General features: G+C 36.7%; 2 protein-coding genes and 1 non-coding gene across 3 annotated transcripts; 1 reads left to right on the top strand and 2 right to left on the bottom strand.

The window, feature by feature from the left end:
* Positions 1-31180: 31180 nt before the first annotated feature.
* LOC121260563 (receptor-like protein CLAVATA2) lies at positions 31181-33870 on the top strand. The gene has a single exon (XM_041162495.1). The coding sequence runs from the start codon at positions 31498-31500 to the stop codon at positions 33685-33687; it is 2190 nt and encodes a 729-aa protein (XP_041018429.1). The 5' UTR covers positions 31181-31497; the 3' UTR covers positions 33688-33870.
* Positions 33871-49212: 15342 nt separating this feature from the next.
* On the bottom strand, positions 49213-49320 carry LOC121261768. Its single transcript, XR_005939989.1, has one exon. It is a non-coding gene; the product is annotated as a small nucleolar RNA R71 (small nucleolar RNA).
* Positions 49321-60138: 10818 nt separating this feature from the next.
* LOC121260639 (protein TRIGALACTOSYLDIACYLGLYCEROL 3, chloroplastic) lies at positions 60139-70691 on the bottom strand. The gene is made up of 10 exons (XM_041162584.1): positions 69929-70691; positions 69103-69231; positions 63617-63712; positions 63403-63480; positions 63255-63316; positions 63040-63115; positions 62349-62456; positions 60993-61168; positions 60633-60717; positions 60139-60491 (listed from the first exon to the last, which is right to left on the bottom strand). The coding sequence occupies exons 1-10, from the start codon at positions 70130-70132 to the stop codon at positions 60453-60455; spliced, it is 1053 nt and encodes a 350-aa protein (XP_041018518.1). The 5' UTR covers positions 70133-70691; the 3' UTR covers positions 60139-60452.
* Between the last annotated feature and the right edge of the window lie 1398 nt (positions 70692-72089).

Here is a 72089-nt window from a genome sequence, read left to right as displayed (position 1 = left end):
CTTAATATCTCCTTTAGATTTCTTAGGACAATATTTCATGAAATAAGATTCATTAGTATCATTTTTATAATGATATTCTTAGAAATTTTTTTTTCAATAAAAACTAACATGTGATTTTTCATAAGCTCATTTTTCTAGTATGTAAGTTAGTTTATACAAATTTCATATAAACTTGGATATTTTAATGTCACATTAAGTATATAATACTACAACTGATACCTCAAATAAATATTTTCTTGCTTAATGAAATATAAAGGATCAAGTTCTCAACTATTTGTTCAACCAAAACGTCAACCTTAAATGATTTTTTTAGTGTTTATTGCACTTTGAGTTCCATATTAAGAAGCTTAATATCGAATAATTAAGAACTTTAGGGTCTATATTAATAAATTTATTATTTTCATAAATCTAATTTTAGTTTTAAGCTTTTTTAAAATTTACACATCAAATTGAACGAATTGTTGAGGGAAAAAATTAATTTTAAAGGGGCCACATCATAGAAAATATTTTACATATAAAAATTAAATAAAATTTTGAGCTATATAGGGGGGAAAAAAAAACTTTGAGAGAACATTATATGTATATACAGATTTTAAAAGTTTTGAACATGTGAATTATAATTTTTTTTGGAGGGACCAATGTAAAATAGATTTTTGAAAAAAAAAAAAAAAGGAAAAATCTTTGAATTATAAAAATCTGAGGGGCCATTGCCACAGTTGCCATAAGGTAGTTCGGCGACATGTTGCATGGAAAACAAAATCTATTCCAAATTAGGATCTTTCCTAAATATTATATATGAAAATATACACTTCATTGCACCATTTTTTTTTATTGGTGTTGTTGGACCAAATAATTACAATAATTGTTATGCCCATAAAAAGAATTGTAGGTCAAATCACATGAAAGCAACATATAATTATAGAATAATATTATGTACAGTCGTCGAGTGCGCACCACATAATTATTTAAAAAAAGAGTGAGATCTATTATATTAAAAAATTAATTTTTTTATATTAATTTTTTATTTTAAATAATTATGTGATATTTATATACTTTACAGTTACAAATATCATTTTTCGTAATTTTAACACGTTAGTCTGACTAAATAATTGGGATAGAAACTCTTTATTAAGAAAACAAATTAATCATCAATAATTTGACAGCAACGTCAGCATTCATTTGTATTAGAATTTTATACAATCTTTCTCTATCTGGGCTTGCTTGCAGAAAATGACCTTTCCAACCCTAGTCTTTTCATGTTACACTGTGCAATATAATAACCTCCTCTTGTTTTTGGATTAACAAAGAAAAAATAAACTAAAAACAACGCTTATGAAAGGGACATAATTGTCTGATTAATATTACTCCAGAAAAAAAAAAAGACGTGTAAATTATACTTGGCATCTTTTTTTAATAAAATTGAAGTACCGTTATCCTATTGTTTTGGATGAACTAATATAAAAGAGAAATGTCATATAAAAAGAAACTTTACAAAAATAAATTTATAAATTCGAATAGCTTCATATAATGTGTTATATATACTTTATGTTAAAAATAATTTACAGTTTGACGTATTATATCAAGTCATGTCAACTTGTAAATTCACTTTTATGGTATCTCTTTGTAGACGAAGTATTTCTCTAAAAACAATAAATAAGTTTATAAAATGGATATTTTATGAGACTAATATGGTCAATTTATCCATCTAATTTCTTCTATTATCACAAGTGATATCCGAAGTTTCGAGTCCCCCTGTACCTATACGTCATCTACATGGAGTGGTATGATTTGCAGGGGCGAAACCAGAAAATCTAGTTTGGGGGGCCAAGTTAAGAAAAAATAATTTTGGGGGGACCAAATACTAATTTTTATATAGTCTATTTTATAAAAACACATTCTAAAACCTAATTTTCATCAAATTTTAAAATTTTGGGGGGGCTTTGCCTTAAGGTAGTTCCGCCCTTGATGATTTGAAAGATTCAAATTTTAAATTTTTTTTTTCCAAATCAAAGTATGCCATGAAGATGGTGTGTAATGTAAAGACATTCAAATAGAATTATTTTTGCTTAAAAAAGAATAATAATAATTTGTACAAGTCTAAAATACATAAGCTTGGTGCATATCCTTTATAAAAATGTAGACTCCATAAATGAAAAGTATAACAAAAATTAGATTTTTTAGTAGGGCTCACATTTTTGCAAAGGGCTTGAGCAAGATTTGTATACTTTTAGGCTTATACCTAGCATTACTAAAAAAAAAAAAAAAGATCCAAAATAAACAAAAGAGTAAGGACACGTTTGGATAGTGAGATGAGATGATCTATAAATAATAGTGAAATAGTAGTAAAATAGTTTGAATTAAAAAAAGGAAAACACTATAGACACAAATGAATCCCACAAAGAAATTCGACACACTGACGTGGCACACTATCAGTGTAGTGTGCAACATTTTTTTTTTCCTTCTCTCCCCTCTTCCTTGTGCCTTTCCCCTCTCTTTTTTTTCTTCTCCCCTTCCCCACCCGTGCCCCTCTCCCCACTTTTCTTTTTTTTTTTTTTTTTTTTTCTCTCTCTCACTTCACCTTGTGCCTAGTACCCCTCTCCACTTTCATTTTCTATTTTTTTTTTTCAAACTTTCCCCTATGCCCTAGTACTCCTCACCCCCACTTTCCTTTCCCGGAGCCCCCCAGATAGCTAGAAGACATCACCGACAGACCTCTACTGCCAAGTATGAATCTCTGTCTGGTTGTTGAGAAAATGAAAGGAGTTGATAGGAAATGGAAGGAACTACCATGTATGAATCTCCCTTTGTTTGGCTGTTAAGAAAAGAAGATGAAAGGAAAATAATGAATTTTGCAACTTGTTTTCTGTTTGGTTGTTGAGAAACTGAAAGAAATTGCAAAGAAAGATCATTGAAAGGGAGGGGGAAGGGAGAAATGATGGAAAAAAAAATTGCATGTATCGTCGACGAGGAATGGGAGCGGAGAGATGACGTTAGCGATTTGCTGGGACTGGCTTCGATGAACGACGTTGGCTATTTGCTGGGGATGGGAACGTTGGTTTGCAATAGTGGAAAGGGAGGGGAAGTGGGGCGCAGGGGAGGGAGAGACAAAATTTCAATGGACGTGAAAGTGACATGTTAGTTTGTGGAATCTCTTTGTGTCTCTAACAGCCCTGTTAAAAAAAAAACTCTAGGAAATGGCCCCGGGGTGCACTAGACGTGGCCCCGACCATGTCAAGTTTGAAGTCAAAAGGTCCGTTCACTTTTGGAGATCAACTCGGGTGTATTTTCGGAAGAAAGAGAAAAACTTTTAAAATCTATTTTAAACGGGAGATTGGAAGAGGTTACGAATAAAATTTTTTAAACAAAACTATCTTTAAATGCATATTCTTTTTGTTTTCCTCTCTTAGAGCATTGGTAATGACATGTCTAAATTTTGACTAAAACTTGAGATTTTGGTTAAACCTTTGAAGAGGATAATCCACATTGGACTAGCCATTCCAAAGTCAAAATAATAATATAATATTATATATTTTAATAATTTTTTTATATTTTATAAATACACTATATATTAATTAAAGATTTAATTTTTACTATCCAAACAAATTATTTAACATGAAGAAGAAATGAAGGGAAAGGGAAGGAAGGGAGAGAGGAGATGGGGAGTGAGTGAGAAAAGTAGAAATACTTTTTAATAAAATATTATTTTGGTTGATGAACAGTAACTCACTAAATATGACTTTGGGTTTCCATTTACTGTAGGTCATAACTTGACTTGCAGTGATTTGGCTAGTCTAATGCAGTTGATTTTGAGAAAATTTAGTCAAATTTTGGACTTGAATGATATTTGACTAGTCCAATACTAGTACTCTTATGGACAAAAGAAAGAAGTTTGTCTAAAATGCGGCCGATCAGAACTCATTTATCTCTCACTTTGTACTGCATCTTTTTTTTTTTTTTCCTAATCAAGCTTGCATATATTAATAAGGAGTGATGCAAACATTTAAGGAGGGTCTTTCTCACTGTCAATATACAAAATAGTACTAGGAATAGTCTCTAACGGAATGCTACCAAACAAAGAATTTGTAGCTGCCCATTGCACAACTGAATGTACAAGTCGATTTTGAGATCGATCTATTTTGTTAAAGCTCCAGCCATCGTGAAATTGCGAAGTGTTTGCAATGTTTACCGTGATTGATGCTATTTGCCAGATTTGCTCCTCATTGTAAATAGAAGGTATCACCAACTGAGAGTCTCCAGCTAAAGAGGCGGATGGATAATTGAGATGTTCTGCCATTCTGAGGGCCAATTTTAACGCTAGTGCTTTTGCAATCACCAGGGTTGTAGTGACATTTTTTCAGTCCAGATTTCAATAACTTCCCCTTTGGAGTTTCTACTCACTGCTGAAGCCAGAGAGGAGTTTCTGGCTGCTGCATCAAAGGATATGCAGAATTGGTTTATGAGAGGTTTTTCCCATTCTTTTGCCACTTTAGTATTGATCTTTTCTTTCCATGCTTGTAGTTTTTCTTGATAAGAGAGATTTAGCAGTTGTGATAAGTTGTGGAGAGAGAGATCCTTGTGATTGTGGACTTGGTCATTTTGGAGCCGCCAGATGAAGTCTAGAATGAGACCTGCAAAAATTTTGAAAGGGTGTTCTTCCTGGGTAGTAAGGCCAAGCTTTTGTTTGGGGTATAGGATGAACTAAAACCAATCCTTCATTGAGTTTATGGAGAGGGTCAAGAGATTGAAAGGCCATCTACTATGACTCCAAAGTATTCGTGTTATGGGGCATTCAATGAAAAGGTGAAAGAGGGTCTCCTCTTTTTCCTCCATGGGATGTCCAAGATTGCTGCTTTGGTAGAATTTGCAATATTTGATGTAAGGTGGTGGACACTTTTAACTGAGAATTTTCCATTTTGAGTTTTGGTCCAAATGGGGCAATCCGGAATTTGTGAGGAGCTTGGCAATAGAATTTTTAAAATCTCATTTATGCTTTCTTGTTGAAAGAGAGAAGTTAACATTGCGAGATTCCAAGATCTATCATTCTGGATAATCAGGTCTGAGACCTTAAGGGTAGTCGAGAGATCAATTGTATGGGTTAGAGGAAATGGCTTGAAATTTTCTAGTGTTGGAATCCATGGATCAAGCCAAGCTCTTACAGTTAAACCATTTGCAATTTTGAAACATGTACATTTTTCCAGCAATGATCTGGTCTTTAGGATGCCTCTCTAGAGACTCGAGTCAATCACCTTTTTGGTTGCCAGTTCAAAGGCGCTAGATTTCAAATATTTTTTAGATAGTAGCTTGTGCCAGATACTATTATTTGGTTGGCTCATTTCCCATCTTATCTTCGATAGCAAAGCTACATTCATGTTTCCCATCAGTCGCAATCCCACTCCTCAATCTTTTTTTGGTTGACAAATAGTTTTCCATGATTTTAGGTAGAGCTTGTGCTTTTGATCTTTTAATTTTCCCCACCAAAAAATTTTGAAACTAGCATCCAGTTGCTTACAAATTGATTTTGGTAGCATGTGAGTTGCCATTTGATAGGTGGGGATGACGCTTGCTACTGTTCTGATGAGCATGGTTCTGCCAGCTTGAGAGAGCATTTTTTATTTCCAACCATCCAGCCTTTTATTTATCTTCCCTAACATTTCTTTGTACGGCATATTTTCTGAGATTTTTCTTCTTGTTGCTTGACTGATATTTTGGGTAATGAAGATAGACGATTTGCTTTGATTTATTCGTTGGCCTGACCATGCTTGGTATTTCTCTAAAGAATGATTGATCGCTTGAATTGACTTTTCCTTTGATTTCGCAAAGATACTTAAATAATTTGCAAAAAGTAGGTGAGAAATTGGGGGGCTATCTCTACTGATTTTGATACCTTTCAATTTTCGCAAAGCTTCTGATTTAGCCAATAGTCTTGAGAGTACCTCCGTACACAGAATAAACAGGAATGGTGAGATAGGGTCACCTTGCCGAAGTTCCCTTTGTGCCCTAAAAAACCCTTTTGGAGAGCCATTGATGAGAATAGAGAAAGATGCCGTTGAAATGTATTCCTTTATGAGATTTATCTAGGTGGAATTGAAACCCAAAACTCTCATGACAGCAAAAAGGAAATTCCATTCGATGAAATCAAAAGCTTTTTCCATGTTTAGCTTTAAAGCCATCTGACCCTTTTTTCCTTTGTGGTGCTTTAGGTGATGAAACATCTCATGAGCAATTATGGAATTTTCCTTAATGTTACGACCAGGAACAAAGGCTTTTTGGAAAGTGGAGATTATGATTGGAAGGGATTTTTTAGCCTGTTTGCAAGGATTTTTGTGATGACTTTATAAATGACATTGGTCAGGCTTATGGGTCGGAAGTGTTGCGGGCCAACTGGGCTTACTATTTTTGGAATGAGCGCTATGTGGGTGTGGTTTATTTGTTTTAGAAGTTTCCCACTTCTAAAAAAAATTTGAATAGTCGCCACCACATCCCTTTTGATAATATGCCAGTAGTGTTTGTAAAAGAGAGCTGTCATCCCATCTAGACCTGGTGCTTTATAGTTTGAGATTTATTTGAGTGCTCCATAAATCTCAATTTCCAAAGGCATAGCTATTAGGGATTGATTTTCATCCTCTGAGATCTATCTTTCAAAAAGGTTATCGAGGTGCTCCGGGAAAATAGGATTTGTGGAGGTATAAATGAATTTGAAATAATCTATGAAAGTAGATTCAATAACATCCTGATCCATTGTCCAGTTACCTGGGCTCAGTTTGATTGAGTCGATTCCGTTTCTTCTTCGACGGATTGTCGTTGACAAATGGTAAAACTTTGTGTTCAGGTCAGTTGTGGTGAGCCAGTTGATTCTTGACTTTTGTCTCCAGAGAGTTTCCTCATTTTTGAGTTGTTCTTGAAGCTTGAAGTAAAGAAATTTCTCTTGCTGTAAGCTCCATGGGTTCGGTGGGTTGCTCTGCAGACTACTGAGCTCCGCCTCAAGGTTCTGAATGTGGTCTGAATCTTCCCGAAGTGGGTTTTATTCTAGTGTTTGAGAGTTTTTTTTGTTTCCTTGATTTATTGCATAGAATAAAGGTTGGATTTCCATGGACTTGATGACGCCATGCTTCTTGAATTATAACATTGCTGAGTGGCTCTCGGGTCTAGAATTCCTCTAGTTTAAAAGCGGAGAGATTCTTCTTTATCTTCATAGTGTTGAGCATGAGAGGATTATGATCCGAAGTTGAGGATACTATGTGTTGGATAGTGGAGTCTAGGCAGAGTAGACGCCATTTTGCATTTGCTATACCACGATCCAGCCGTTCTCTTATCATTGCTCTTCCAATCCGATTATTTGTCCATGTGAAGGTGGGTCTCGAGAAACCAATGTCGATAAGATCGTGAGAGTCCATTAAACATTTTAAGCCGCCTATGGAGGAGGATACTGGTCTACCTCCATGCTTGTTTTGTTGGCCTAATAAGTCATTGAAATCGCCTATACAGAGCTAGGGACCAGTAAAGGAGCTGTGAGTTGAGTCCAAATGAGTCCAGAAATTTACTTTTTGTTGCCATTGTGCTAGGGCATAGACAAAAGTTACTAGCCAAGGATTATTTGGAGGATCATAATAAACCAAAATAGAAATAGCATTATCATTAGTATGGACCGGTTCAATATCCACACCCGGTCGCTATGATAACAAAAGACCTCATTTTTTCCTGAGGCAGGGACATGTACAAAATGGTGGAAACCTAGTCTATTTACAATAATAGGGGTGTTATCATTAGACACCATAGTTTCCGACAAAAAGATAATATCCGGGTTAAACTTATTTATAAAAGCCCTTATACTTCTGATTGCGGGGTGGGCTAATCCCCTGCAATTCCATACCAAAGACTTCATGGAATGCTTGGAGGCATGGTAGAGCTCGCCTCGTCAGCTTTGTTGGTTTTTCCAGACAAAGATGTCTTTGGTGTAGTTTTGCTATATGGTTTGGATCTTGCAGCTTCTTTTAATTTTTTAGCTTTCCCTAAAGACTTTGATTTGATAGATAGTAACATAATTGCCGCTTCTTTCTTCTCATCTCCAGTGACTTTCAAAGAGTTCCCTGACTGTGAATTTTCTACCTCAGAAATTTTCTGCACTTTTGATCTTGATGAGTTAGCTTCCTGGACACAAAGGGGAGCCGATCTTTTCAGTGGAGTTTCCAACTCAGAAGGTGGAGTTAGTGTGATGGAGCCTTCCGAAGGGTAGTGAGAAAGGTCGTGGGCAAGAGGGCCATCCTGAGCAAAGGTATTATTTTTTGCCACAAGACGTGTGGTAGGCCCTGGCTTCTTTGGAGCAGACTGGTCGTATGGGGCAGCTTGTGATGCACTCAGCTTAACCGGGAGATAAGTTTTTGAAGGCACAAATTTTAGATCCTTAGGCTTAGTACCCAGCGGGCTTAGAGCATTGAAAGGTGGGCTGGATTTCCAAATGTTGCTTCTGGTCATATCGTCCGAGTGAGTGCCCGACTGAGGTTCAATTGGGCTTTGAGTGCCTTTTAATTTTTCGTGGGCTTCGGGTCCAGTTGCGACAAAGGATTCCTGCTGTGCCTGCTGTGAGCCGAATTTATTTGCCAACGAAAGACTCGAACGATTAGTTTGCAAAAAGAGTTTGGCACTTGTCTTAAGCCAACGAGAAACCCATTCTTCGGTTATAGGGAGAGTGAAGCTCTTTGATTCCAGTCCGTCCATGTGAAGTTGCTGTGGATCGATTGATTGAGGGATTTGAGAATCTTGAGTGATTGATGGGGAGATTGTTATGGTCCTCTGTGATGACATGAAGGAGAAGAGCAGAGGTTAGGGTTCGCAAGGAAGAAGAAGAGAAGTGGAAGTCAGAGGAAGTAGAACTGATCTGGAAGCTGGGAAGGTTCGGGACTTAGACGCATGAAGAACTCAAAACGCACAGCTAAGCTTACAGAACGCACCGTTTAGCCATAAGTCTGGGACTCCAAAACGCACAGCTGAAGCTTCACCTCAACGCACCGTTTCGTCCAGATGCTGAAGATTCCAGAAGACTTGAATTTATCTTGTTGTTTTCTTTTCATTCCGTAGTCGGTTATTTTCTTTTACACGTGTTTCTATGTTATTTGCTTATGTTGAATTCCTGTGAGGATTTGAAGGAGGGCACGGCAGTGTCAGAAACAGACTGTAATTTTCATGAATTTGGACTCTTGCTAGGAGGTTAAGGGATTCTCTCGAAAGAACCCTAATATCATTTCATATTCCCAGACTTTCTTTGCCATTTTTACAAACACATAACCTGCATTCCTTCCCTTTCTATTGATACGTACACTCTATTCCATATTTGGCCTATTTTACATATCAAATACATAGAATCATTACAAGTGGTATCCAGAGCCCTACGTTCCTAATGGCTGAAAATCCAAATCCAAGAACCAAACAACAACAACAGCAAATGCTAGTTCATCATGAACAAGCAATCCAAGATCTTAGAGAGCAAATGCACCAAATGACAGATATGATGAGAACAATGCTAGCTAACCAAGCCCAGGAGCATCAACGTGAACAACAAATGGAAGGGGAGCAGGAGGTTGAACATCGCAGGCAAGGAACTAGAGGGGTTAAACTGGACTTCCCTCACTTCCGTGGAGAAGACCCAGCAGCTTGGCTCTTCAAGGTGTCCCATTACTTTACATGCTATCAAACACCTCCTGCGCAGCACCTAATGATGGCCTCTTATCACATGGAGGGCGAGGCCCTTGTTTGGTACCAGGATGCGTTTGACACGGGACAGTTTACATGCTGGCAGACTTTTTCACAGGCTCTGCAACAACGTTTTGGTCCCACAGCGTACGATGACCCGATGGAAGATCTAACTAGGCTGAAACAGACGTCTACGGTGGCTGCTTACAAGGGTCAGTTTGAGGCTCTCTCCAACCGACTAAAAGCACTGTCCGAAACCCACAAGTTGAGATGCTTCTTAAGCGGACTCAAAGATGAGATCCGCCTTCCTCTTCGCTTACTGAATCCAGTGAGCCTACACGCAGCATATGGCCTCGCAAAAATACAAGAAGAATATTGTGTTAGTAAGAAAAAAATTTTCAGGCCATGGGGAGATCGAAACAACCAACAAAGTACCACTGGAAGTCAGTGGTTAGCTCCTAATGCGAGTACTGCACATACTCCAAGAACCCCTACCCCTATACGAAGATTTCCTCTAGCCAAATGGATGAAAGGAGGAAGCGTGGTTTATGTTACCGCTGTGAAGAAAAATGGAATCCCAATCATGTGTGCAAGGCCCCAAAGATGTATTTCCTACAAGCCACGGAACAACCTTGCCAGGACAAAGGAGAGGAGGTTTTCTATGATACAACGGAGTTGGGTGAGACTGCTGCACAAACCACACCAGCTGTAGACCCTGTCATTTCACTTAATACCCTAACAGGTACCCTTTGTCCTAAAACTATGAGATTACTTGGGAAGATAGGTGTTGTTTCTGTGATTATTTTAGTGGATTCAGGAAGCACTCACAACTTCCTGGACCCATCTATAATGAAAAGAACTCAGTTGCGAGTTATTGAGGATGTACATTTGAACGTGCAAGTAGCAAATGGTGATATTATTAAAACTTTGGGCTTTTGTAGTGAGGTTACCACTAAGATCCAATGGGCTTGTTTTAAACCCTCTTATTTTGTGTTACCCTTAGCGGGTTGTGACGTTGTCTTAGGGATTCAGTGGTTGGAATCCCTTGGTTCTATTGTTTGGAATTTTTCTGCATTGTACATGCAGTTTCAATGGAGTGGAAAAACAATGGAGCTAAAGGGCCTTAAATTGGAAGAAACTTCTTTGGGTGATTGCCATAAGCTGTTTATAAATTCTCTTTACAAGGGAAAAGGCCTAATCATACAATTGTATGCACAATCTGCACTAGTGACTAGTGAGGTGCAGAGTCCACAAATAAAAAAGGTCCTAACAGCTTTTCAAAATGTTTTTGAGGAACCAATTGGGTTGCCACCTGTGAGGTCTCACGACCATAGAATAGTGCTGAGGGACGACGGCACAAGCCCTATATCGACAAGGCCTTATCGATACCCCTTCTACCAAAAAACAGAAATTGAAAAAATAGTGTCAGATCTTCTTAAAACACGGGTTATTAGGCCAAGCTCAAGTCCTTTTTCATCCCCTGTCCTACTAGTCCGAAAAGCCGATGGAAGTTGGCGTTTATGTGTCGATTATCGGGCTTTAAACAAAGAAACAGTGAAGGACAAGTTCCCTATACCAGTGATTGATGAATTATTAGACGAATTACATGGAGCAGCAGTGTTTTCCAAGCTGGACCTGAGGTCTGGATATCACCAAATTCGAGTGGTACCCGAGGATGTTCCTAAAACGGCCTTCCGCACTCATGAAGGCCACTATGAGTTCTTGGTCATGCCCTTTGGGCTTACCAATGCCCCATCCACCTTTCAAGGGCTGATGAACACCATTTTTAAACCTTATTTAAGGAGGTTTGTCTTAGTATTTTTTGATGACATTTTGGTGTACAGCAGCACCATGGAGCAACATATTGGACATTTACAGCAGGTTCTACAAACTCTATCTGTGCATTGTTTATTTGCTAAAATGTCCAAGTGTCAATTTGGGGTGCATGAGGTCGATTATCTGGGTCATATTGTGTCGGGGCAGGGGGTTAAAGCCGACCCAAAGAAGGTAGAAGCAATGATGGAGTGGCCTACTCCAGTTAACACTAAAAACCTGAGGGGCTTCTTAGGCTTGACAGGCTATTATAGGAAGTTTATTAAGGGGTACGGCCTTATAGCAGCCCCACTCACGAACCTACTCAAGAAAAATTCCTTCAAGTGGGACGACAAAGCTAATACGGCATTTTTGGACCTCAAAGCTGCTGTTTCAAAACCACCAGTTCTAAGGTTGCCTGATTTTACACAAAACTTCACCATTGAGTGCGATGCAAGTGGATGTGGAGTTGGGGCAGTGTTAATGCAAGGAGGGCAGCCTATTGCTTTCTTAAGTAAGGCATTAAAGGGGAAGGCTCTTGATCTTTCTACATATGAAAAAGAACTGCTGGCTCTTGTTACGGCAGTCCACAAATGGAGGCCCTATTTGTTGGGCCAGACTTTTATTGTGAAAACAGACCAGCAGTCACTCAAATACTTGCTTGAGCAAAAGGTGGGCACAGTTAAACAACAAAAATGGATAACAAAACTAATGGGGTATGATTTCTCTATCCAGTACAAACAGGGCAAAGAAAATAAAGTGGCTGATGCCCTTTCCCGAAGGCATGAACCAGAATTGACAGCAAAGGGGTTTTTGGGCCTTATCACATTCCCCACACCAGATTGGATAGAGGAACTCAAAGCGACATATGCAGCATCACCTGAGTTGAGTGAGATCATACAGCAGCTAGCTACAAGTCAGCAAGGGCCTAAAGGATATGTTCTAAGGCAAGGTTTGATCTTGAAGAAGGGTAGATTGATCTTAGATCCGCAATCTTCATTCAAGACTAAGGTCCTAAACTTTATCCATTCAGATCCTCAAGCTGGTCACTCTGGATTTTTGAAGACATACCAGAGAGCAAAAAGAGATTTCTTTTGGCGAGGAATGAAAAAGGACATCAAACAGTTAGTGAGGGAGTGTGATGTATGCCAGGTGAATAAAACAGAACTCATTTTACCCCCTGGCCTTCTTCAACCCCTTCCCATTCCAAATCAAGCATGGGAAGCAATCTCATTAGACTTTATTGAAGGGCTGCCTAAATCCCAAGGGTTGAGTGTGATATTGGTGGTTGTTGATCGATTAACAAAATATGGCCATTTTATGACTTTGGCACACCCTTACACAGCTGCTGGGGTAGCCCAATTATTTCTCAAAGAAGTCTTTAAATTACATGGTCTTCCTAAAATTATGCTCTCTGACCGTGACCCTATTTTTCTAAGCACTTTCTGGAAGGCCTTATTTGAGTTGCAGGGATCCACATTACAGTATAGTTCAGCCTACCATCCGGAAACTGATGGTCAGACTGAAGCACTAAATAAAACTCTCGAAGGATACCTACGTTGCTATGCAGGAGCTAAACCTAAAGCCTGGGTGCAGTGGTTACCACTGGCCGAATGGTGGTATAACACCTCATACCACACTTCGACAAGGATCTCCCCATTTGAGGCTCTATATGGGTACTGTCCTCCGAAACTAAGTTCATATATCCCAGGCACAGCAATAAACGATGCAGTTGATACACGGTTACGCACAAGAGATCAGATCACTACATTACTGAAGCAAAATTTGGAGACATCGCAACAAAGGATGAAACTTTATGCTGACAGGAAAAGAACAGAACGAGAATTCATGGAGGGAGACTGGGTTTACCTCTGTCTACAGCCATATCGACAGCACTCACTCTCGACAAGGCAAAACCTCAAACTGTCCCCGCGATTTTACGGGCCATTTCAGGTAATGCAACGCGTTGGGAGGGTCGCCTACAAGCTTGATCTTCCCCCTGCATCAAGGATCCACCCTACTTTTCACGTTTCCTGTCTGAAACGCAAGCTGGGAAGCCAGATCTGTCTGCTGCCGACACTTCCTCCAGTTAACACCGACGGGGAGATCTTACCAGAGCCAGAGGCCATCATCGCCAGACGCATTCGACGGCATGGAGACCGGGCCCTCACGGAAGTTTTGATCAAGTGGATCGGGGCTTCCTCGGAGAATAACAGCTGGGAACAACTTGGGAGGTTGAGAGAACTCTATCCGAACCTTGTGGGCAAGGTTCTTTAACGGGGGAGGTTTGTTATGGTCCTCTGTGATGACATGAAGGAGAAGAGCAGAGGTTAGGGTTCGCAAGGAAGAAGAAGAGAAGTGGAAGTCAGAGGAAGTAGAACTGATCTGGAAGCTGGGAAGGTTCGGGACTTAGACGCATGAAGAACTCAAAACGCACAGCTGAGCTTACAGAACGCACCGTTTAGCCATAAGTCTGGGACTCCAAAACGCACAGCTGAAGCTTCACCTCAACGCACCGTTTCGTCCAGATGCTGAAGATTCCAGAAGACTTGAATTTATCTTGTTGTTTTCTTTTCATTCCGTAGTCGGTTATTTTCTTTTACACGTGTTTCTATGTTATTTGCTTATGTTGAATTCCTGTGAGGATTTGAAGGAGGGCACGGCAGTGTCAGAAACAGACTGTAATTTTCATGAATTTGGACTCTTGCTAGGAGGTTAAGGGATTCCCTCGAAAGAACCCTAATATCATTTCACATTCCCAGACTTTCTTTGCCATTTTTACAAACACATAACCTGCATTCCTTCCCTTTCTATTGATACGTACACTCTATTCCATATTTGGCCTATTTTACATATCAAATACATAGAATCATTACAGAGATATTCAGAGGAGGGGAATTAACTCTCGGATTGAATGTGGGTTTTCGGTTGGTGGAGGGTCATTAGTTTCTATGAAGGATTTACTGTATTCTACAGTAGGAGAGTTCATCCCTACCCTCCAAACCGAGGGTTTTGTACTCCCTGAGTCGTCACTGCCATGGGCTGAAGGGATCAGTGGAGACGCCAATAATAGGTCAGTTTTCCTCTACCTGTCTGAATCTCTGAAGGTGAGGGTTTCGTTTCTTGAAATTCATGAACCGCCGCTTGCATCTGCTTGGATTTTGAGTTTGTAATTATCTGGAATTGGGCTTGAAAATAGCTCATATGACGAGTTAACCATGATCGGTTGTTTCTGGAAGTTGAAAACTTTTGGATTTTCTTGATGAAGAAACCAATTAGTTTCCAACTCTCCTCTAATGTAAGCGTTTCCCCTTACGGAGTGACTTTCCTCTTCTATAATAGCTTTTCCTTTCCCATATAAGTTTACCGTTTGAGATTCTACCATTTTTTCATTCGGAAGGGACATTGTTAGAATGATTGCAGACGAACTAAAGCCCCTGCTTTCCATCATTTTCAGTGTCTGAATGAGTGGTTTCTTGGCCCCTCCCTTCTTCTGGAAAGTGATCCATAGAGAGTCCAGGGACCCTTGCTTGAACACGGTGAATAGGATTAACATCATAAAAATAGGAGATTCTGCACGTAACCAAGGCCCAAAAGGCATCTGTTCTTGAGTGGAATTTAGAGAGTTACAGAATGTTTGGGAATGCCTGATCCTACCACAAGCATAGCAGAAATCAGATAGGCGTTCATATTTAAATGAGACCCAAGTGTCAAAATTGTAGTCCCTTGGTTCCCAAAGTCCTTATTTCAGAGGCTTAGTAATGTCAATGTCTACCTTAATTCTGACAAATTTCTTACAAGCTAAACCAAATAGGGGATCCACATCCACTCCTAGATAAGTTCCAAGAGCATTCCCTATTTTAGAAGCATTGTCCTCTTTCCATGCAGATTCTGCAGGACTGCTTTTGAGAATGAGAAGATGCCCTTTGAAGTTCCAAGGGATTTGTTTCGGAATTCTCTTTTTGTCCCTAGCATTTTGGAATGTAAAGAGAAATAGATTAGCATCAAGATCTTCAATGTGGAACTTACTGAGGAAGCTCCAAGCAACTCTGAAAGAGGCATGTAGGGAAATTCTGTTTAGAGGACGTGTAGCAACAATTCTTCCTATGAGTGCTAACTCAGGATCACCATTTGATAGTTTTGGAGTGAGATTTAAACCTTCGCAGGAGAGGGCCTCAGTTTGATGTATCAGCTGCTCCATCTCCATGGTTGGGATTTGTGAGAAATTTGTGAAAAAAAAGTTTGAGATTTGTGGGAAGTTTTAGCACCAACCCAGAGACGCAGAGAGAGCGAGTCAGTTTCGAAAATATGCAAAGAGAAAGAACTCTAGGAGAGAGAGCGAGTCAGTTTCGATTCTTCACTTTGTACTGTATCTGTGTCCATGGCGGCAACAACATTTTCATAGCGGAATCATTGTGTTCACGATGGCAGCAAGTTCTTCATGGCGTTGTTAACTTGTTCATGACGGCATTAGCTTCTTCACGCCAGTGGTAGCATCTTCTTCACATCGGGGACAACGGCTTCCCAGACCAGAGAACGATTGCAGAAAAAAATAAAATAATCATAGCGGCATACAGATACACTTACAGCTGTGCTTTGATGGTGGTGGACGAAAATCACAATGGCTGCATACGAAAATCTACACGGAGCTCCTATCCGACTGAAAAAGAGAAAATTGGAAGAAAGAATAATTTTTGTACGAAATAGTGGATTAGTTTTATTTTAAAATCATTTTATTTTATTTTTATTTAAAAAAAATCAAAAGGAAGAAGAAAAAAATATTAGCCTATTGACTCATTGAGTGCAAGCTACGTTGGGTAGTGAGATGATTTTAAATGATCTGTGAATAGTAATGAAAAAATGATAAAAAAATAATGATAAAATATTGAATAGTAATAAAAAATAATAAACAATAAGTAAAAAGTAATAATAAAATATTAAATAATACTGAAGTGATTTAAGTTCATTACCCTATTTAAACACAACCTAAGTTAGAGAGAGAAAACAAAAAGATGCCAACTCACAGGTGCGTGCGCCGCGAGACTAATGCACCCTGGCATTCTATAGCAAGACTCTTGAGTTAATAAAAATATTATAAAGTTAAAATATTATTAAAATATAATTTTTTAATATTATTTCTGTTTTAATATTTGAAAAAATTAAATTATTTTTTAAATTTTATTTACAAGTTTGAGAAAATTATTATAATTAAATAACGATTAGATAAAAAATTAAAATTTTGAATTGGAAAAATATTTATATTTTTAGTGTCTGAATATTGAGATAAAATTGAATTAGTAGGGTAGACTTTGTTATTCAAACCATACCTAAGTTAGATGAAAAAAAACACCTTAAACATCAATCTCGTTGCTCAAATATATTTTCGACCTGAAATGTGGCCTTCAAATTGAACTTTTTGTCGCATGTTATTTTCTGGATCAGATTGAGGAGTTAAAAGTAGATGACCAAATAATAGTATTATACTCATTTATAATAAAAAAAAAAACATAATAATCTTCCTTTTTTAAAAAAGTAAAAATAAAAATAAAAAAGAAAATCCATGGCTCAGGCTCACTACGAAGCCACGAACATGGCTCCCAAGTTCGCCACGAATCCTCTGTGGGCCATCAATTTTTTTATACATATATTTTTTATTGAGTAGATGACACTAATGTTAATGTATTATGAAGAAGGCAACTTCAACAAATTTAGCAGTCCAATGATTCGGCGAGCAGTTTGGTAATTAAGCTTATTTTGGATGTTGGGATAAATTGAATTAAATTATAAATAATAATATTTTATGAGTTTTATTAATATGTATTTAATTTTTTTAGATTGAGATGTGTTTAATTTTTTAAATTAAAATATATGACGTATTTTGAGATAAATTTAATTTTTTTTATAAAAATTTTAAAAAATAGTGAATCTTATTAATGATTGATTTAAACTTTACGATGAGTTGAAATGAATTGAGTTTAGTTTAAGACAACTTAAAAGTTAGCTCTAGGGGTCAGTTTCAACGAGCTACAATTTGGAGGGTTGTTTGAAAATTATGATTTTGATTTTATAACAAGAATTAAATAAAAAAAAAAAAAAGGAAAAGTGGGACACAATTCGACCTTATCATGTTTTGTCAAGAAAGAGTCCGACTTGTATCTAGTTTTTTATTTATTTATTTATTTTATTTTTTTAACTGTACATCTAAAAATGGTTGGATTTATGCCGGATTTATCAAGAAATCAGAGTAATTTAAAAGAAAAAATTTATAAACTATAATGCCTCTGCCCCTACTTGAGATTGGACGGTGATTGCAGAGTCGGGATATATAACTTAAGGCTACATACTCCCATATATGACAGTTAATATGCAATGCACTTAGTATATTTCTAACAGTATGCAATAATCGAAACTAAAAATAATTTAATTCTAAGTCAGATTGTGAGCACTTTCAAAAACATAGTACCATTTAACTAAAATCTCAAAATAACGTGTTCAAACTCCCAAAATACAAGAGGGCTTTAAACCATAACCCTCAAAATTCAAAGTTCACCACAATCCGTGACACATAATAAGACGATGTTTCCTTGTGGGATGTGGAGTCCTAACTGCTGGATCTCCAAACTTCGAGTGACTTTTTGGGCTTCCATCGTATACTCTCATGCTTGTCTTATATAGCCAATCACATAGTCAATCCGGTTTATTAAAGTGAGGGCTCTCTCCAGCTCGAGCGGCCCTGCTGGCATAAAATCCTTATTTAGAATGTCTTGGATTTCTTTAAGGTAGCGCGAAGTAGTTCTTAGGCAAGTAATAACAAAATGGTAACAAGCCTCAAGAGTGAACTCATCCTCGATGAGGTCAGGCAACTCATCCATCTTGAGCGAAATATTGGGATCCTGTCATAACTTCTACCATTCCCCACCATTCCTGGTGGGGAATGGTAGTGGAAACTATCACAGTTAGATTTCGAGAAATCTCAATAAGTTAACAAATAACATGCAGGCAGATAATATCAGCATATAAAGGCAAACCATGAGAATGTATGCGTGGACATGTACTTGACTCGAAAACTTGACTTATGCATGTACATTTCAAAAATCGGTGACAGTGGAATCTTGTAATAGAAAATCATGCTTGACTTTTAAAAGGAACATTTTTCTTTTTTTCATATTACATATTACTCACAGTCTTATAGTCCTTGTAACATATGGGTGGACACGTTACGGCTCCCTTATGCACCCTGGGCTCCCTGCTAGTTACTGCATCACTTCTCAACCCACTTGACTGGTGGTAACTACGTCATAATTTTTCTTATTATGCGGCAATTTGCATTTCACCTTCATCGCATCCATCTTATGGCACCCACTAACGTTAGGTGCTACCTAACTATAGAATCCTTTAGAAAGGACCCATTTGAGGCATGCTGACTGTGCTTTATAGACCCAGGGGTTACCACTTCCAATTTATGCACTCTAGAGTGGACATAAGTGTTCCACTAGGATATTCCCCTGTCATAGCATTTAGGATCATGACAAATCATGTCATGGCATTTTCTTTATAAAACAATGCACAACCCAAAATGCATGTGACATGTACTTTGAACACTCTTTCTTTCTTTTATGAGAGACCCGATCATGCATGGTCATGGGTTACACATTTTCATGCAGCACTTCTAACCATATCACTTTTACAGCTTGAAAATATTAGAACAAATGTTACACTTGTCACAAAACAACAATCGGTACATAGCATGTTGAGCAAAGACATTTGATCATGGGAAACTAGGTATAGTTGAATATCACAATATCCATAGGCGACAAGTATAAACATGGCAAAGACACCAGAAACCGCATACAAAGCATTCGACAATAAACAACTCCATAATCCATAATCTATTTTGTTCAATAAAATGCAAAGTTCACACCATACATACGAACATTATCCAAATGTAAGTTAAGAGCTAACTTACAAATATCCAAAAAAGTAAAATACCAATGATAAGCAAGCTGTGAATATATCACATAAATCATTAGATCAAGTGAGATAATAAAATCCCAATTCGGGAGTGAGCGTGTGGCGTGCTTAGGGTTCATCCCTCTCGGTGGTAGAGCTCCTTCCTTGTCTAGTGTAACTCCTCATGTGTTTGGCCTCAATGGGTTGCCTTAGGCCAAATGACATTCATGCTCATTTAACAACGACTTGGTTTTAGTGGCATGCACGACATGTATGTGTGTGGTGTAGGCCATACATGGTGATCATCACTTCCCATGGTCGAAACTTCTCAAAAGGAAAAACCTTGGTTGAACCCTAATGGTGGCCGAAAGTCCCTTGTTCTTTAAATGCCATTTCACTAATGTTTTCTAGTGATGGGTCGGTGTTTATCTCGAGGAACAACTCTAGTCTTCTTCCCCCTTGTTCAAGCATAATATGGATCTAATCACTTGTGCCCTTCCAAAATTGCGACAAGACACCCAAACCCGAGCCCCTCATCACCCTCAACTTCATGTGGTCGTGTGTGTGTAGATGAAAAGGTTGGGATGAAAGTTAATGGTTCTTACCATGCTAGTTTCCTCCTTGCATGGACTCTTTTCTCCTCCTTCCACCCGTGTTGTTAAAAGGTAGAGGGAATGGTATGGGCATGGGTACTGTTTGGTTGGAGAGAAAGTCATGTTTGGTAGGCAAGAAAGTGAAGGAAATCGGTCTCCTCCTATGGTGGTCGTGCAAGAGAGAAAAGAGTGAAATGAGAGGTGAGTGTTTGAAGAAGAATGACAAAATGACTTTTTGGGTAAACCCCCCCCCCCCTGTGGTCACCGGTCTCCTTAAAGGTTGCCTTAAATAGTTCCTCATTTTCTACACTAGCCCTCCTCTCTCATCATCATTACTGACATTGGGAACCAAAGAAACTTTGTGCATGGGAACCAAGTGGCACCTTGCTTCTTACATGGTCAAAACCTTTTCCTTCTTCCCTCATGATTGCCTCAATCTTGGAAACATCACTTGTCCTCATGCATGAGCGACACATGGCACAAGCCTTGCCCTAAATCAAAACCCTTTTGTGCCCTTGGGTGTGAACCTCATGTGGTTTAGGTTCATTGAACCTTTGAGACATGTATGTCTTTTTACAAAAGCCCTAAATCAAGTCCTAGGGTTTAGGCTTGTGCATGCTTTCCATGTGGCAAGAGGCGTCTGTGTGCGTTTGTGCCCTAGCCGACCCTCTCTCATCCTTTATTGTCTTTATCTACCACTAAGATTCTTCTAGAATCTTGGAGAATGTGTGTGTCTCTTCCCATGCACCTCTTCCTCTTCCTCATCATTACCCCTTTCTAGAAACTCCAACACTGTTACAAAACTTTTCATCTTATCTTATCTTATTTAATCATTACAATTTTTTCAAATTCCCATACAAAATAAAATAAAAAATTCAACTTTTTCAAATTTCAAAATGAACATAATATTAAAAAAATACATTCTAACAATATTTTATTCAATTTTTAACTTTTATCTCAACTCATCTTATCTCATCTTAGTGCATGCGTGATACATGGCAAAAGTGGTGGTTGGCTTTTCAAGAGTAGACATGTAACCCTTTGGCCGAAATCCTAAGGTCTTCTTGGAGACTTGTGCTTGGGACCCTTGGTATCCCCTGATTTTCAAGATATTTAAATTAAAATATCTGCTCTGCTCAAAGTAAGTTAGTTTGAGGCTAAATAGTTGTATAAGTGAGATTAAATGTTATATTTTGAGAAAATGGACCTTGTCTCATGGGCTATAAGTTTAGAGGTTATATTTTATTATTTTCTTACCTTTTCTCGTGGGCTAACATATTTTTTAACATATAGGTCCTAAAGCCCAACTCTACACCTGAAGCCCAACCTTTACATGGTGCAACTCTGTCATGAAACTTAACTACCAAGCCTCATTGGACAAGAACATTCTACTACTTTATGTGCCTGTCGAAGGGGAGAAGCCGAAGGGTTACAAGTGAAATATTGAGAAATAAAGTGTTCTTCCATAGGGCAGAATTGAGAAAGGGAAAGATGACGGTTAGAAGAAAGAGAAAGAGAGATGAAGGGAAGAAGGGATAAAAGGAGCCGAGGCGCAAGGATAAGGGGAATCATTTTTGCATCAGTTTTAGTTTTCTTCATTTTATTCTGTTTTTGCCATAAACATTGTTTTGTTAGGGTTTTGATAGAGTCTTGGAATCATCTTTTACAGGATGATTCAAGGCTGATTTCTGCAACTAGGGTTGCAGGGAACGGGGTTTTCTTCACCTTTTTGAATGTTGTTGTTTGCTGCGATACTTAGCTTATATTTGTCTCTATGTTTTCATTCACCATTCAGTGTTGCTTTTGAAAGGATTTTTTATTCTTGACCTGTTGTGGACTCACGACACAACAAAACCAAGAAATAATCAAGGATCCCTAAGTCTTGAAATTAAAGAGGATGTTAATATAGTGAGGGATTTATTTCTACTGGTGTTGTAATCTGAGTATGAATGTTTGTTTGGGTTTAAGTGTTAATATCTTAACTGGTTTGACACCAACAGATGCACCCAGTGACCAACAACTCAATGGTCGAGGAAACCCTAACCCTGTACCCCTAGTGTTTACTTTCTTAACAATCACAGTCTTGGTTCTTAAGCTTTAAAACTGTTTTTGGTGCTACTTGCGTTTGTTTATCAACCCATGTTAATTGGAATTAATTTTTCTAGAGTAATTACAATCCCTCACTTCTGATGACAAATAACAAATTCATCCTATATTTTGTATAAATTTAGTGCACATAGTCCATAGCATTTTTCTCTGTAAATAACCCCAAATTCACTCAACAAAGAGAACTATGTGTGTGTATATATATATATATATATATATATATATATTCTTTTTCTACTACTTTACATTTAAACTTTTGCTTGATTGATTGCGTTAATAAAGTTGTCTCTGTGGAAATGACCTTGGAAGCTCACTTTGCATGTAAATCTACTTTTATACTTGGAAGCATTATTTGGTGAGTATCATCCCCCATGCACCCCTCATCATTGCAGATCTTCTAGGAACTCACATAGGAGCATGGGTGGGCGTGTGGCTTTTAAGGTTCCGAAACTCTCTTTTCTTTTTCTCCCTTCTTCCTCTTTCATGTCTGGGTTTAATCTATTCTAGAGGTAGGTTTGCATGTGAGTCATGTGGCATGTGGGTAAGTGAGATGGGCGTGTGCCCTATGTGTGTCGAGCCCTACATCTTCTTCCATCTCTTTAGCTTCTTCTAGAAACCTCCATGCATGCTTGCCAAGTGGCACTATGTGCTAATCAAGAATGCTTATTTCCTAGGCTCCAGTGATGGGATTTATAGGGAAAGCAAAAGGCTTTTCCCCTTCCAAGAAGGTGCATCCCATGCCCTAAACCCTAATTATGGTTTTACTAAATCCTTTTTGGGCCTCTATTGGGCTTGGTTGCCTATGCTATCAGATCGAAGCAGTTCTTCATGGCCCTAACATATCCTTGACTTGTTAAAATATTGGGCCAAAATCTAACTAAGCTAAAGCAACAAGTGAGAATTTTGGCAAAAATCTAGGTTGTCACATAAACTATACCATTATCTTATTTTCATTTCACTATAATTAGGCAGCGTTGCTAGTCAAACTTTAAAAAAAAAAAATGATTTAAAGATGATGAAAAGTGTAACATTTAATATAATTTAATGAAAGTGATTTAAGAATTTAGAATGACGGATTCAAGCAATCTAAGATAATGAGTTGAATGAAATTGATGGTTTAATTGTTGTGTGGGGTCTATTTCTAGTAGATTCTTCAATGAATGGATATGTATTCCTGCGAACTGTTAAAAAATAAAAGAATAATAATTCTATTTAAATGTCTTTATACTACACATCATCTATGTGGTATAATTTAATTTAGAAGATAAATTTTAAAATCTAATTATATCTTGTAAATGGTGTGTGGTGTAAAGACTTTTCAAATAACACGAAAATAAAAAATTTTTCATGCAGAGTTTCCTTGATAGAAGCCTATGATGATAAAACTAAAGTAAGATTTTTGGAGAGAATAATGAAGTCCATTGAGATAGGCTTTTTTAATATGTGATTGTTGAGATAATATTTTCTTTTCTCTGGGATTTATAAAGAAAAGAAAATTTACAAGAACTCAATGTTAACAACTTTTTAATTTACCAATTTATAATTCCAGAAAATCGATAGAATAATAGAAAATTATTATTTATATCCATACATAGTTAAGGGAGGCAATTGGTGTTTGCGGGTCGTGTTCGTGTCATGTCAAGTCATTAAATTCGATTATATCGATTAACCTGTCAAGTTAAACAGGTCAAACCTTAATACAACCCATTTAAATAATGAGTTATGTCGTGTCACCCGTTTTGACTTATTTAATAATTAATTAGAATTTGGTCAATATCACACAACTTATTTCAACTGGTTTCATGTAAAGGGATTGAATTAACCTGCATAATCCATTTGACATGATTAACATAATTTAACATAAAAGTTAAAATCTATATTTATTAGTAACTACTATATCTAAAAATAAAGACAATAAGACTACCTATTAACAACAAATATCAATATTTTTTATATCTAATAAAATTAATATTACAAACCCAATAATAAAAAAATATGAGCATATGTCTAGAATTACAATCCCAATAATAAAACATAAGCGTATTGACAAATGTCAATATTACAACCTAACAATAATACAATTGTAATGTCGAAATAAAATTTAAATGGGTTATTACGGGTTAAGCGAGTTCACCTCTTATTAGTCCGTTTATTAATCATATCTTAAAGATCCATTTTTACTTGAATTCATTTATATTAAGTCTAAAACTATTAATTTCGTGTCGTGTTCGTATTGGTTTCACTGATCGTGTCACATATTGTCACCCTTATATATTGTTTAAAAAAGTTGTTAAGTACTCCCGAAAATGACGTCGTACTTTCATCCTATATTCCTATCACAACATGCTATGTAATTAAAATTATTGTATTAATTATGATTGAAATGAAACTCTATGATAGGATAAGAGTATTACATATCCATATTTCGAGAGTATCTAATAATTATTCTATAACTTGGAAAGATTATATATTATTTTTTATTTATAAAATGCATAAAATATAAATTTTTTAAAGAAAGCTACATAGCACACTCTCGTCTTATTTTTATTTAACTATGATGAAGTGACATTAACTAGCAACTTTTGTGTTTTTCATTATAAAATTAAAAGATTTTTGGATGATAAAAGTGACACATTTTACATAGTATGATGAAAGTAAAATACGACTTTGGTTTGTAACATTACTCAAGAAATTATTATAATTCTTTTCCAAAATCGTTGAGAGGCTAGGCAATATGATTTCTCTATTTAAATCATTATTTATCCCAAAAGTTTAAACTAATAGGAATATGTATATCTTATTACACGTAGACAAGACTCCCTCTCAATGGGTAGGCTTCAACATGTAGAATATTTTATTAAATGAGTAGAGTGTAGAGTCAGGGTTCGAATTCAGGATCCCTGCTCTGATATCATATGAAATTACCATTTATTCTAAAAATTTAAGTGGATAGGAATGAGTAGATTTTATTTATTTATTTTATATCTTAACAAATCAAAACTCTTGTACACTTCCTTACTTCGGTACAAAAATATATATATTGGTCCTTGAAATTACAATTTTAGTACTAAAACAAATTATTTAGTGTTAGAGAATAACCATTTGTTTTAATTAGCATGCCTTAGCTAATTTATCCTCATTTTTATTTTTAGGTATTGAATAGGCAAACTTGCCTTTGGATATACTCGTTCGACATATTTATTGACAAGTTGTGAACTGGGGAGCTATTAATGTTGTAGTTGACTTGTTATGTATATTTTAGATCAAAGTTATAAGAAAAAGTTTATAGACAATCGGCCTGGGGCACCCTAGTGGCATCACATCCGACGTGGCAAAAAATTTGAACGACGTCATTCGTAGCTCGAAGACAGAGCAGCCTAGTATGCTTGCATGGAATCGTTAGCAGCGGCTTTCCTTTCATCCCTGGACTTGAACTCGGCCAAGTAGCGATGGTAATCCCCCTTCATCTTAAATAGAAAACCTTGGACTTGCAGGCGGAGGCCAAGGGCATGAGATTGGAGTTGAGGAGCCCGAGAATACTGTCGTTGACCTGGGAGATGAAGGTTTTCGACATGCAAGCTCGCACGACTACCAAACCATCTAGAGCCAAGAACCACTAGACCCATAAAGATGGTAATTAATGAGCATGATCTGCTAAGGTTTCAGAGGTCCCTGTTCTCATTCTCATGTGGTACCTGGACAGAGGAAGGTACCACTTTGAGGCTAATATTTTTTGGCTTCGTTTGTTGCAGTGCAATGAAATCCTCAGCAAAGGATCTTCAAAGGCAGTTATGAGTTTTAAATCCTTATTTACGTTTAAGTTTCATGAACACCACTTCCAGATTTTCCTTCAAGTTGAACCTTTTTTTATCCTTCACTTGACTTGTTGCATACCCATCTCAATTTTTTTCAAAATGTGAGCTCTTTTGGGCCTTTTTTATTGTTGTTGTGAATGAGCATTTGATATATTTGTCATTTTTTGGTGTTTCATCATTGCAGTTACAGGGCATTGGATGAGTATGAAGGCATTGAAGTTGCTTGGAACTAGGTGTAAAACTAGACAAGTTTTGCTAGTAGATGATTAGAGAATTCAAGTTTTGAAGATTAGGGGTGGCAAAAATGGTGCCAACCATGGTTGAACAACTCTTTTAGTTTTTATAGTTTTTTTGAACAACTCTTGTTTGAATGTCATGGTTGCATTCCATCTTTTGTTTTTATTTAATTTTTTATTCTTTATTTTTAAAAAATGAAGGAACCTGTAATTTTATAAATAGCCTTCACTTATCATGGTTGGACTCCATCTTGTTGTTTACATTAGAGTTTCTAACATAGAATTTCTTTTTACCTTTTATATCTTTTGTTAAACACCTACTTTTCCTGTAGAAAACTTGGCATCTTTTAGGCTCAGTTATATATATTTAAGAGCAAGAATGAGAAGTCTAATGGTATTATTGGATGCCAGTCCAGGAAAAAGGAACTGACATATTTGAATTTTTGTTTGGTAAATTAAGGGGAGCTAATTCTTCACCAACTCTTTTAATGATCAATGGATTGTTTGCTTGATTCTGATTATATATATAAGAGCTTGTGATTAGGATGACATTGTTTCGTGCCTTTCTTATCTGGTTTTCATGAATCTAGTTTTCTGTATAATGTATGTATATTTGAAAGCAAGTAGTAGAGTAATGGGTTTTAATGTATCTAGTTTTCTATATAATGTATGTATAATCTAGTTTTATTGAAGTAGTAGAGTAATGGGTTTTGCAACCTGAACAGGTCTTCCAACAACAATACTTGGATACAACTTGCAAGAAATGGTTTTTCAAATGAGAACTTAATAGGAGAAGTCGGATACTGACATATGTATAAGGGTCAACATAAAGATGGATAGCAAAGTTCATTGCAGCGAAGGGAAGATAAACTAAGAGAGTGAGAGAGAGAAATGCTCAGAAGGTTGAGCTCGAACAAAATTTGTGAAGGGTTGAGAATAGAAGTGCATGAAAATTATTGTATTTGTACTAAATTGTATCAATTGCAATAGATTTTGCTTGGTTTAGATAAACTAGAGGGCATATGTAAATAAGTGAATATTTTCTTTATTTTTCTTCCATGGATCAATTGTAAATGGTACTTCCCCTTGAGTTGGGCAAAGCCCGATTAGGTACTTGACCATGCATCTTTTGTATTGGGGGAGAGGTACCATGAAGGCTATGAAAAATCTAGTGTTTTTTGTCACTTTACTGAATATGATGGGCTATACAGATTTTTTCTTAATTTGTTTTGATCACTTTTGAGCTTATCTATAACATTCTTGATAACATTTTTTTCCCAATTTATCATACATAGGATGATAAGTGGAACAAAAACTACATCCTCTATACAGATTTTTCCCAATCTATTATACACACATGATGAAAACTGAACAAAAATATGCACAAGCTATATAGATTTTTTCCTAAACTCATGCATGCACAAAAACAAATTAGCTGAACTGACATTGAAGCATGATTGATTTCATATACAAGTTTTGTATGTTAAACTCTACAAAATGTACTCCCAGTTTTTGATTTGGACACCAAAACCTTGAATCACACATACACCTGGACATAATTCACAACACAGTATACACAAGTAGACACAAACAACTACACAATCTACAATATTTATTTACACAAGTTGCCAATATTTATGTCCACAAACAACTACACCCTCTGTCTTGACAAAGCCAGGGCAGACACAGTTGATGCAAAAATTTGAATATTTTTTTGCCAAGATTCTTGTGTAGGCATTCATGGCTGCTTTTGAGACTGTATAGATAGATAGAAAAGTTGGCCACCCTTTGGATGCCAGAGAACCTTCTTTAAAATCTTTTAGAAACTCTTTCAATGCCCCATCCATTTTTTCTTTAGTTAGATTTTTAGCATCACGTAAAATTCCTTCAACTCATTTATTTTGAATGCTCTGAAACAGACAAGAAAAAAAGTTATGTAAAAGATAAACAGATAAACTGCTATAAGATTAAAAAAAAAAAGAAAAAGAAAAACATAATGTACAAAAGCCAAATAATCCAAAAGGCTAGTTACTTTTCAGCATTTTCCCAAAGTAAATTCAAGTTAATAAATAATTGTTGACTGGTAGATTCAGCATGATGAGATAATGAGATGAATTAACCATGGTATGTGTTTCACCCATTTTACAATGATCTAAAATTCAATTTGAGTCATCTGCTACAAATCCAACTTACCTGAATTTCAAGCCTTCGAACTCTGTCAAGTTTCTTTAGAAGGTGCTAACAATGTGTTTTTAAAGGTAGAATGTGCTACTTTCATACCTCTAACTTTCCCATGGATGATGAAATGTTAACAATCCTTAGTGAACTAGACATTTAAGTTATTGATTTTTTTAAAAATAAATATTAATTCAACAAAGGAAAAGAAAACAGTATATTTGCACCTTCAACTCCATAATTTGCTTACTCGACAAAAGCAAAATGACATGCCCTAACCCTTGTACTTTAAGGGTGATAAGTGACATTAGCCTCAATCCTTTTTCATTTCCAAGCTAAAAAGCCTTCTAAGCAAAATGAGGGTTGGAGTATAGAAATATGAAGTCTCAAGCAAAAACAAAGTGGGTGAAGAGTACCTTTCTCCATCCACACATATTTTGCAATTTCATCTTTTTTTTTTGGATGATGGATGACTTTTTCCTTAACAACATATCTCGTCCAATCTGCCCTAGATGAAGTTGAAGGTGCAAATAAACTGTTTTCTTTTCCTTTGCCCATGCACTTCAATCTTTTCTCTATCTTGATATGCATATACCGAAAAATTGAATAAAAAAACTTTACTTTTTGTTTATGTATTTGGGTATATATTGGAACCTAAGATTAAACACCTTATGACTTGAGTTATAATTCAAGTGGTGATCAGTGACCATAAATAAAACCGTATAAAAGTAAGAGTGTTTGAAAGAGTGTTTGGAATATCTATTAACCACATAATTTGAAATGAGTCCTTCAAATTTAATACTAGTAGGATCTACATGCCATCATTGATACACTAACTATATTTATGAAAATAGTTAGTTAATAGACATAGGGGGATTTGAAAACTTCAATAAACAGTTCCAATACATTCCCTGTCCTGATTCTTGCACTAACTCTGGAACTTTTATGGTTGAAATTGTGTGGCCATTTCCTATTAAACAAGGTTACCTTTTATGGTTGGAAATATGTCAATGACCATTGTCGAATGAAATTCTAATTAACCCTAGAGCATCCGGGTCATAATGCAATGCATGCAAATACCTATTTGCCATAAAGAAATTAGAAAAGAAAAACGAAAACGAAGAGGAATGATAAATAATTACATCTGAGAATACTAAAACTTATATTTTCTTAACCAAAACCAGAACACAGAGAAGAAAAAGAGAAGGTGTCGAAATCTTGCAACTTACAAATAGAACCGTCGATTCCACAAAGATTTTCAGGTTGCAAGCAAGCTCTTTTTTTTTCTCCTTTCCTTCTCCGAATTCTGAAAACACAGACAGAGTCCAGAAACTCAAAGGTGGAACATAAGGTTGTTTAAAAAGAAACTAGAACTGAAAAGCGAAAATGAAGAAGAAGAATAAATAATTAGATTTGAGAATACTAGAACTTAAATCTTTTTAACTGAAACCAGAAACACAGAGAAGGAAGAGAGAAGGCATAGAAATCTTGCAACTTACAGCAAGCTTAGCATGATTCCTCATTCGATTTCACGACGGAAGATGAAATGCACAGCGTTTCTCCCTCTCAGGTTTCGTCTACAGCAAGCATAGCACGATTCCTCCTTCGATTTCACGACGAAAGACGAAATGGAATGCACGCCGTTCCTTCGTCTCTGGTTTTGCTCTACATGAACCTTCCTTCCCACGATTTTCATTCCATTTCCCTCCTTTCTGCGTATTTTGGTTTCTTTTCTTTTGAGTTTTTTTTTTTTTAATATTAACTAGTGACATGGCATACAACCACGTCAACAGATTCCGCAGTCGGAATGCAACGCGGTTGTCCCTAGAAGAATACTTATAATGTCTATTATTAATGAATCCAATATGTTTTTTTTTTATTTTTTATTATTGAGAAGTGTAATTAAGATAATTAATATGATATTTTTATTTTCTTTCTCTGGTTGTAAACATTGCTTCCATTTTTCTTGAGGCTTTGGTGGTTTTGTAGTCAATTTTCTCTCTAGCTCTCCATTGTTGCTGCTCTCCCGTTCTATCTTTCTCAATTTTTATCTCTATTGGTTTGGTTTTCTACTCTTCTTGAGGATGAATTCCAAGATCTCAACTAGCTACTTGATGAAGAAAAAATAAGATCTACATTTCACTTTTCTTCGTCTTTTCAATTTTATACTTTGTAGATTATAATTACGAAAAAAAAAAAAATCTGTGAGCAGTTTATTATTAAAAAATATGAATATTGAAAATTGAATATAAAAATAGTGAAAAATGATATTATTATAAAGAATATGATGGTTAGTATGATTTGAAATAGATTTTGAATAGTCCAATTAAAATGCTAAAAGTGTCGAATTAAAAGAAAATGAAATATATCATTATTTTAATAACCTTTTACAAGTAATGTTACAGTTATAGAATACGTAAATATTATATAATTATTTTAAAAAAGAATATAATTTATTATTAAAAAATTTATTTTTTTATATAAATTTTATATTTATTTATTTTTTTAAAAATAATTAACACTTGTATATTTTAAAACGGTAAATATCCTTTTTTATTTTAATACTAAATTATATAAAGAATTATCGGTGAAATTATTCCAGCTAAGATGTGAAATGATCCAGATCTAGTCCAATCGGAATGCTTTTATGCTTCAGCACGACTTACGAGACAAAAAGCAGATGAAAAAAAAATCTCAGATAGTGTGAAAGACACGCGCCTGGTGGGAAGTAATTTTGATAGCTTGGCAAAGGAGGCGTTTGCTAATGGCAAAAGCAGAAAGCAAAGAGCTTTTACTTTTACCGACTTTTGTTAATTCAAAGGGCTCAGGAAAGTAGGAACTAGGCTCACTTCTAATGGCTACACAGGAATGAGAATTTCTCTTCTTCAGTATCGTATACTATAGTGACCCACATAGGTCGCATCCTTGCTCCATTATTCTAGCTGTAAGTACCCCTCTCTCTCTCTCTCTCTCTCTCTCTCTGTGTTTACTCAGCCTTGTTGCAGTATTCAGTTTCGTTGATAATGATTTATGTTTCTCCTTCTTCTTTTGCACCAAACCCATTCTTTTTCCTGAATCACGCATTCTGTCACTGAACTCTCTCCTTCTACCACTCTTTTAGTCATGGATATGAAATGGGTTTCGATTGTTCGCCCCTGGAAAACCCTTAAATTACTACATGCACTCCTCCTCTTGTTGTTGATGCTGTTGCGTTCCGACTGTTGTCTGTGTGTTGATGTTGACCCAGAAGACAAAGCCTCCCTTCTGCTGTTCAAATCGTTGGTCCAAGACCCAGACCAGAGCTTGTCAAGCTGGGTTGGGTCTAACTGCACCACCTGGACCGGTCTCTCCTGTGATAACCGGACCGGTCGGGTGGTTTCAATCAGCCTGACGAACGTGAACTTGTCAGGCCGGATTCATCCCAACTTGTGCACACTTTCGTTTCTTGAATACCTGAATCTGTCCCATAACTACTTTAGATGCCCAATCCCATTATGTTTTGGTAATTTGACCAGTCTCAAAGCTATCGATCTTAGCCAAAATAGGTTTTTTGGTGTTGTGCCTGACACACTCATGGGGCTTACGAATTTGAAAGAACTTGTTTTGAGTGGTAACCAAGATTTGGGAGGTCCTGTTCCTTGGTGGCTTGGTAATTTCTCAACAAATTTGGGAAAACTTCATCTGAGTCTCAATTCTTTTAGGGGGGAAATTCCTGAAAGCTTGTTGTCTCTCAGGTCTTTGAAGTATTTGGATCTTGGTAACAATTATTTATCGGGTAATCTTCGCGATTTTCACCAATCTTTGGTGGTTCTTAATCTTGGGTCTAATCAGTTTTCGGGAACTTTGCCTTGTCTTTCTGCTTCTACTCAGTCTATCAACATTTTGAACATAGCTAACAATGGTATTCAGGGAGGAATACCTACTTGTATTGCGTCACTTCAAGCTTTGACACATCTAAACCTGTCATTCAATCACTTAAGTTATGAGATATCTCCTAGACTTGTGTTTTCAGAGAAGCTTCTTGTGTTGGATTTGAGTGACAATGATTTGTCTGGTCCTCTACCACACAAGATTGCTGAGACAACTGAGAAATCGGGAATTGTCTTTCTTGACTTATCTCACAATCACTTCTTTGGGGAAATTCCCTTGAGGATAATGGAACTGAAAAGCTTGCAGGCACTGTTTCTTTCACACAATCATCTTACAGGGGAAATTCCTGCAAGGATTGGAAACTTGACATATCTCCAAGTGATTGATCTCTCACACAACTTGTTATCGGGTTCCATTCCTTTGAACATTGTTGGATGCTTTCAGCTACTTGCATTGATACTTGATAACAACAATCTTTCTGGTGAAATTCATCCAGAGCTTGATGCATTGGATAGCTTGAAGATACTAGATATTAGCAATAACAAGATTTCCGGCGAGATCCCACTAACTTTGGCTGGCTGTAAGTCTCTGGAGTTTGTAGATTTGAGCTCCAACAATCTCTCTGGAATGTTGAATGATGCAATAACAAAATGGTCCAACCTAAGGTTTCTCAACCTGTCTCAGAACAGATTCAATGGAAATCTACCCAGTTGGCTCTTCACATTCGAAGCTATCCAAATGGTAGATTTCTCTGGCAACAAGTTCTCTGGCTTCATAATGGACAGTAATTTCAACATTAGCTTAAACTTCAACCGGGGAGATATTGGTAGAATGCCTAGAAAGCCGTTTGTTGCAACACCTAGTGTGAATATCAAAGTGTCAATGGTCGTCTCGGATAGCAATGAATCAAGCTTCAATTACTATCTATCTTCAACAGTTGGAATTGATCTATCGAATAATTTGCTACATGGAGAGATTCCAGAGGGTCTATTTGGATTAGAGGGTTTGGAATACCTGAATCTGTCGCACAATTTTCTCGATGGCCAGGTTCCTGGTTTAGAGAAGATGCGCAGTTTAGAGGCCTTGGATTTGTCACATAATTCTTTATCGGGTCAGCTCCCAGGAAACATTTCCAGTCTTCAAGACCTGACATTCTTGAACCTTTCTTATAATTGTTTCTCTGGATTTGTTCCTAAGAAACAAGGGTATTGGAGGTTTCAAGGTGCATTTGCTGGAAACCCAGACTTGTGTGTGGAGAACTCCAGTGGAAGTTGTGACACAGCAAGCCTTCCAGCGGGTAAGACTTTTCAGGATGGAATGGTGGAAGGGCCAATTTCTATATGGGTGTTCTGTTTAAGCTTTTTTGTTAGCTTCTACTTCGGAGTTGTTGCGATATTTTGTTCGGCTCGAACAAGAAACTACATTCTCCAGACTAAAGTTTAAGGCAATGTTTGTGCTGATGAGAACTCTTTATCTTGTACATTCGTATTGCTCTATTTTAGTTGCAAGGTTTACTTTTTGTGATTGATTTGATACCAAACAGCTCAAAAAGACAAAAAAGAAAGGATATCAGACATTGTTAAGTGATCTAGATCCTATAATTTCAGTATCTGAATTGTAGGTTTATGGGGCTTTTGCAATGCATCTTTTCCACATTTCTTTTATGTAGAGCTGTGCACCCTCTGAATGAGGAATGCTTAGATTATATAGAACTTAGCCTATTTATGGGTGAAATGATCAAGCCATTTAATATTAACTCACTGGATGTCATTCATTTCTAAGTTTTTTTAAAGAGGATGACGACTTCCCAATTTTATTAATAAATTCACATTTGTGGTGGATGAATATCTTATACAAAAAGAGGAAGGAAGTTACAATAAGAAATCCTAAAACGTATCGGGTTGTCCAGGCTCCGAAAGTAGCAAGGCTATATATGCTAAAGCATTTTTTTTATTTGTAAATATGATTAATACTAGAAAGAAAAAGATTTCTAAAATGTAAAATATCATCCCAAAAATCAACATATTTTCAAGGGGGTTGGATATTGTTATTAAACCAATTCATCGCAAGAAGTGAATTTGTTTTCAGAAGGTTCCGAATACTAGGTTGATAACACAAAGTAAACCTAATTTTTTTTTTTTGATAGTAAAACCCCTTTTCATTAATAACTGCCAAAATAGCATTACAAATGAAAATCAGTCCATAGGACTGGTTGAACACAGTTGGGAACAGACTCCCACCACTAAGTAGTGTTTGAGACATTTCTAGAAAATCTAGCTAGTTTGTGAGCGGCCTGATTTGCTTCTCTATTGATATGATCAATGGAACAACTTAGAAATCTGCTCTTGAGCTCCTGGATATCAGCTATGACATTACCATAACTGGCATTTGAAGGTAAAGGGCTGGATATTTCTTTGACCAACAGTAAAGAGTCAGTTTCTATGCACAAAGCCTGGAAGCCAAGAGGAATGCTGAACTGCAAACCTCTCAGTAATGCTAGATGTTCAATCTCTAGAGGCTCCATGACAGTCTCTTCTTTTTGACACACTGCCATTAACACTTTGCCTTCCCAATCTCGAGCAATGAGTCCAACTCCAGTTTTATTTTCGCCATGAAACACAGCCCCATCAACATTGAGTTTGATTGAACCTTGAGGTGGAGGTTGCCATTGGGAGATTCTCCTTGCTCTGCTGATGTCTAGGCCTTTAGTAGCTTTGTAAGTCCAAAGTAGGGAAAGAGCTGAGTTGATTGCTTCCTCGGGGGTGAGATGTTTCTCCTCAAAAATCCACTGGTTCCTTCTATACTAGCAAGCCCAAGCTATCATGAACAGTCTTTCCAGTGCCTCATTGCTGCAAGAGTCCTGTAACCTGTAGATCCATTCCTTTAAGTCTCCTTGAGGATCTTCTGTATTAATCTGAGGGAATTGTTTACACCACTTAGTTGGGAGCATTTTACATTGAAAACGAGCATGAGTTGTAGTTTCTGCTGCTGCAGAGCACAGTTGACATGTTTCATTTTCGACTACCTTCCTTTGTTTCAAGTTACATCTCGTGGGCAGGGCCTCCATGCAAGTCCTCCAAGCAGAGACTCTCACCTTGGGAGGAACCTTCAGTCTCCAAATTTGCTTCCATAGTATCTTGTTGGTTCTACTTAAAGAGCTTTCACCCTCCATTGTTACTGTAGAAAGATTTTTGAAACATTTGTATGCACTTCTCACACTAAAACAGCCACTTCTTTCCTTGTCCCATATTAGTTTGTCCTCATGGTTAGCTGCACTTAGGATTATTTTTAGAACAGCATTTGCAGGGTCAGGAGGCAGCATTCTTCTTATTTGTTGTACATTCCACCAGCCAGTAGAAAGGTCAATAAGCTCCTCAACTTTCTGTTCATTAGCTCCACTTGTATCTCCCATATTTTGCAAATTCTTGAAACCAGGGATCCAGTAATCTTCCCATATTCTTACTGTCCTCCCATTCCCAATTCTCCATCTACAGGCTTGAAGAAGCTTGTCTTTGATAGCCCATATGCCCCTCCACACATAAGACGGGTTATGACCAAGACTAGAACTCTGGAAATTAGTGTTAGGGAAATACCTGGCCTTAAAGATTTTATGAATTAGGCTATCCTCTTGCTGCATGATTCTCCAGCCTTGTTTTGCAAGTAACGCCTAATTGAAGAATCTTAGGTTTTTGAAACCCATTCCCCCATCACCCTTGGTTTCACACATCCTCTTCCAGCTGACCCAATGAATTTTCTTCTCTTCCTTCTTCTGCCCCCACCAAAATTTGGCCATCATTTGTTCTAGCTCATTACAAAGGGTAGGGGTAACTTGAAACAGGACATTACATAAGTAGGAATTGCTAGAGCAACTGCCTTAATCAGAGTTTCTTTTCCCCCTTGGGATAGAAGCTTGCCCTTCCATTGCTGAAGCTTTGACCATATTTTGTATCTTATATCTGAAAAGGCCCTCTTTTTATTTCTCCCAATCATAGGTGGAAGACCTAGGTATTTGTCATAGTTCTGGTGCTCTTGAATGCCCCAAGAATCAAGTAATTGTTGTTGTGCTGCTGGTTATACATTCCTGCTAAAGACCATCGATGTCTTGTCCCTATTGTTTTTCTGTCTTGAGGCCCTCTCATAATTTTCAAGGATTCTCTACACTTTACTACTTTCCTGACTTGAGGCCTTGCAAAACAATATGCTGTCGTCTGCAAACAGTAGATGGTTCACCACAAGAGCTCCTCTACAGACTTGAATTCCCCTTAGCAAATTCCTTGAGTCAGCTTGAGTCAGCAGGAAAATAAGTCATTCGGTACCCAGCAAGAAAAGGTATGGAGACAAGGGATCTCCTTGCCTTATTCCTCTGGTGGGGTGGATTGGTCCTACAGGTTTACCATTTATGAGAATTGAAAAAGACAGAATTTACACATCTCATAATTAAATTGATCCATTTGCTAGCAAATCCCATCTGTTGCATAACCTTCTCCAAGTAGTGCCATTCAAGTCTATCATAGGCTTTGCTCATGTCTAGTTTGAGAGACATAAAGCCTGTTTTGCCTTTCCTTTTTCTTCTGAGAAAATCAATCATCTCATAAGCTACCAAGATATTATCAGTTATGGCTCTACCAGGTACAAAAGCACTTTGGGAAATAGAGATAATCTCGGGGAGGATCAGCTTTAGCCTATTGGATAAGACCTTAGAGATCAATTTGTAGATTACATTACAAAGGCTAATGGGTCTGTATTCAAACACTCTAAGAGGATTTTTGATTTTAGAAATGAGAGCTATAAAAGTGTGATTAATAGCACAAGGGAATTGGCCATTGTTTAGAGCATTAAGAACAACCTTAGACTCTGATTTACCAATTATATGCCAATACTTTTGATAGAAAATGGGGGCCATACCATCGGGAGCAGGGGCTATGTAAGGGTTCATTTGATGAAGGGCAGCCTCCACTTCGACATCAGTAAAGACTTTGGTAAGCTCCTCATTCATCGATGCTGTAACTCTTCCTCTCAAAGATGCTAAGAAGTCCAAATTGCAGGGTTGTGCATCTGATTTGAACATTTCTTCATAGTAGCTCATGAGTAGTCCATCCCTTCTATCTGCTTCTTACCATTCTCCAGACTCATTAAGTAGACCTGTGATGGTGTTTTTTTTTCCTCCTTTGGTTAGCTTGGCTATGGAAGAACTTCGTGTTTTGATCTTCTGCTTTGAGCCAATGGGCTTTTGACCTTTGCCTCCATTGTATTTCTTCCCTTTCCAGCCATACTTGACACTCCTCTCGAGCTTGTTGTAAGGCTGCTGGGTTGGTAGTAGTCTCATTTGCAGCTTGGATCTTGCCCAGGTTGATTCTAGCCTATTGCAGCCCTTTTTACACTTCTCCAAAACTTTGTTTGCTTCATTTTGAAAGACTTTCACTGCAGGCTGACAGCTTCCCCATGATGTCATCAGAAGATTCATACTGACCAGGAGCCTGCTAGACCTTCTTTATTACCTTGCCACAATCTTCAGTTTCAGTCCATATAGCCTCAAACCTGAAGGGTTTAGGGCCTTTGTGTCTTGGGGAGTTGCCTTTTGTGTTAAGGATAATTGGAGCATGGTCCGAATGGGCTGCTATGGTGTGTAGCACCTTAGCAAAAGGAAAAGCACGAGATCAAGCATGGTTAGCTAGGACCCTGTCCAGCCTCTCTAAAATTGCATGGGCCCCTTCCCTATTGTTCCACCAGGTGAAATGGGAACCTTCAAATCCCAGGTTTGTCAAAGCACAATCATCTATCACATTTCAAAAGTTTTCCATTTGAGATTCTGACCTGTCGTTACCTCCTTTCTTTTCATTTCTACTGGTAATCTCATTGAAGTCCCCAATTACCAACCATTTATCACAAGCCCCCAGGTTCAAAAATCTTAAAAGGTCCCAAGATTACCCCTTCTACTAACTTCAGGCAATCCATAAAAACCAGTTAGTTGTCAGCTGTCCTGTCCTCTGGTATCCTTAACTTCAGCATCAATATGATTCTTTGAGAAACTTCAGATGGTTAGGTCAATCTCAAGTCCCCACATTAGGCAAAGACCACCACTTCTCCCCTCACAATCCACTGTTAAACTTCACTGTTAAACAGTTAGGAAAACTAGTTTGATACTTAATCTTTTCTATCGCCCTACTAGTTAATTTAGTTTCTTGTAAAAACAAAATGTTGGGAGCTTCCTTCTTGATCAAGTCACGAAGGGCACGGATTCCACGTGGGTTCCCAAGCCCACGTGAATTCCAACTTAGCAGTTTCATGGCGCTCGCGGGGCTGATCAATAGCCTCCACCGATCTTATGTTTGAGTTGTTGGTCAAGTCCATAACCTTTCGCAGCTTGGCTTTAGGTAAAGACCCTGACTCAGTTTCATTCCTTCTTACTGCTTTCCTTTTCAGGGAACAGTTGGGAGTCTCAGGGCTATTTTCCTTTCCCGCCCTTTTGTTTATTCTTTGCCACTTACCCCTCGTCGACTTTTACTTGTTACAGCCAGACAATGGTAGGGAGCCCTTGTTCTTTGTTAAAGCTGTTTTTGGACGGGCCAGATCTTCCAAGCTCCTGTTTGAGTCTACCTCTGTCAGAAAGGTGTTTGTTATACCTGTGAAGGCCCCCTCTATATTCGACTTCTCCTTCTGCAGGTTGCCCATACCCTCATCGAGTATAGCTATGGTATGATGTACGACCCTTTCCCCTCTCATTAAACCAGCATGGAGGTATGTACTTGTAGCCTTACTGGAGTTGACTTCCTGATCCATACTTCCTTGGAACGCGCTTTCACCTGCATTGTTCTGGTTTGCAGCATTACCTTTGGAACTTGAAACAGGTGGCGGAACATGATACTCTTGACCTTGCTCAGCCTGGTGGTTGCGGTGGTTGGCAGAATAAACCCCGGCTCATAGCCATGGACCAAATGGATAATCCTCTTCGTTCTGTTTTACACAAGTTTCCTCCCTTTCTTCACAATCTTTATAGCTGTGTCCCAAAATATCACATATATAGCAGAAAGTAGGAAGTCATTCATACGTAAAACGAACCTAGCAGACACCATGGGATGGGATGTTAATGCATTTACCTCGTAGCAAAGGTTTTGTGATATCCAAACTGACCCTGTGTATGATGAATTCACCCCAAGCAACCTCATCTTTATCTATGTTAATCTCCTCTATTGCACCAATATTGTTGCCAATTTTTCTTACCACCTTTTCATTCATAGCACCAAGGGAGAACCTCCACGATCGCTGGGTTCTCGGGAGGGTGGAGTCTATCATTGTCCAGTAAGCCCAATTTTTAAAGCTGATCATTTTGCAAAAGTTTAAGTACCCAAACCAAAAAAAAGAAAAAAAAAAACCCAACATAAGAATGAAGAACGCCTCCATAATCAGCAGGCTGAGAATTACCTTAGAAGCACCATCAAAATTGAGTTTGAGGGACCACCTAGGAGGGGCAACCATCTAACATGAAAATGTCTCTTAGTCTGGATGGTGGATTAGGGAATATGAAGATTAACAAGGACCGATGCATTAGAAGAAGACATAAGAGTATGAGGCTTAAGGTGGGAATTATTGTCTTTTAGCCATCTATTGATTTTATGGATGACATTAAATGCATGGGTATAAGAGTCCTCTAAACGGGCTTTGTTTCTAGCTAACCATATCTCCCAAGAATAAGAGATGAAAGCAATTGAGCAATCAAATGAACTTGATCCGTAACTATGAAAAAGGATCAACACTAAAAGGCATTTTGTTTCCAATTGTGAAAGGATATATTTGTGTAACAAAAAATAGTAGAGAAATGATGCCAAACCTCTTTAGAAAGATTATAATCAGAGAAAACATGATCATAACTATCCCCATGACCATCCGTGTAATTATTACATTTAGAAGCCACACGAGTCCCTCAATGTTGGATCTTGTCATCAAAAGGCCTTTGTACCATAATTTCAAAACAAAAAGCAAAAATTTTCAAGGGAGGGCTTTGTTCCAAATGAAGAAATGAATGGAGCGAAAGGAAAGTGGGGGTAGTGCTCCCTAAGAAAAAATCCAAGCAAATTTGGAGGAGAATGTGTCATCTTTAGTATGCTTCCAAACACGACTCTTAGGGCGAATTTTGATTTTGACATGGAATTGGCTAACCTCAGTGACAAGGGGTTGGCCACCAAGGCTAGAGAGTAATTCAAAGTTCCAACTATTGAGAGAGCAAAGATCTTTGATTTGTAAAGAATGATTGGAGATAGTGAAACCTTTTTTAGCAAGGGAACCATTATCTACTCAATTGTCATGCTAGAAACTAATAGAACTTTCACAATGTTCCAGTAATTTTTCGGTGTGAATGATAATAGGCTGAAATCTATAATTGGTTTTCTGGAGTGGTAGGCTTTGGCAGCAATAAGATCCTAGGAGGGGGCATTATTAATGTATTTAAAAAAAATGAAGTTAGCTTAGGGAGAGTTTGACTTAGGAATTTCCAAGCCAATTTGTAATGAAGAGTATCAACAACATCATGTAAATTTTTTATACTTAGACCATGTTAAGAGGAAGGATTGCATATATGGTTCCAAGAAATCCAATGCTTTCATTATTGCCCTAGAAAAAAATTAGTGTGACTTTCATTACCCCAGAAAATATTAGCAAAAGTTTTGTGGATATAGTCAATAATTTAACTATGAGGGTTGAGGACAAAAAAAATATGAAAGAGAATGGAGGAGGGCATAGATTTGACTAAGGTAAGCTTGCCATCGGTAGAGAGGAGACAACCATTCAACTAGCAATGTTTTTTCTAATCTTAATAAGGATATAATCATAAAAGAGGTAGGAGCTTTCTCATAGAAAATGGGAGCCCCAAGATAAGCAGTAGAGAACTTGCCTTTACTGGAAACAGTGGTAGAAGCAATAATGTGTCTTCGAGTCATGTTGACTTTGTTGTGCAGTAAGAAGTCACGTTTGGAATGTAAGGGGTCTTAATGACCTCGTAAGCGCCTTTGGGTGAAAAATTGGTTTAGAAAATGAAGGGTGGATGTGATTTGCCTTCAAGAAACAAAGAAATATGTGAATGAAGCCATTGTCCAGAGTTTGTAGAATTGTAGTAGTGTGGGTTGGGTTGAGTTGGTGTCAAATGGGGCTTCAGGTGGTATTATTATAATGTGGAATAAGAGGGTGGTGGAGTTGAGGGATCGTTTTGTGGGCAAATTTTTTGTGTCATGTCATTTTAAGAGTATTGAGGATGGACTTGAATGGGCATTTCCTAGTGTGTATGGCCCTAATGTGGATAGTAGAAGGAGTTTATTATGGGATGAAATGCCTGGTGTATGTGGTTGGTGGAATTTACCTTGGTGTTTTGGTGAAGATTTTAATTTCACTCATTTCCCTAGTGAGAGGTTGGGGGAATCATATTTTTCACATGCAATGTCTACTTTTTCATCTGATTGATTTACCTTTGGTGGGCGGACACTATACTTTGACAAATGGTAGGACATATTCAAGGTTGGATAAGTTTATGGTTTCGCCTTGTTGGGAGGCTCATTTTTCTGGTTTGAGTCAGAAATTATTGCCGAGATTGTGTTTTAATCATTATCCTATCATGGTGGAATTGAGGGTGGGAGAAGGTATTTTAAATTTGAAAATATGTGGTTGAAGAAGGATGAGGGATTTGTGGACAAGGTGAGAAGTTGGTGGAATTCTTATAATTTTTCAGGTAATCCTAGTTTTGTTTTGACTGGAAAATTGAAATCTCTTCAGAAAGATATAAATAGATGGAAAAAAGAGGAGTTTGGGAATTTGGACAACAACAAGAAGCTTCTTTTGGAAGAGTTGAGAGGTTTGGATAAGAATGAGGTGCAAGGGGTTATTTCGGGGAAGGACATAAAAAGAAAAATAGGGGTGGCTTCTGAACTAGAAAATATAGTGTTAATGGAGGAAATTTTGTGAAGACAAAAACTTGGGGTGTTGTGGTTGAAGGAAGGAGATATGTGCACTAAATGCTTTCATCAAATAGCGAACTCATAGAAGAAATAATGTGATTGAGGTTCTTTTAGATGGGGATAAACTTATTACTGATCAAGAAGATATTAAGGCTCAATTAGTGAATTTTTGTGAGCAGTTGTTATCAAAATATTTTTCTTGGAGACCAAAATTGGACAGACTTTGTTTCGATCCTATAGATCAGGCCGAAGCTGATTGGCTAGAGAGAGTTTGAAGAAGATGAAGTACTTAATGTGGTTAAGGGTATGGATAGGGATAAGGCTCTGGGTCCGGATGGGTTCTCTTTTGCATTTTATCAAGCATGTTGGGACATTGCTAGAGAAGATTATTATGAAGGTGTTCGCTGAATTTCATTCGTACATGAGGTTTGAGAAGAGTTTTAATGTAACTTTCATTACACTTATTTAGAAAGAGGTAGGGGCTGTGAAGATGAGAGATTTTCAGTCTATTAGTTTGGTGAATTGAGTGTATAAAATCAGTTCTAAGGTGCTGGCCAACCATTTGAGCAGGGCGGTGGAGAAGATTATTTTAAAATCGTAAAATGTCTTGTGAGGGGAAGACATATTTTAGATACTGTTTTAATTGCTAATGAATGTTTGGAGAGTAGAATTAAAATAGAGAAAGTTAGTATTATAATCAAATTGTACATGGAAAAGGCTTATAACCATGTGTACTGGAATTTCCTTGTTTATATGATGAGGACATTTGGTTTTGGAGATAAATGGTATTCGTGGATAGAGCATTGTGTGTCAACTTCGAGATTTTCAATTTTGGTGAATGGAGAGCTGGTATGATTCTTTAGTAGCTCACATGGTTTGAGGCAAGGTGATTCCATTTCTCCCTTTCTTTTTGTTATGATCATGGATGCGTTGAGTAGAATGATTGAAAAGGCGGTGGATGATAATTTTCTGTCCAGATTTGTAGTGGGTGATGAGGACCGGAGGAGTTTAAGTGTTTCACACTTATTGTTTCCTGATGATACATTGATTTTTAGTGAGCCCAATTATGACAATCTTGGTGTTTTAAGAGCACTTTTGCTATGTTTTGAAGTCGTATCAGGGTTAAGAGCTAATTTATCAAAATCTGAAGTCATTCCCGTGGGTTCTATTCAGAATATTTCAGACTTGGCAAATATTCTGGGGTGCAGAATTTCTTCGCTCCCTTTGATGTACCTCGGGCTTCCTTTGTGGGCTTCTTATAAATCTGTTAATATTTAGGATGGAGAGATTGAGAAAATTGAAAGAAGGTTAGCTGGTTGGGAGATGATCAACTTGTCTAAAGGAGAAAGATTAACTGTAATAAAAAGTACTTTGTCTAATCTTCCCACTTATTTTTCATCTCTTTCTGTTGCAGGCAAAAGTAGAAAGAAGAATTGAGAGTTTATTTTAGAATTTTTTATGGGGTGGTAAAGGAGAAGAAAAAAAAAATTCATTTGGTTAGTTGAAAGAAGGTATGTCAACCGATTGATTGTGGTCGGTTGGGGATAAAAAACTTGAGATTATTTAATAAAACATTACTTGGGAAATGGCTTTGGAGATACTACTTGGAAAGAAATGCCTTAAGGAGAAATGTTATTGATGTAAAATATGGTAGTTTGTGGGGATGTTGGTGCTCAAAAAATACAAAAGGTGCTTATGGGGTGACTTTGTAGAAGTTCATCATGAGGAAATGATGGGGGGAATTTTCTAATCATATTATATTAAAGATGGGAGATGGGAAGATGATACTTTTCTGGCATGACTTGTGATGTGGGGAATCTACACTTAAAATTGGATTTTCCATCTCTTTTCGGAATTGCAAGGGATCAAAATGCAGCTATGGGATATTCTTTCTTTTGCATTGACAATAATATTCAGTGGAATGTTAACTTTTTTAAGGATGTTAATGGCTGGGGAGTGGATGATGTTAAGTCTTTTCTGTAAAGACTTTATAGTTAAAGTTGATACTAGGTGGGGAGGACATCTTGTTGTGGGTTCTTGCAGGAAATTCTAAGTTCTCAGTTTCCTCTTTTTATAGCATATTAACCAGTCACAGGAGCTGTGAATTCCCTTGAAAAACATATGGAAAGTGAAAGTTTCCAACTTTGCTTTTTCTTGTTGGGTGGTACCACTGGGCAAAGTGTTGACAACTGAAAATTTTAGGTTAGGTTTGGATAGAGAGTTGATATGAGTTGAAATAAAAGTTGAAAATTAAATTAAATATTATTAGAATATTATTTTTTAATATTTTATTGTTTTGAAATTTGAAAAAGTTGAATTGTTTATTTTATTTTAGTGAAAATTTGTGAAAGTAATAATGATAAAATAAGATAAGATGAGATGAATTCCAATCCAAAATGAGCCTAGAAGGAGAGATATGTACATTGTTGATTGGTGTGTCATGTACAAGAAGGGTGGAGAATTTATTAATCATCTATTTTTTCATTGTGAAGTGACCAAGTTCTTATGGAATGAGGTTTTGAATCGGTTTGGTTTTCTTTGGATAATGCCTAAGGAAGTGGTGGATTTATTGGTAGGGTAGTAGGGATTGAAGGGTAGCAAGAATCCTGTTGATATTTGGAAGATGATTCCTTCTTGTCTCATGTGGTGTCTATGGCTCGAAAGGAATGAGAGATACTTCGAAGACAAAGAACGTTCATTAGGAGACCTTAAAGATTTTTTCTTTAGTACTTCTAGTTTGTGGGCTAAAAATTTTGTAATGGTTGATAATTTCCGAAATTTGTTTTAGATTTCCTTTTGGTATTAGAAAGTAGTAGGTATTACTTCCTTTGTATACATCTCTTGTATACTTGGGCTTATGCCTATTCTTGGGAATAAAATCTCTTATTACTTTATATGAAAAAGAAGAAGTCACATTTGGAATGATTGATCTTTTGCCCTGAGGTGCTCTCATAATTCGAGATGTATTTCATGAGAGCGGAGGGTCATTTCTTAGAACAAGATCAAAAGATCATCCACAAAAAGGATATGAGAAATTGGAGTATAACTATGAGGGACAACATAACAAGTGACATGACTATCAATCATAAGCTGATGAAGGCCTCCACTTAAGGGTTCAATTGAGAATAAAAAGCAGAGGGTAAAGAAGATCCCCTTGTCTCAGACTTCTATTAAGTTTAGTAACCAAAATGAGTACCATTCAAACAAACAAAGAAAGTGAGGTTAAAAAAACATTTCTGAAATAAAGAGACAGTATTTTCATTGAATCCAAAGGAAAGAAAAACATGAGAGAGATAATGTCAATTGCCCCTGTCAAAAACTTTGGCCACGTCAAATTTAAGCATGATGTTATGTTCTCTGATATTTCTAGCAAGGCCGTGGGTTAAATCCTAAGACAATACTATCAATAGTGATCATTCCTTCAACATAAGCACCATAGTGGGCTAATATAAGCTTAGTGGTGGCAAGATGAGGAAACTAGGATTTTAGAAAAAAAATAATGTAAGACACCTAACAAAGGCTAATGGGTCTAAAATCTGACAGAGTACTGGGATCATCTTTATTAGGGATTAAAGAAATGAAAATATGCTTTACACCAAGTGGCAAAGAATGAAAAGAATAGTAATCACCTCAAAAAGGTCGGGATGGATAATAGACCATCAAAAGATGTGAAAAGAGGAGGAGAAACCAACATGATTGGAAGACAAATCCAAAGGAATGCTTGAGACTGCTTGCTTAACTTCTTCTATAAAAGAAAGTTTGATCATGAAGGCATTATCTTCCTTAGAAATCGGATTAGGAATAACATCAAACAAAGAGTTGGTAGAAAGAGTGTGAGAATCAGTTAATTGATTGTGAAAAAACCCACATTAATTGAATAAATAATGTTATGATCATAGGATGAGGATCCATTAGGAAAAGCAAGGGAAGAATAGAAGCACTCTTGTGAGCAATCATTTGATAAAAGAAAAAAAAAAATGTTGTTTTTGTTACCTACATATAATTCTTGAATTCTAGACATTTGTTTAAAAAAGACTTATTCTTAGATCAGCCTATCGTTATAATCTTCTTCTTTTTTCTTTTTTTTTTTTTCTAAATTTCACAAAAAAGACCAAATCAGAATTAAGAGAAGAAATTTTCAAAAAAGTTCAACAACTTGGATTTGACCACATAAATTAGCAAGATTTTGAAAAATATTACCAAAAACTGAGAGGTTCCAAGCTTTCAAAGCACTTTTCAAACATTTAGTGTAAAAACCAATTTATTAAACCCATAGTGATAACAAGGCTGATTCAAATTAGAAGAAACAAAACCTAGAAATTGAGGGTGCTTAGTCCACATCCTTTGAAATTTAGGGGAGGTTTGAATAGTGACTTGAGATGAGTTGAGTCGAGATGAAAATTAAAAGTTGAATAAGATATTGTTAAAATATTATTTTTTAATATTATTATTGTTTCGAAGAAAAAGTTGAATTGTTTATTATATTTTGTAAGGAATTTAAGAAAGTTGTAATAATTAGGTGAGATGAATTAAGATGAGTTGGAAGAACTTTTGTATCCAAACCGGGCCTAAAGGACCTTGATAACTCTTAAACCTTTCTTTTTTGGCTGAATTTTTCAAAGCTTCAGAATCTGAATAGATGGCTTTTGAATGTTGTTTTTCTCTTTGTAAATTTATGAAAGAATCAATATTCAAATCATTAGCAAGTATAGCAAAAGAATTATAAACAAGAACCTCTCCAGAGATGGGTCGTTCTGCATAACATAACCAAGAGGTGATTCTTTGTCAATAAACACTGTGAGCACTCTCACTTTGGTCATCAACTTGAATAGACTCACAAATATTTTTGTCGTTAGTTTAAGGGGTGATAAAGTGTTAAAAATGCATAATTAAGTTGCTTAAGTGAGTGGTTTATTTCATCAAAGAGGAGTTTAGCACTTGATTATGCATCAAATTCTAGTACTGGATGCCAAATTAATTGATGCCAATATTTTGCACACAAAAGTTCCATATTTGCCCTTAAAATGATAAGCACTTATATTGTGCTTGTAGGTTACAGGGCATTTTTGGAAAGAAAAAGGAAAAGCCTCAACAACTAAGTCAGAGGCTATGGAGGAGATGTGGGACGTGAACCAAGTGGGCGGAAGTCAATTATGGGGTCAGTGGATGCCAAGGGACGTGGGCGACATGAGAAGTAGAGCACGCACGAGATAGATAAAAAGAGAGGCAGAGCACGGGCCAAGGGAGAATACACAAAATTGAAATTGAAATTGGAAAAAGTGGTCTCTAGGATATACATGGATTGTAGTCTGAAGTAGTCCCTGGGCATGTACACGATTTGCGGTAGAGTTTTTGGTAAGGGGCGTGGTTTTGAGAAGTGTAAAAGAATGGCACCAGGGAGCTTGAGGAGGGGGGATCCTTCCGGACTTTTGAGGTTTTTTTTGCTCTGTTCTCTGAGAAGAACAAGGGATTTCTTTCTTTTCAATTATCTTTGAATAACAATGCTGATTTTCTTAGTATTTTCGTTTGTTTTTACATTGAGTATGGAAGGCTACTTTTATAGCCTAAGCCAATGGAATAGCTTAAACTGGTTGTGGTTTCTTGTAATGGAAATCGTCTCTACTCTTATTCATTCTCATTACTGTTTTGTTGATAGATTTATCTCAGAAATGGCTTGAATCTCTTGCTCAAGATTTGTTATTGACAAAAGGCACATTAGATGCTTGAAAGAATGCAAGGATTCAATGCTAACTCGAATTTCTATTTCCATTTATGAATTTCAGAACAAATATGCAAATAAACTTCCAAAGGCAAGTCCTCCGATTGTAAATACCTTGACTGGATTAACAATCAAGAAAACTAAAAGAGATTGAGATTGCAACAACCACAACCAACTAAAGCTAGACCTGAAGCTTCGGTGTTTGTTTCTTTTCTTTTACTGTAAAATTTTAGTTTTCATTTTACATTTCACATTAGCAAGCACCATCTTAGAATGACACCTCTCATTTATAAATCACAAATCCCTTTCTACCTTTGTACATAATCAATTTTACATTTTCTTTTCAAAAGTATTAAAAACACAAAAGCAATGTTCATGACAATTCTCATTTGTTCATATACCAGAACTTTATCCCACCAACACTTGACATAAACCCTTTGTCCCTATGGAATACGATCTTGGATTCATTCTTGATACAACTTAACACTCCTACACTTGGAAGAACACATTTGGAACAACGTCATGTTTTTGGCGCCGTTGCCGGAGACATCGGTGGACATCGATGTCTATTAGAGTGATTTTCTTTTGCTAATATGAAGTTTTTGGTGTTATGAACGTCTTCACAACTTTGGTGATCTCTGAACTTTCATTTCTTTTGTTTGTTTCATTTTCACTTTTATTTACACTTTCTATGCTTAAGTCCATAATCCTATTGTTGTATCTTTGTTTCATAAATTTACGGCTGCAACTTCATTTGATCTGATGCTATAATACATTTAGAGATGCTGTGGAATTCGTATGTCTAATTGGATTCGTGATCCTACGGATAGATTAGTTAGGACGAGTCCCTCACATACTCTAATTTTGTATCCATTTCCATTAGTTCCACTTCTGAAACATAAAGCAGAATGACTAAAGAAGAGCATGAAGAAATGATGGTTGTTAATCAAAATAGGACACTTAGAGAGTATCTTTAGCTTATTAGGACTAGCACACATTCTTGCATCATTTTGCCTCTTAATGAAAATGTTTTTAACTTCAAACCTTGAATGATACCTTTAATACCTCATTTTCATGGCATGGAGTCTGAAAATCCATATTTGCATATAAAAGAGTTTGAGGAAGTTTGCTCAACTTTCATAGATCAAACTTGCATTGAGAAAGTGATTAGACTGAAGTTGTTTCCATTTTCTCTAAAGAACAAAGTTAAAACGTGGTTAAACTCTGTAAGGCCTAGAACTATATAGGAACTTGTCAAGAAATGCAAACTAAGTTCCTGAAAAAGTTTTTTCCTATGCATAAAACTAATGCCTTAAATAGATAGATGATGAATTTTGCTCAAAAAGATGTTGAAACGTTCTATTAGTGTTGGGAGAGATTCAAGGACTTGTTAAATGCATACCCTCACCATGGTTATTAGAATTGGCGTGTTACTCGTTTTTTCTATGAGGGTTTACAATAAAAAAAGAGAGGCAATTTATGGAAAACATGTGTAATGGAGAATTTTTTAACAAAAAACCTGAGGAAGCTTTCGAGTATTTTGATTATCTAGCTAAAAATGCACAATCATGGGATACCTCTAATATTTATGATAGGTCTGAAAGTTCAAGGACCTTCTCGGGGGGTGGGAAATATAATTTGTAGGAGGTATATGATTTGAATGCTAGGTTAGCTATTTTTTAAGAAGTTAGAAACCATAGAATTGAAGAAGGTGAATGAGGTACAAACTGTACCTCAGATGACCAATAGCTGTAGTATTTGTGAGGACCAAGGGCATTCAACTAACGATTGCCCAACCATCCCAGCCTTTAAAGAAGTTCTCTTGGATCAATCTAATGCTGTCAATATGGTCTCTAAACCGTTTTCAGATCCTTATTCGAACACCTACAACCCGAAATGGAGAAATCATCCTAACTTCAGTTAGAGGGGTGAACAAGCTATTTTACCTATACCTAACACAGCTGGACCTTCACAATTTGCACCATACACAGCCCCTAGGGGTAGGACCATCTCAATATGCCAACCACACGCTTCCAACTTAAGAAAAAGAACCTTGAAGACACTGTCCACTAGTTGGCCACCAGTTTGCAGCAATTCATGCAAAGCCAAGCTACCATCCATAGTCAAAATTCACAAGCAATCACTGACATCCGAGGTTCAATCACCAGGTTGGCCACAATCTTGAGTGCTCAAGAGAAAGGGAAGTTCGCTGCACAACCTCAACCTAATCCCCAAGGCCAAAACCATCAAATTCAAAGTGTAATTGGAGATTCTAATGTCAAGCAAGTCAAGGCTATTACAACTTTGAGAAATGACAACGTATTTGACATACCAACTTAAGGGGTAGAAAAGAATTGTAAAACTTCTAGACCTCCTCTTGAAAATGATGTACAAGACCCCTTAGAACCTGAAAAAGTTCGAAGCAATATACCCGCACCTTTTCCTCAAAGGCTAGCCCCTTTGCACAAAGACAAGTATCAAGCTAAAATCATTGACATCTTCAAGCAAGTTAGGATTAATATACCTCTGTTAGATGCTATTCAACAGGTTCCTACCTATGCTAAATTCTTAAAAGATTTATGCACCGTAAAAAGAAAATTGAATGTGCAAAAAAAAAGATTTTCTTATTGAGCAAGTTAGTGCCATTATCCAAACCAACCTCCCTCCCAAATACAAAGACCCAAGATCCCCTACCATAGCTTGCATGATAGGGAGTTCAAAAATTGGCCTAGCATTATTAGACTTAGGTTCAAGTGTGAACTTATTGCCTTATAATGTTTATGTTCAGCTTGGGTTGGGTGAGTTGAAATCTATTCTATCACTTTGCAGTTAGTTGATCAGTCCATTAAGATTCCTAGAGGTGTTGTGAAAGATGTTTTAGTTCAAGTAGACAAATTTTATTATCCGGTAGACTTTGTGGTATTTGACATGCAATTGACTACTCATTCAACCTTCCAAGCACCTGTTATCTTAGGAAGACATTTCTTAGCCACTTCTAATGCTTTTATAAGTTGTAGAAGTTGAGTTTTAAAGTTGAGTTTTGGAAATATGACTTTGGAGCTAAATATCTTCAATCTTTGTAGGCAACCGCAAGAAGTCGAGGAAGTTTATGAAGTGAACTTGCTAGAAACTTTCATTGATGAAGATTCTGCATCTTACCTTCAATTTACTAATTCTTTAGAGGAATTGAAAGATGATTTGAAATTATTTGATAATGTTTATGACTCATCTCATGTTTCCTTAATAGGTCAGCAAGTTGTATCACCATGGAGATTAAACTTTGAGCAACTTCCACCTTTGACAGCAACTCTCAAGCCTTCAGAGGAGCAATCTCTAATTTTGGACCTCAAACCTCTTCCATTGGAGCTGAAGTATACTTTCTTAGGACCATAAAGCACCTTCCCTATGGCAATTTCTTCTCACTTAACCAGTGAACAAGAAGATAGGTTGTTAGATGTCCTTAGGAAGTATAAAAAGTCCATTGGGTGGACAATAGCTGATATAAAAAGTATAAGTCCCTTGGTGTGTACCCATATGATTTATTTAGAAGAGCATGCAAAGCCTTCTAAAGAAATGCAAAGAATTTTGAATCCCCCAATGAAGGAGGTAGTTAAAAATGAAGTGCTAAAATTGCTTGATGTATTGTTTACCTCATCTCGGATAGCAAAGGGGTTAGCCCTATTTAGGTAATGCCAAAGAAATCTAGGGTGACCGTGGTGAAAAATGAGAAAGATGAGCTAGTGTCTACACGTGTAACCATAGATTGGAGGATGTGTATAGACTATAGGACACTTAACTCAGCCACACGAAAAGACCATTTTCTATTGCCTTTCCTTGAGCAGATTTTAGAAAAAGTTGCTGGACATGCTTTTTATTGTTTCTTAGATGGATTCTCTAGTTATTATCAATTGGAAATAGCACCAGAGGATCAAGAAAGACTACCTTTACTTGTGCTTTTGGTACGTTTGCCTTTAGGAGAATGCTTTTTGGTTTATAGAATGCACCAGAAACTTTTCAAAAATGCATACTTAGCTTTTTAGTGACATGATTAAGAACATGCTAGAGATATTTGTAAATGATTTTTCTGTATTTGGTGATCCATTTGAGAGTTGTTTAACCAATTTACAAGCTGTTTTGACCAGGTATGAAGAGAAGCAATTGTTGATTAATTGGGAGAAGTGTCATTTCATAGTTCAACAGAGCATTGTTCTTGGACATATTATTTCATCTAGAGGAATTCAAGTAGATAGAACAAAAATTGAGTCGATTTCTAAACTTCATACACCTAAGTCAATAAAAGACATTAGATATTTTCTTGGTTATGCTGATTTTTAAAGGAGATTTATTAAGGACTTTAGCTATATTTTTAAGCCTCTATGTCACTTAATGATACATGATGTAGATTTTGATTGGACATCCGAATGTCAAGAAGCTTTTTGTCGACTTAAAACTTTGCTAACCATTGCTCCTATTCTTCAACCTCCTGATTGGTCACTTTCTTTTGAAATTATGGGTGATGTTAGTGATTTTGTTATAGGAGCTGTGCATGAACAGCGTAGGGACAGACTTCCTTATGTCATTTACTATGCAAGTAAAACTTTAAATGCTGCTCAAAAGAATTATTCTACTACTGAAAATGAAATACTTGTTGTAGTATTTACTCTAGAGAAGTTTCGAGCCTATATTCTTGGTTCTCCTATAGTCATCATTATTGATCATGTAGCTCTAAAATATTTATTGACAAAGAAAAATGCAAAACTAAGACAGATCAGATGGATACTTTTACTCCAAGAGTTCAACATTATCATCAAGGACAAGAAAGGGGTTGAGGATGTGGTAGCCCATTTTTCTAGGCTCACAATTGCTAAAACAGAGCAACCAACACCTGTTCTTGACTCTTTTCCTGATAAGCAATTGTTTTCGATTGGTGTTGACATTGTTAACTTTTTAGTTACAGGAAGAATCCCATCTAATTGGAGTGCCTAGGATCTTCACCGATTCAAATCAGACTATTTTTTCTATGATGATTCCTATTTGTTCAAATATTGTTCAGACCAAATAATTCGAAAATGTGTGCCAAATGCTAAAATTTCTGGTGTTCTCTCTTTTTGTCATTCTGAAGCATGTGGTGGTAATTTCTTAGCTAACAAAAATGTAGCAAAGATTTTGCAAAGTGAATTTATTGGCCTAGTATGTTTAAGGATGTTCATAATTTTTGCAAAACTTGTGAGTCATGTCAGCGCTTAGGTGCAATCACTAAACGAAATATGATGCATTTGCAACCCATTCTTGTCATTGAAATATTTGATTGTTGGGGGATTGATTTTATGAGACATTTCCCCTCATCTTTTGGATGTCTATACATTTTGGTCACTATAGCGTATGTTTCTATGTGGGTCGAAGCTATACTATGTAAGACAAATGACCATCAAGTAGTGCTTGAATTCTTGAAGGAGAACATTTTTGCTAGATTTGGCATGCTTAGGGCTATTATTAGTGATAATGGGACCCATTTTCGTAACAAATCATTTGCTACCCTCATGAAAAAGTATGGTGTCCACCATAAGGTCTCTACTCCATATCACTCCCAAACAAGCATATCTTTCCCAGAAAATTACGGTCTAGGTGAAGTGGACTTTATGTTGTTAAGATTGTTTTTCCATAAGGTTTAGTTGAATTGGTCAACCCTCAAAATGGAAATACTTTTAGAGTAAATGGACAATGCCTTAAACTCTTCTTGACCAACTTCTCTCCAGAGGACACCACCGTCCCTCTGCAAGAGCCCATCTCTTCTACTGCTGTTTAGTTTATTATTTTTTCTGTTGTTTTCCTTTACTTTCTTTATTTTCCATTTTGTATTTTTTTTTTCTTTTGTTTTTGTTTTTGTAGGTTTTCTTTTACTTTTTCTGGTCTTCTAGTTTATTTTCTCTCTATCAGGTGACATCCCTCACTTTCTTCTCCTATTTATTGCACTATTTTTTGCATACTTTTCCATCTCTTTTATTCAGTGAAGACATTGCTCATTTTGAGTGGGGGTAAGGAGAGTCTTTAAAAAAAACGTTGTTTCCAAACCTCTCTACTTAAGATTAGATAGTGGTAGTCTTGGGTTACACTAATTCCCACTGGTTTAGATTTAAGTTCAACGCAGGACCATATGAAAGTCTTAGCAACTCAAACTTAGGCAATGTATTTCAAAACTATTGATTGATGACCCTAATAGACACAAGTAGATGCTTTTGTTGTTTTGTTCGATATCAATCAGTGGTTTTCATCCAAGCAACTAATAAGAACTTCAATGAACCATATTTTAATGGCCTAGGAATAGCAAATGAGAAACTTCATCTATTAAAAAAAAAAAAAAGAAAAAAAAAACTGGAGGTAAAATACATAAAAAAGGGACAGGCTAGAGATCAAAGAAAAATAACTGGTGCAAGTGCATTGGAAAAGGCAGCCTATCACCATAATTTTTTTCCAAGTAAGAAAAAGTCTTTTAAAGTGTGATAACGTGAAAGCCTTCAGTGTAATGGTTTTGAATTGGAGTGAAGCCTTTTTGGTTTTTCTTGAAGAGCTACTGGTTTAAAATTATTGTGAGAAATCTTGAAACCAACAAATGGCAACCTGATCACACATTTGATGCACTCAAAGATATGCAGCTTTAATACATTTTCCTTGTTTGAGTTCTTGAGAATTTTATAAGCCTTTGTGTTGAATTATAACTTGACCTAACTTCATTCTAATACCAAAAACTTGAACATGATTTGATCTTTAGTAGAGATTTTTGAGTTCATAGATTTTGGAGGGCAATTTAATCCTTCACTCTTTGATCACATTATTTGCTAGAGACTAGAAAAAACCAAGTTGGGAGGGGGGTTGATAAAATGTTAAAAATGCATAATTAAGTTGCTTAAGTGAGTTATTTATTTCATCAAAGAAGAGTTGAGCACTTAATTATGCATCAAATTCTAGTATTGGATGCCAAATTAATTGATGCCAATATTTTGGAGACAAAAGTTTCATATTTGCTCTTAAAATGATAAACACTTATTATGCTTATAGGCTGCAAAACATTTTTGGAAAGAAAAAGGGAAAGCCTCAACAGCTAAGTCAGAGGCTATGGAGGAGATATGGGACGTGAACCAAGTGGGCGGAAGTCAGTTATGGGGTTAGTGGATGCCACCGAACGTGGGCGACATGAGAAGCAGAGCATGCACGAGATGGATGAAAAGAGAGAAAAAGCAGAGCACAGGCCAGGAGAGAATACACGAAATTGAAGCTGAAATTAGAAAAAGTGGTCCCTAGGATATACATAGATTGTGATCGAAAGTGGTCCTTGGACATGTACATGATTTGTAGTAGAGTTTTTGGGAAGGGGCGTGGTTTTAAGAAAAGTAAAAAAAGGGGCGCCAGAGAGCTTGAGGACGGGGGATTCTTCCAGACTTTTGAGATTTTTTTTGGTGCTATTCTCTGAAAAGAACAAGGGATTTCTTTCTTTTCAATTATCTTTGAATAGCAATGCTGATTTTAGTATTTTCGTTTGTTTTTACATTGAGTATGGAAGGCTATTTTTATAGCCTAAGCCGATGGAATAGCTTGAACTGGTTGTGGTTTCTTGTAATGAAAATTGTCTTTGCTCTTATTGATTCTCATTTACTGTTTTGTTAATGGATTTATCTCAGAAATGACTTGAATCTCTTGCTTAAGATTTGTTGTTGACAAAAGGCACATCAGATGCTTGAAAGAATGCAAGGATTCGATGCTAACTTGACTTTCTATTTCCATTTAATAATTTAAAAAAAAAAATTGCAAATGAACTTCCAAAGTCAAATCCTCCGATTATAAATACCTTGGCTGGATTAATAATCAAAAAAACTAAAAGAGATTGAGATTACAATAGTCATAGCCAACTAAAGCTAGACCTGAAGTTTAGGTATTTGTTTCTTTAATCAAATCATAATTTTCTACTACATATTTTGTTTCCTTTCTTTTACTGTAAAATTTCAGTTTTCATTTTACATTTCACATTAGCAAGCACCATCTTAGAATGGCACGTCACATTTACAAATCACAAACCCCTTTTTACCTTTGTTCATAATTCATTTTACATTTTTTTTTCAAACATATTAAAAACACAAAAACAATGTTCATGACAATTCTTATTTGTTCATATACTAGAACTTTATCCCACCAACACTTGACATAAACCCTTTGTCTCTGTGGAATACGATCCTGGATTCATTCTTGATACAACTTGACACTTCTACACTTGGAAGACATTTGGAACAACGTCAATGGGCCACATCAGTTGCTAAAATGGGTGTTTTGTCATGATTCTCATTGTTCGGCTTTTAATTGCTCGGGATGGGAGGTAGTTTTGAAGATGAACTAGGGATAGTTTTCTGATTAGAGGGCTCATCTAAGCTGTTGTCAACAACTTTATTTTTAGGAACCCATTTTTTCTCCAACAATAGGGACAATTGAATTGTCATTTACATCATTTTCAATGTTTTCAACTTAGCTTGACAATTTCCTACAATCAATGATATCATGTGCTTGAAGTATTCAATGCTTGCAATAGCTAGGACATCTCTCATACTCAGGTTTTTGCTTGTAGCCTTCATTTCCATTACCTATCCAAATAGCATTTTACCTAAGGGTTGACAGGTCCATTTCTATGCATATACTGGCAGAGGATGGACGTGTGTGTGAGTGTAGATAAATTGGTAGCTAAAATTTTTTCAAGAGGATGCATAATAGCCTTTAAATAATAGGATTTGACACAGAAATTCAAAGGCAGTAAGGGAAGTCGTACACATACGAAAGGAATGAGTGACTCTTCATTTGGTGTGAATTCTATGATGTGCATCTTTTGTTCATATTTTTTGGCCAAATCTTTAGCCGATTGCAATTTTATGAAGACATGTCTCAAATCAATAAAACCCACAATCGAAGGATGTGCCAGATCTTGTCACCAACACATATTCGAGGATAGCTTCAGATCATTGAACCTCAAGGGGAGTGAAGAATACTGTCGGTTTACCGTTCTTGGTCTGGGCTTGCTTCAGAGGTAGAGCTATGTAGGATACTTGGATTGAGGTGAGTTCTACTCGATGGAATTCTCCCACAATAGAAACATAAGATTTGGAAGACACCTTAGGCTTCTATGTGAGGTTTAGGAGTTTAGAAGAATTAGGGTTTTCATATGGGGTTCTCCATTTGTGAACCAAACAAAAAAGAAATTAGGTTTAAAAGAAGAGAAAATTTATGAGAAAATTAAAATCAGAATTGAAATTGGAGAAAAAATTAGGCGGCAAGGGTTTCCCTCCTAAGAGCTCAAAGGCTAAGGCCTTGTTTGGATAGTGAGAGTATTTTATTTTATTTTATTTCATCTCATCTCATCATTACAACTTTTCTAAATTCTCATACAAAATATAATAAACAAGTCAACTTTTTTAAATCTCAAAATAATAATAATATTATTAAAAAATAATATTCTAAAAATATTTTATTCAACTTTCCTCTAAAATCATTTCATTTCATCTCACTATCCAAACCGCACCTAAATGGGAATGCATTTTCTTGTATATAATTGTAGTTAATTATAATTTATCTCATTTCAAGTTAAATTAAGAAAATCATTGTCTATGGAGTGGAAATGCATTTTATGTTTGGATCTTATTTAGCAGCAAATATGTTTGCCCCCTTCTCTTATGCCACAACTTGGTGACATAATTGCAATCAAAGACGCACCATTGTGTTTTGTTTGGTAATGAATCCTGAAAAAGATAAGTGTTGTTGATCTTCATTTTGATGGGTAAATAAGAACTTTATTGATGAGAGAAGTAGAAGAGGCATAGTCCAAGTACATGGGATATATGTAAGAGCAACACCTTTTATAGGATTGTTTAGGATAGAAGAAAGTCATGAATATTCAGGTTGTTGAAATCGAGTAATGGAATAAAATATTATAAATAAATATTCTACACTCATCTATCAACCATTTGTAATCTTCAAAACATCTTTCATATCTCTCTCTCAAAAAGCACCACTATAGACAAATTGTAACCATTTTCCAAATTGTCGTGATTTGTGAATTTTCATGCAGATCTCTCCAATTTGCTAGAAATTCAACCACTCTTCTCAGCATCACCTAAGGTAACCTCATTTTAGTAAAGCACCATACATTAGGGTCATGGCAACTTCACAAAGTCATAAATGGTCAACAAATTCTCCACGCTTTTGCACATGAACACCAATCCATAACAATAATTTGGCATTTTCTTATATTGTAAAATAGTGTTTTTGATTTACTATTTTAAGAGTAAATCTTCTTCATCCTAGAGATATGTATTGGAGATAAAAAAAAAAAAAAAAAAAAAAAAAAAAAAAAAAAGGAGAAAAAGAGGATGAAGAGTAGTATTACCCAAACTCCTTATAATAAAGTAGCAATGGTGGCTTCCAATAATAGTATCCGTTAAGTATAATGACATATTTAATAGTTTGGATGTTTGGGTTTTAGTTAATTGAGGTCATTACCATATGTCCAGGTATGAAGAGTAGGGTTGTGCAAATTCTCTGTCGGCTTCGACTCTGGCCGACTCCAACGGAATCAGAGTAGTTGGAATTTGGAGTCGGAGTCGAAGTCATTACGAAATTTAATGTATGAATCAAAGTCAGAATCGAAGTCCGTATGGGCTCCAAACTCCGACCAAAAATTTCTTAGCAATCCTCTACCATTTTCTATTAGCTCGTTTTCATTGTCTAAACCAACTTTATTACCTTTTACGAGGTTGTTTTTAAGAATCAGCTAAAGTGTCATTCTCTCAAGCAACTTTATCAACTTTACTTTTTTATGTACTTTCAATTTTTGGTTAAAAACTTGAAAATCACAGTCGTTTTTCATTTTGTTTTTAATTTTTGGTTCAAGCCGGCTGGTGCAAACTGCAAATTCAAGTGACAAGATGTTTATAGACTCCATATCATCACGGTGGCGTTAAACGGTGGCTTCCGACTGAATCCTCTCTCTCTCTCTCTCCATGTCTTGCTCTAACGCTCCGACTTCAACTCTGAAAAATCTTATTGGAGTCAGAGTTGGGCTTTCCGACTCCATCAGAGTCGGAGCCCAACCCTAATGAAGAGAGAGATGCAATCCATGGCTCTTATAAAAATTAAAATTACTACAAGACTCCAGACAATATGAATTTGGTTAATTGTCTTCCTAAATTTTGTCCCATTTGTTTATGGGTGATGCTACACTCACAGAGGATTCTCACCGAACAGTCAAAAAGTTCTTTTTCTTTGGCTTTTTTTTAAAACATTTTTTAAAACACTTTTAAACATTTAAAAAAAATACAAAAAAAAAATCACAAACTCATTAAAAAAAATACTTCCTTAATTATTAAGTAAAAAAAAAAAAATCAGTAAAAAAAATCGTTTAGATTACTCGGTGGGAGTAGTGTTTTCCTTTGTTCATTTTACATATTTGAAGTTTCCCTCCTAATGCGTTTTTCTTATTCTTGCATTGTGTTTTAGTGCTTTTTATAAATGAATGTGTTCTTCTCTCTCAAGAATAAGACTGTTATATACACAAAGAGATTACACAAAAATAAATTTACAAATTGATATAACTTGATAGATACACGAGTGATTTCTTCGCTCGTGTTGCATGTGCGTTACCCTTGAGTGGGAGGCACTATTTGTCTAAGGTAAGATTACCTCACTGTCTACATTTCCAATGTTTCAATTCGCACCATTTCAACCCTACTTAATTATACCAAAATGATTAGAACACCATGCAACTTTCTAGTGTTAATGATGCTTTAGGAAATTACAATTTGTAATCCAAACAGTATATCTTGGCAATGTATTATTATGTTCCTGCCAAACAATGAAAAACATTTAAATGTATCCCTTAATAGAAATGTTGACGCGAGTACCCTTGAAAAAAGAATTCACAATAAAAAACTAAGAAAACTAAAAAAAACCGAAAACCAAAAAAAGAAGTATAACAAATTAAAAAAAGAATACATTTTTTTTTTTTTTCCTTTTCTTAATTTTTCTGGATTTTAGCTTTTGTTTTTTGGATTTTTAAAAAATCTTCTTAAAACAAAAAGATCTAACATTTGGTTTAATGCTTTTCTTTTGTTCTAATTTTCTTTACTTTTTATAAATTTTTAATTGTTAGCCTTTTCGTTGTGTTTGTGTGTGTGTGTGTGTGAGAGAGAGAGAGAGAGAGAGAGAGAGAGAATTAAACCTTTACTTTAAGAACACAATCACTTTATGAATTCAGTTTTATGCTTAGCTATCTTTTCTATGAATCTCCTTTCTAAAAACAGACACCAGATTGTTGCAAAGATGCAAGGGCACGAATTATCTTAGAGCCAGCCAAAAGTCCCATTGGGGAACTCAAATATTGCTGGCTATGAGAGAGAGTCTGCAGAGAAGGTAGGCAGAGGCTAAATATGCGTGCTCCGTCTGGGCCTGGAAATTCTGCAGCCTCCTAAGAATCAATGACCATGTGTCGTCCAATGTCTACTGCCATAGGATTAGTTCTAATATCTTATTGGTCCATCCAAGCTTCCAGAGGCAAACTGAAAACACAATTAAAGATGTAAACCTGCTCAGAATCATCATGAAGTTCAACAACTTCCCAAACCAATAAAAATTTAAAATTTAAAATTTAAAATTTAAAAATACACTATTGATTATTTTGATTAAAAAGATGTCATTACCTGTTTAACAATTGGATTTGTTGAAGTCGTAAACTCATTAGTCATTCCTTGCCAGACAACCTTCCCCTCATGGAGAAACAGTAACCTATAGACAAACTTTTGATTAGTACTGCCAAATCGCTCTGCAACAAACATAAAAAAAGATTTTTTATTCCTTTTGATTGGTACCGGGTGTCCAGGAACAGTATCCCGACTAATCCCGGGAGTGCACAGGCCCTCGGCAAGGAGTTTCCCTCAAGTGCACCTTGGGTAATTCAAGAGGAAAATCTCCCAATCTGATGGCCCCTAGTTAGCACCCAAGAGGATTTGAACCTTAGACCTGGGGAGAGCATAACAAAGAGATTTTGGACGAAAGATAACCTGTCAACTGCTCTTCTAATCGTACTGTGTTGGTGAGTAACAACAACATAGGAAGCTATCTTGCCAGGCATTCCCAGTGCATCCTCACCTTTCATGTGGACAGAGCGGATGAGATCTTCAACAACAGTGGATGCAATTGGATCAAGTCCAGCAGTTGGTTCATCGTACAAGAGCACCTGTCCATGGGTGCAAATGAGATACATCAACTCACCATTTAGGATGCCCATTCTACAAGGTGTTTCATTTGTGGAGTTGTATGAAACTGATATAGTTTTGGCATATTTGCCAGTTAGATAGTCCCAAAAATCATAAAAAGTACTGAATCCCAGTATAGCTAAACTGTGTAAATAGAAACAAAAACCATAATTCTCTACCTGATTGGAAAATTAATTTTAAGAGGGTAGGGCATTATTGTTGAACTGCGCATCATTTTCCCTCTATCCATTTCTTTCTGTCTATCCCCAAAACCTAACATTTACTTCGTATCAGAGAAACATTGATAGGCATTCAATAATCCCATTTTTGTTTTTTACTACTGTAGAAGAGTTTGGGAGATTTTGCTTTTTCTGCAGAGATTAGGGGTCTCAACAATATTGTTCAAGTCTCTAAAGTAATTCTGCACCATGGGTCCAGAATTCGCAAGATAGGGTTCCACAACAAACAATAGGATCTTCACTACTTATTCCTGTGAATGTAATGGCAGGAACACATGCACATATGCAGAGAGATAAAAATGAAAAAATAAAAATAAAAGCTTTAACGAACCCGGTTAATTAAGCAGCAACCAATTGCAGTTATGCCATACAAATAATAAATCATGAATTGAGTTGTAGAGTGGATTATTCGATGAATCACCATATGGCCCCATCCCTTGCTCTCAGAGCTGTGATCCTTCTTTTAAGAAGAGAAGTAGGATTGGGTAATTTAGTTCTCTTTATAGGAAAACAGAGGTTTCAACTTTTTTGGGACATAGCTCAACTTCTGGCTTAAAAACCCAGATGTGTACCAAACCTTGTGAGCAGCCTATTTTAAACACGGGTCTTGCTAATCAAGATCCAAAAGTAACATTATGTAGTCCTTTTTTAATATAAGGGTCAAGGTATGTTCCAGTTTCATATAGAGCACCACAATCTGAATTTGTCGACCATGTCAAGAAAAGACAGCTAGATATATCCTATGAGAAAGCCTCCAAATAGAGATATACTTTCACCTATAACTTTCAGCCACAAAAAATAAAGCAAAATAAAGTACACCATCAGAAAATACAGTATCATCAATTAAATAGTAATGCAGAAAGACCCAGAAAGATAAAGTCAGGAGGAAACTACAACAGATCTATTCATTTCTTCAACATACCTCAGGATCTATTGATTCCTTTGTCGTATCAAAGATTAAAGATCGAGCTAGAGCAACTCGTTTCTTCATTCCACCAGACAACTCGGATGGTAACCGATCTTCAACTTGCTGAACAGCACTCAGTGAGATTTTGAATACATTTAAATCTGAAGTTTAGAAAACTTCAAAGCTGAAGGGAAGGGGAATGAAGAGGGACTGAAGCCAGCAAGCATTGCTAGTTGTTGGTGTAATTAAGCATTCGCAGGAATTTGAAACAATTCAATCAATACAAGTTTCCACCAAATTGACAAGATAGGAAATCTTTAAGGTACATCAGCAAAGCCATTCTACAGAAACGTAGATACAAAACTAGACAAAATGACAAGTAGATTTCTCAGTTTAGTACATGAAGTGAATTGACATTATCTGATGGCCCTAATTCATTAAGCCTCAAATTCTTCCCAACTCTACATGACGTGAAAAATGTAGATATGGGAAATGAAAAGGTGACACAAAACTTGAGTGAAAATCATACGTGAAAAACTGTCCAGTCCCCCCCCCCCCCCCCCAAAAAAAAAAAAAAAAAGAAGTGCCGTGGGAATAATTTCAAAAGCTATAATTTGCATACCTAGTGATGCTCAATTAAGCCAAATATTTGAATATTGAAAAGATAATCATGATCCAGTATACAGAAATTGACACATAAACATACCTTTAAGCCAACAGCAGCCAAGGTTTCTGTCACAAGCTCCGAAATTTTATCCTCAGACATGGTTGAGTTTTCGTACCTAAGCAATTAACAGAAATTAACATTTCTGGCATTTTCAAGTTATTAATAAATTAAACTCAGTATTATCTGCACAAAGTCCCAACGAGAAAAGTATAATAGGATACTATATTTCTGAAGATAGCTTGACTGTTTCTTACAAAAGGAAACCAACATTTTCACGGACAGTCATAGAATCAAAAAGTGCTGCACTCTGAAACACCTGTATGTAGTAAAACATAATTAAAATGGTCATCACATTAGAAAACCAAAATAACTAAGTTATATATAACTTAAATGAAACTTTACCAATCCAATTCGAAGGCCAGATATCTCCTCATCACTGATCAAACCAGCTCTTTTTCTACCTCGTATGTAAACCTCTCCCTGCTCATTAAACAGAGAGATGCAGTGTGACAGCACTCAAGGAGTAACAGATTCATATAATATCAAGCTTATTGAAAGTGTCAATCGTAAGCCAGTTAAGCAAGGTTAGGAGCATATGAAAGATCCAATTATCTACCTTGTCCGGAGCAAGCAGTCCTGCAATAATTTTTAGAACAGTAGATTTCCCAGTGCCAGAAGGGCCAATTATTCCAACAGCTTCCCCATGTCTAATCTATACGAGGGATGAAGGAAACAAAGAAATAGAAATTAATGCAACATAAAACGAGAAATTTAAAAAAGAAAAGAAAAAGAAAATAAACGACCCTCAAACCCAAACGAATTGACCAAAGAATCCTTCACTAGTTAGGAGGCTTGGATACTCATACTCAAAATATATGTCGTATCATACTTGATACATATCCATACCAGATATGCTCAAATATGAGAGGATACGCATTAGATACATCATACACGTCTATAAGGAAGAAAAAAATATTAATTTTTATCATAAAAACGAGATTAAAAGGGAAGGATATATTATGGAAACAATTGTGGGGGACTTAAATGTGTATTTTCAAATTTCCATGCATGTAAAACATGAATCATGGTTATTATTTTTCCATATTTTGTGACCTGTTGTTTTCTCTGTCTCTTTCAAATAAATAATTAGCAGAACATGTGTGTGTGTGTGTGTGTGTGTGATAATATTTTCCTGGGCATATATTTAAATTACTCACTTATATAATAATTAGCCAATAAATCCTGCCAATTATCTCCTTAGATTTTTAGGAGGTATGTGGAAGAACCAGAAGCTTTATGGAAGTCGGTGATTGACTGTAAGTATGGAGGTATATGGGGGAGGTGGAGCACTAGGGAGGTACAAGGGGCGTATGGAGTGTAGTTTGGAGGCATATTAGATGAGGATGGGGGGTGTTTGCCCGTCATATGGTGTGCCGATAATGCCCTCAAGTACTCATTTCCTTTAGTCTTCAGGCTTGCAGGTGAGAAAGAAGCTTCAGTGGCTGAACTCATGGAGATATCTAGAGACCTAGTTCAATGGAATGTTAGCTTTACTAGGGCGGCGTATGATTGGGAAGTTGACAGCTTTGAGGACTTCTTTAGACTCTTGTCCTCTATAAAACCAAGTCCTCAAAGATCAGACACGTTGTGGTGGGTACCCGCAGGTAAAGGTATATTCTCAGTTCGCTCTTTCTATAAGTCTCTCATACAATTGTTGAACAATCACTTTCTATGGAGAACGATTTGGAGAAATAAAGTGCCTCCCAAAGCAGTGTTTTTTGCTTGGACAACTTCCCTAGGCAAGATCCTGACGATGAATAACTTATGGAAGCACAGGGATTATAGTGAACTGGTGCTGTATGTGTAAAAGCAGTGGTGAGACTGGGTTAGAGCTAGTGGACGATATATTCAAATGGTTAGAGCTAGCCTGGGTTATGCCTGCTATAGTGGTGCAGTTTTTCGCCAGTTGGACAACTCTAGGTGGTATTCCACAAATTACAACTATATGGAAGATGGTACCTATTTGTATTCTGTGGTGGGTATGGCAGGAGCGTAATGACCAGATGTTTGAGGACAAGGAGGGCACATTAAAGGAGTTTAGATTATTTTTTGTTAGAACTTTGCCTTTATGGGCCAAAGCTGTTGATTTTAATGGCCTTGATCTTCATGATTTTCTTGTTTCCATTTCCTCCTAGATAGGTGTTACCTCTTGTATACCATCTTGTGTACTTGGGCTATGCCTATTCTTATTAATACAATTGTTTAATTATCAATAATAAAAAAAGTCTCTTATCTCCACAGCCCCTGCCTTCTTCAGAAAACACCCGTGTAAGAGATAATATCTCATCGCTGCCTTGGCCGGCGAGTGCTTGCTCACCGCTAGCTCAGATATCATCGCCGAGCCCCGGCGATCTCGCGGAGGGTTGTCCGAAGTTGGTCATCCCGCCGGCAAGAGATACACCTGTGCCTAAGGAGTATTACCCGTAAGAGAGAAATCCATTTTGCCGTAACCTAGGCCGGCGAGTGGCTCCCAGCAGCACAAAATAGACTGACGAACCTCGGAGTCTATGCTGAGGGTCGTTCGGCGTTGGTCACCCCTCTGGCGACTTGGTTTTCTTCTAGATCCGTTTCTGAGATCCATTTTTGGTGTTCGTTCTGTCACCACCCACCCTTACCAACGAGAGACACAGCACGGTTAGCACAGATAAAGCCGACGGACCCAGGCGACCTCGCTGAGGGCCTTTCGGCGTCAGTCCACCCTTCGACGACCTAGGTCTCGTTGTGTTGTCTCTCAGAGCACTTCGACAATCCTCCCAACGTATCCATTGGTCATGCCGTCGACACAGACTAAGTCAAGGCTCTCTGGTGAGTCTTTTGGGAGTACTCAGGCGTCAAGCTTTGAGTTTGAAGCCGTTGGTCTTCACCAGTGGTCCTTAGCCGTGTATCTGTGTAGTAGATTTCTGATCTGGTCTCAATGTGATGATGAATGGCTGTTGAAGAAGGGGAGTTAGTCAGTATCGGTTCTTCTATGGTGTTAGCCATATAATCTAAATCATTTACTCTGGTGAAGGAGGGGCATATGTTGGCCATTACTGAAAGGGTCGAAGGGTGATTTCTTAGTTAGTTTTGGGTTTGATAACAATGCAGTGGTTGGCTAAGGCCATGGAAGCGTGCACAAAGGATGAAAAATAAGATTTTTTCTCCACTGTCCAGGAAGGTAGACGCAGTTTCACAGCACACCGTTGCTCAAATGCTCAAGGACGTTATATGGCAATAGAAGAGTATGGTGGTGGTGGGAGGAGGAATTTTATTTTCATTCCTGAGGAGAGGGGCAGTGGTTAGAGAAGGATGGGAGAGGTGCTGTGTGACTTTTCCTTCAGCAAGAGAGAGAGCGACGGTTTGGAAGGACAAGGTGCTGCAGGATGTGGCTCTGCTAGGGAGTCGCGTAGCAGACATGTCGGTGGCGTGTCAGTGAAGGAAAACTTGGAGGTGCACAAAGATCCTAGTACATCCTCAGTGGCGAGGTGCAGCTCTAAAGACGGGTCATGCTTTGGGAGTTCAGAGTGAAGAGGATCCGCAAATCACGTCTCAGGACCAGCTTGTTGAGATACACAATTCCTTAAAGGAGATGGAAACCCAACTTGTCGAGCTGAAGGCAGCGATAGCTTTCTTGTCTTCTAAAATAGACCGGCTTTTAGTTGGAAGCAACAAGATTGTAAGAAACAAGATAGGCCCGAATCATTTAAACCCAATTAAAGGAAAACGGAAGATCAGATTCGGCTCTGTCCCTATTTCTAGATCCAAGAGAGTATGGCGAGTCAAAAGAAAATCCAGGTTGTTTGAAATAGGATCTACATCAGCTATCGGCATAGAGACATCAGTAATGGAATGTCATTCGCCACATGTAACACAGGATAGACCGATAGTCGGTACTACACCCTTGGTCTCTGAAGCTCCCTCATTAGAGTTGAAGGAAAGTGGTGTGCCAAGGTCTGAAGGAGATGTAGGAGCCCCAAAGGTCAAGGACTTGCTATTACCCCAAAATCTCCAATGGTATCATGGTCCCCATTGGAGTGAACCAATGGAGTTGCTGGAGAACCAAAGGGTTTGGCGTTGGTGCCTCGTGTAGATGAATGTCTAGAGTCAGGAGTGCAATTGGATATTGTGTCTAGGGATAACGTTGCTCCCCTTGTGTCTCTTCCACCAATAGCGGACTGGATTTTGCCTAAAATTAACGAGATTCAGCAGTTTGTGGAAATTTCACATGGAGGATGTGAAGACCAATTCAATGAACTAATCACTGCGATTGAGGCAAGCCACACGCTTGAAACCAAAAGTTTCAAGAAAAGCAGGGAGTTACAGCATCTTTCTTAGGCAATCAACTACGACGCTAAGGGTGGTAACTCAACTAGAGGGAAGTCTAAAGGGAGGACATTGTGAAGACGAGAATCAAGGGTTTGGGGTTGGGTGTTCGGGTAGAGTTTTAGTTCTACGAGAAACAATGGCTGGGGACCCGTATGGTGTATTTTGGGTTGTTCTTTTCACGGGCTTTTTGGGTCATTTTGGGCAAGGTGTTTTCTTGTATACATTTAGTAGACTTGGTTTCTCCTTTGATATATAATATTTTTTACTTATCAAAAAAAAAATTATCAATAAAAAAAGATTTTTAGGATTTGATATAATAGGGTATCTGATTCGGATCATATCCTTAACAATAGTAACAATAAGTAAACTTGAACATATTTGTACCATAAACACAAACCCCCTCAACTTTGAAACCTTTAATGATCAACTTAAAAACATACAGGTGTAGAACTGAATAAAGCAATTAAACTAATCAACATGATTGTAATGAATGGACGAACCAATCATCGCGATGACAACAACATATCCCCTTGCAAGTACACAAGATCTTGTCCCAAGAAAATTCTCAATATTGATCCCTTAAAATATTAAGACTATAAGATCCCAACATTTATAGAAAGCACCAGCAAATATTCAGTACCCCTTTATTCAATCGAATGAGAGAGAGAGTATTTTATCACAATATAGGTTGATCTCCTAACTTGTATTCCCAACTAAAAATGGACCAAGGTTTCAAATATATTTATACAACCCAGGTAAAGTGGATGATCCCAGACCACCACAACCCAACACTACCTTCTCACCCAATTTTGGGTTCTGTAACCACCAAAAAACCATTGGAAACTGCTGCAATCCCCACTACTGCCATGAAGTCTTGAACCTCCACAATGGGTCAGGTTCCATGAAGTCTCAATAATAGTTTATTATGCCTGAATACACTGCATATTTTCTATTCTTGAACCTCCACCTAGCCCATTAAAGAATAGTTTATTTTCTGAGTGCTTATCTTTATGTTTTAATTGCTCAAATGCTATCGAGAATAGATTCATAGGCCCAAGAATCTAGAGTTAGAGTCTTCGCTGAGAGGATGCTATTCAATAAGTGATTGTAGTACAATAACGAAACTATGTTTAGCATGCTATTTTTGTGATTGAAGACTAAGTTTAATATTGAGGTTTCTTTTTATGGGTTGTAATCATTAATTCATTTATCCAAAAATTTATTGTATGATGTATCTCCTCACCTGAGTATTTGAATCACTTTTTGTCTTTAGGTTTTTTTTCTGAGTATTTTTTGTCTTTATGTTTTAATTGCTCAAATGCTATCGAGGATATTTTCATAGGCCCGAGAATCTAGAGTCTTCACCAAGAGGATGCTATTCAATAAATGTTTGAGGCACAATAAACAATCTATCTCTAGCATGCTATTTTTGGGATTGAAGACTAAGTAGATGTCACCCCTATTTAGATGTCACCTTCAGGGTTAAAACAAACATTTAAAAGAATATGAAACAGAGACAACACTGGTTATCCAATGATGCATACATCCAAAAATCCATGAGCTATCCAAAGATGTTCCACATAGAAAGAGCTATATATGTTTAGACCTCTTAATTCATATAATATGTATACAGGCCCCAACACCACCTTCTTGCAGTTTGTTGAATATTTTTGGAAATGTGCACAAGAGATGCACTCTTAAGATAGATAACACGTAATAAAATAAATTAAAAATCACCTTGAAGCTCACACCTCTCAATATATCCTTCTCGCCAAATGACTTATAGACATCTTTGCACTCAACAAGAACATCAGAATCATCCTCAGGCTCCCGAACTGTGCTTAAACTCTCTGACTTAAACGAATCCTAGTAAAATAATCCATGTCAGGAAACGGTAAAGAGACAAAAGAATAATCCAACATAAGTTTTATGAAGAGAAAAATGGATCAGTGTGAAGTGAATTTGAGCATTTGAATCATAATATCGTACCAAGTCATCAATCTAACTAAGGAAATTTTTTTTTTTATAAGTAAAGTCCAACTAAGAACATAGGAAGCGAAAGAATATAAGCAAAGAAATTTAAAGTTAAAATTCATTTGAATGCTAGATAGAGGAAGCAAAGTGAAGACAACTGAATTTGAGTCAATACAAACTAATAAGAAACAATGCAACTAAATTTGACTGCAGCAGAAGTCAATAAATCGCAATTTGGATGATATCAGTTAAAATTAAAATCCAATCCAAAAACTGTTCGTGGATTTTTCCATAACTGAATGAACTGGTTATTAGCCATTAGATAGAGAATTACTACTGCGTGAAACAAGCAATAGATATCAGTATAAGCTACAAGAAAGATGGAAACTCCATGAAAATTTTAGTACACTGTCATATTTCCAAAGAAGAATATAGTTTGGTGAATGAAACCGCACGCGATTTTTCGCGATTGGAATTAACAAACCAGAGCAAATTTCTTTTGAATATGAACCTGTTTTAAGAGACTACCAAAAAACAATAAAATGCAATGCTTGCTACTAAACTGGGTATGTAAAATGAACAAAACTACATTGAATTTGGTGGTGGAGGATTCATCGCTTCCCAAATTTCGAGGAGGCGCCACGCAAGCACAAACAACCTTTCTCTGCTCCTTCATTCGCATAAAACAACACGAATTGATCCTCCCCGCACTCGAAACGGCAACTCTAGCCGACCGAGAAAAGCCACTTGTTGCGGTCAGAGGAAACGAAGCCGAAACCGACTGCAGAACCATCCTTTTCCCCCAGAAAAGACTGGGTAATAAATACTGAATCTTTACAAATTTTTAAGCAGAGCCAGATTGAAAATCCAGCCAAAAACTAGGCACCTCAGGAAGAAGATTTAGGTTCTGCGGGGCGAGAATTTAGAGTTCGAAGCAAAAACCCTTTCGACGAAAACTCAGGAACTGGGTAATGGAAACATGTGATTTTGAAGCAGACCCCAATAATTTATGGCCCGAAAACCCCAATATACCGATTGAATCTCGGGACTTAGGGTGAACTCGACACGGATTTTCGAAGAGGATGGTCACTGAGAGGCCGGTAGGTAAAGTCCCGAGATTTTTGTCAAAGAAAGGAAATCGGCTTCCAGCTTTCATCTATACATTTCGGACCTTTTGAGTTTTGAGACGAAAGTATTCGGAAAAGAAAATTGCCACAAAAGATTCTTGATTCAAAGTTTGATTTTAGATATCAAATTGATAAATTGAATACATAATGATAAGCACGTGAAGCCCCTTTCATTATAAAAAATGTGGCATACGATAAAAACATTTCACACGGCACACCGAACTTGTCTTCACGGTGCGGAGCGTCAGCACAAAACAATGGAAATATTGCCCAAAAAAAAAACCCAATCTTTGACGACCAAAGACGTGCAGCCAGTCAAAACAACTCCAGCCGAAAGTACTCTTCCATTTTGCCCACCTCCAGGGCGGATGGACCTTCCCCCTCTGTGTCGGATTTGTCAATAGGAAAATGCTACATTCCCGCTGCGAGCTACTGCTCTAATTTTTTATTTTTTTTTATTTAATGATTAGAAAAATATTATTTAATAATATTAAAAATTTATTTTAATATTTAATAGTGTTAAAAAAATAATATAAAAAAACTTAAAATAGATTAGCAGGAAACGGTGGATATAATTCCACCCTTGTCAATATTAGGTCACCCCACAACTTTTTCCATTTTATTTCTCTTTTTTAAAACATTATAATTTCTCTCTAGGATTTTTGGTAATGTTTGTATTTATTCATAACTCATCATACGTTTACATGTTAAGAATACCTTAAATTATTTGTAAATAATAATAAAATAATTTATAAATAATAATAAATTGATTGTAAATAATAATAAAATAATCTGAAATGGTCTAAACTCCCAAACACAACCGCCTCCACAATCAGCCACACACCACTCTATAATACCCTTTCATCTCCATCTTCTCCCAACTCCAATCTCGTCCCTCTTCAATGTGCACGTGGTTCTCATGTGTCGCCCGTGTCTCCGCCTTACCCTTCTGAAAATTTCAAACTCTCTTTAGCCTCATTCCACTCCACGTACCAGTGGCCACACTCAATCATATGCCAATTTCACATCCCTACTGTGCCTTGTATGAGCAATAGCTCGGATGTAGTTTTTGTTTCTTAATTTTGTTTTTGAATTTATGCAAAGGTGTTTAGAAGTTCGGTCTATTGATGCTTTGGAGATGTTCAACTCTTATAGCTCTTTCTCAAAACTTGGTGGTGCTTTCTTTGGTTGGGAGATGGCTTTTGTTCATCTACATTTTTCTAGAATTCAAAAGGTGCAGAGTTTTGAATTTTTTACTTCCATTTCGAGATATGCAAGCTCAGTGCACTCTTCCCTTTCATGAGATTTTTCTGTAATAAATGTCTCAAGCAATTCAGTTAGTGGAGTGATCAAACAATTTTCCTTGCAGCAGCCAACCATGGGACCATCCTTGTGTATTTCCTTGCAAAAAAATTACAGGTGCAATCTTTTGGTCAGAGAAAAAATTTTAAACATAAGCTTCACACTCTATCCACTACTTAAAATATGAAATTTTTTTTTTTTTAACCTTCATCATTCGTGAAATATGAAATATGAGAATAAAAAAATACAATTATATATTTTTAAATAATGTATAGAATTTGAAATTTTTGTGTAGCACAACTCTTTATCAGGAAAGCCCTA

This window comes from Juglans microcarpa x Juglans regia, chromosome 4D, assembly GCF_004785595.1.
Source record: "Juglans microcarpa x Juglans regia isolate MS1-56 chromosome 4D, Jm3101_v1.0, whole genome shotgun sequence".
Taxonomy (NCBI): domain Eukaryota; kingdom Viridiplantae; phylum Streptophyta; class Magnoliopsida; order Fagales; family Juglandaceae; genus Juglans; species Juglans microcarpa x Juglans regia.
Note: the sequence above shows the minus strand (reverse complement) of the source record. Positions and strands in the feature narration are given on the sequence as shown.

Bases quoted from the DNA above. Each gene is read 5' to 3' on its own strand.
- LOC121260639 (XM_041162584.1), bottom strand. From the start codon at position 70,132: ATGGTTCTGCAGTCGGTTTCGGCTTCGTTTCCTCTGACCGCAACAAGT. The intron at 63,116-63,254 runs GTAAGAAACAGT...TTAATTGCTTAG, and splicing joins GAAAATGTTGGTTTCCTTTT to GTACGAAAACTCAACCATGT. The intron at 61,169-62,348 runs GTATGTTGAAGA...ACCCATGGACAG, and splicing joins AGGAATCAATAGATCCTGAG to GTGCTCTTGTACGATGAACC.
- LOC121260563 (XM_041162495.1), top strand. From the start codon at position 31,498: ATGGATATGAAATGGGTTTCGATTGTTCGCCCCTGGAAAACCCTTAAA.